Source organism: Tauraco erythrolophus, chromosome 7, assembly GCF_009769465.1.
Source record: "Tauraco erythrolophus isolate bTauEry1 chromosome 7, bTauEry1.pri, whole genome shotgun sequence".
NCBI lineage: Eukaryota > Metazoa > Chordata > Aves > Musophagiformes > Musophagidae > Tauraco > Tauraco erythrolophus.
In genome coordinates, this window is record NC_141471.1 from 63,083,755 (window position 1) to 63,155,288 (window position 71,534).

At 43.8% G+C, this 71,534-nt stretch overlaps 2 protein-coding genes across 6 annotated transcripts; both read right to left on the bottom strand.

The window, feature by feature from the left end:
• Positions 1-2,304: 2,304 nt before the first annotated feature.
• HUS1 (HUS1 checkpoint clamp component) lies at positions 2,305-9,824 on the bottom strand. The gene is made up of 8 exons (XM_086614896.1): positions 9,773-9,824; positions 9,324-9,451; positions 8,634-8,810; positions 7,918-8,025; positions 6,794-6,868; positions 4,008-4,107; positions 3,534-3,665; positions 2,305-2,713 (listed from the first exon to the last, which is right to left on the bottom strand). The coding sequence occupies exons 1-8, from the start codon at positions 9,822-9,824 to the stop codon at positions 2,631-2,633; spliced, it is 855 nt and encodes a 284-aa protein (XP_086471022.1). The 3' UTR covers positions 2,305-2,630.
• Positions 9,825-15,395: 5,571 nt separating this feature from the next.
• On the bottom strand, positions 15,396-51,485 carry ICE1 (interactor of little elongation complex ELL subunit 1). Of its 5 annotated transcripts, XM_086614895.1 has the most exons (22): positions 51,402-51,485; positions 50,655-50,713; positions 48,999-49,033; positions 48,614-48,632; positions 46,162-46,273; positions 45,077-45,153; positions 43,900-43,937; positions 41,956-42,038; positions 41,646-41,685; positions 41,499-41,555; positions 39,730-39,819; positions 39,593-39,646; positions 32,102-32,454; positions 30,746-31,502; positions 30,152-30,526; positions 26,772-30,100; positions 24,320-24,488; positions 21,587-21,747; positions 19,685-19,875; positions 18,001-18,107; positions 17,149-17,247; positions 15,396-16,282 (listed from the first exon to the last, which is right to left on the bottom strand). In XM_086614895.1, exons 1-22 carry the CDS (start codon positions 51,483-51,485, stop codon positions 16,101-16,103), a joined length of 6,471 nt encoding a protein of 2,156 aa, XP_086471021.1. In that variant the 3' UTR covers positions 15,396-16,100. The 5 variants fall into 5 exon arrangements, with proteins under 5 accessions (XP_086471021.1, XP_086471018.1, XP_086471019.1 ...); XM_086614892.1 differs by having other exon boundaries at positions 26,772-31,502; XM_086614893.1 differs by lacking the exon at positions 48,614-48,632 and having other exon boundaries at positions 26,772-31,502; positions 32,102-32,385; positions 46,162-46,304.
• Between the last annotated feature and the right edge of the window lie 20,049 nt (positions 51,486-71,534).

Consider the following 71,534-nt stretch of genomic DNA (forward strand, 5'->3'; position numbering starts at 1 on the left):
CATTCAGGAAGAGGGCTGGGCCCAGGCCCACCTACAAGACAGCTTAGGGAGCACAGGATGCTGAGCCAGAATAGGGTCTGTGGGCCCGTGGACGGGGAGCGGGCAGGGGTCCCTGGCGAGGCTGCTTAGGGCCACTAAGGCCCAATACTGCCCTCAGGGCTCTGACCATCGGATTCGCAGAGGACAGCAGGTTCAAACCTGAATTATTTTCCCTCTGAGCAGCACGTTATGCATCCCCTGGATGGCAGGGCTGGGCTGTATCCTTGTGCAGGACTTAGGTGGGAAGTGTAAGAGCGCTGGGGCTGGAGAGACGTCACCTTTGCTGGTCCATCTAGCCTCCTCCCCTCTAGAGCACGGAACGGACATCTCACTGCATACTCCTGCGTGCTGTACCAGCATTTCTCCCACTTTTATTTATTATAGATAAAAAACCATCAACACATTTTCTTGCAGTTGTAACTTCCGATCTGTTTTCAAAAACAGCAGTCACAGAGCCCATGCGGCTGAAAGGCTATTAGAAATAGTTCTTATGCTATACTAGAAAAGCCATTTCCATCAGGCTCAAAGGAGAAAATCCAAAGACTTCAAAGCCTACTTTCACAGTGCATACTCTTATTTCGTACTCTGATGGCTTTTTCCCTCTCTTCAGGAGAATTTTTCAGGAATGCTTACCACATACCTCTTACCACACAATTGCTGTAACCTGGTGTACAGCTATTTTCATCTTACACAGATTTTTTTTTGAGTAACTGCAGTTGCCCATGAAAACTAACAGGACTTGGAAGATGCTTTCTGGCTAGTCTGATAGAAATGGTGGAAGAAGGCAAAGCAGCGTAACATTCCCAGGCCACTGCCTCTCCTTCAGCCTTTTCTTGACCATTTGCATCTGCAATAACAGAAAGATTAATTGCTCCCTTAACCCCAATGCTCCTTGGAAAAAAAAAAAAACAAACGACAACAACAAAGCACAACATTTCAGAGTTATTGTCTAGCAGAAGCTCCTAGTCCCGTTTGGCAGCAAAGACTCACTATTTCTAAAACAAGAATCATAGAATGGTTAGGGCTGGAAGGGACCTTCAAAGGTCATCTAGTCCAACCCCTCTGCAAGGAACAGGGATATCTCCAACTAGATCAGGTTGCTCAGGGCCTCGTCCAACCTGGCCTTGAACATCTCCAGGGATGGAGCATCCACCACCTCTCTGGCCAACCTGTTCCAGTGTTCTACAACTCTCATGGTAAAAAATTTTTTCCTAATATCCAATCTGAATCTACCTCCCTCTATTTTAAAACCATTACCCCTTGTCCTATCACAACAGGCCTCCTGAACAGCCTCTCCCCATCTTTCCTGTAGGCCCCCTTGAGGTACTGGAAGACCGCTATAAGGTCACCCCGGAGCCTCCTCTTCTCCAGGCTGAACAGCCCCAACTCTTTCAGCCTGTCCTCATAGGAAAGGTGCTCCAGTCTTCTTATCTTCGTGGCCCTCCTCTGGACCCTCTCCAACTGGTCCATGTCTTTCTTATGTTGGGGGCTCCAGAACTGGACGCAATACTCCAGGTGGGGTCTCACGAGGGCAGAGTAGAGGGGGAGAATCACCTCTGTTGACCTGCTGGCCACGCTCCTCTTGATGCAGCCCAGGATGCGGTTGGCCTTCTGGGCCGCAAGAGCACATTGCCGGCTCATATTGAGCTTCTTGTCCACCAGTACTCCCAAGTCCTTCTCCTCAGGGCTGCTCTCGATCCATTCACCACCCAGTCTGTATTTGTGCCTGGGATTGCCACGACCCAGATGTAGGACCTTGCATTTGGCCTGGATGAACTTCATGAGGTTGACATGGGACCACTTCTCCAGAAGTTTCACAAGATATTCAAAACCCTGTGAACTATTAAAGGCTATAGAGAACATAGCTAGATAACAAATAGAATCACATACAGAATAAAGAGGAAAAGACCTCAGAAGATAACCAGAAAGCAGAAGCAGTACTGCTGTCACTGAGACAGTCATGCTCATGGCTGCTTGGCATCAGAGCCCAGATGCAGCCTCACCACACCCGACGCCACAGCGACACAGTTTGTCCAGTGCTTTCCCTCTGGGAAGGGAAAAAAAAACCCACGATCCACGGATAACCTGCCCTTTATTTCACATCAGTTGCTGTGTTCAGATCAAAAGATAAAACCAGGTACAAACGGATGCTGCTGAGCTCTGTCACATCCCATTGCACGCTAGCAGCCACAGGAAGCTCCTCCGCCTCAGACACGCTTCTGGCAGCACCAAGTCCATATACATCACTGCTGGAACAGAATCACTTCAGGAGGGCTGTGCTTACCTGTGCAGGCAAACACCAACCTGCCAACCCTCCGGAGGGCTCTCCTGGTCCATGGAGGCACAACAGCTTGCTTGGAGATCCCTGAACTTGGAGCTGCATTGGCCAATACTGAACACATCCAGCAGCAGCTCCAGAGGTCAGTTCTACCTCTATGTTATTTTCAGGAATGTAGACATAACATCCATCTGATGGCTGCAACTAGCAGCATATTGTGTAAGAGTACTGCAGCAACTCATGAAAGTTTTCAGACTTTGTGGAAAAGTCCTCTGGTTGAAAAAAAAAACAAACCACTGAGATTCCAAAACGTTCAGGCAAGTGCTGGAATAAAATACTGAAGTGAAACATCCTCATGGAGCAATATGAAGTGGACAATTCTTTTACTTGCAATATCTGAAAAGTGAAAAAAACCCACAAATTCAGTTTAAAGCAGGAAAAATAATTTTAAGTTACATATACAGAATGCCACCATTAAGAATACAATGCTTCTACTGCTCCTGACAGAAGGGTGACTAGACATATAATTCTGTAATATTTAAGTCCTTGAGGGTCTATGAAGCATTACTGAAGCTGATACCAAAAAGGAAGTGTGTAATGTACAGGATATAGTGTCATACCCATGATTTCTACCTTCCTGGGAAAATCCTTAGCATCTTCACTAAACCATGACACACAGATGTTCTCAGGAAAAGCATACAGAGTTATCAAAATAGGATACAAAAGCCTGCATAGGGCTTCTGCTAAAAAGAACACATCGTTTCTACGGTTAGAAACATCAGCTGCATGAAAAGCATTTTAGTATTATAATCAATTTGGTGTTGAATGTAAGAAAGTGACTGAGAAAAAAAAAACAAAAAAAAAACATGTCAGCAAAGCCTAGTTTCTCTGCTAGAAACTAAGGGCTTTGTTTTAAGACTTTCAAAAAAATAATGCCTTGAAATAAAAAATAGTAACTTCAAAACAAAGACAATAAGAAGACACCCATGATCAGTCAGTCTGAGTATTCGACTTGACGCTTATAAAAGGGCCTGGCTTAATTTTTTTTTATTCTTTTTTTCTTCACCAAACTTCTAAGGCCCGAAGCTTACTGCCTAAAAATAGAAATGTTAGAAGTCCTCAGGTGCAGTAAAAACAGTCAAGCTTCAAAGAGGCGAAACAGAAGATAGGTTGTTCTGCTGATGCTGGAGTTGGCAGGCAGAGCTACAGAACTTACTGCACAAGGCTTTTGTGGGGTTGACCTGCTGTCCAGCAAGCAGCTGCTGCAGCTTCTTGATGTCTATGCGTGCCTCAGCCATGCTCTCCAGATCTCGGCCTTGAGAAGAACTTTCAGATCCATCCTCTGATGCTGAAAGTTTAAGAACATAACGCTTGGTCAAAAGACCACCTATAAGGACACACCTGATCATCACTGAACTGCTGGCACACAAAAAGGCTGTTTTTCAGAAACAGCAGTGCAAGGAAGAGGAAGCCCAGTTTTCTTACGAAGCCATCAAGGATACTGGAAGAGATTCCCCCCACAGACATGAAACAGCCACTGACCACTTTTCTTTTTAAGACTTCATTTGAAGACTTGGAAGCACTTGATGCTATTTCGTGAGGACTGACAAAAGGTAAGTACTGTTATGGGCATCACACTTAAGTAATGAGATCAGACAGACACAAAAAGGCAGCAAACAGAGAAACTTACCCCAGGGAGGATTTCCCAAGTCTTTAAAATGTGTTGTTACGGATACTAAGTCAGTTTCTATTTTCAAGTTCATTTCTCCACTCAAGTTTGCTTCAATCACCTGCAACACAACCAATCTCAGTCTCAGGCAAGCCACTTCCACACCACAGAATTACAGAAGAGTGAAGCTTTGTTCAAACACAAGCTTCCAGAAGCACGTCGGTGCCTTCACAGCCCAACTGTGCCTTTGAACATGGTTTGAACATTTCAATGTTCAGCTACAAAATATATTTCTCATTATTCCTGTGTGAATCATCCTAGTCGACCTCTCTGAAATTATGAAAAGAAAGAAAGAAATTCAATTGCTCTCCAGTACTTTTAGAACAAGTACTGGCTTTGGAAAGTTCATGTGCTGAGGAAAAGGCTTTAGAAACAAGAGACTGAAGCTGGAGAAATGCATTTCCGTCCAGTTTTTCAACAAACAGAACGGCACCTGCACAGTCCATATGACACCCACAGAAAATGGGATGCACCGAGAGCTGATCTGCAGTTGTGGTATTGCTTTCCAAGACTAAAAACCAGACAACAGCTGCACTACTGTTACAACAGTAACTCCAATCAGGACTCGGAACTGCTAGAAATCCTAGAAAAGTTCTTTGTCAAATTCCATCCTGACAAAGCATCCAACCAGGAGACTATGTATGATCTTAGACAAATCCCAATCAGATCACAAGATTCCTAAAGCATCTAAGCACTTCACTTCTGTGATGAGAAGAATTCTCAGTAACTTTAGAAGAGGCTCCTATCGCAACCAGAATCTCCTATAGAACGGGAGATGAATACTCCCAAACAATGGCCAAGTACTACCTGAAAGAACTTCTAAGCCCTTTCTGCAGCACTGATTTTGATCAGTTTTACTACCGTGATGCATCTAGCACAAATATTTAATTGTGACACTTGATGTTTTTGTTCTTTAATAAAGCATGTAAAGGATGCACGTGGTCTGCCTCCTCCCTTAGAGCTACCAAAGCTATTTCACAGAGATTTACTTATTTTCCTGCTTTGGACTAGGAGATAAGGAACTTAGGAAGGTGGGTATGCCCAGTGTTGATATGCTCCTCCTCCTGAGTGTTGCTGAACATCAAAGTTCAATCCCATCTGTCCTAGTTTTAGCTGGGACAGTGTTAGCTCTTCTTTTTAAGAGCTAGAAGAGCTCCGTGTTTTGTTTTTACTCAGAGGCTCACTCTGAGAAGAATGCTGATAGCGAGTTGATGTTTGAGACTCCAAGGACTTTTCAGTGTGCCGGAGTGCAGAAGCACGGTGGGATAAGGGGGGAGCATAGCTGGGACAAGGGGGACACGATTCCCCTTGTGATTTGTGGTGGAACTTAAGATTGAGGGCCAAACTGGCCAATTAGTATTCCATATCACGCAGCGTCATGCCCGGTATAAAAGTGAGGGTCAGCTGGAAAGAAGGGCTTTTGCGCTTTGGCTTTCGCTGCTTTTGCTCTTTTGCGCTTGCTGCGCTTTAGCTCTATTGCCTTTTTTTTTCCTCTCTCTCCCAGTACTCCCACTCTTGGAGTACAGTCTCTCTCTGCCCCTCTCTATTTCAGGGCCTCGCGTTTGTCCGGGATTGCAGCTTCGGGATGAGACGGGCTGCAGATAAGAGGGAGTGGTGAGCATCTACACTGTGTATTACTTATCTGTATTAAATTGTTCTTATCTCAACCCACGGGTTTCCTGTTTCTCCTTTCATTCTCTCCCTCATTTCTGGGGGTGGGGGAGGGTGAGTGACCAGCTGTGTGTGTGGGGGGGGGTCCAGTTGCTGGAGCCGCCTAGCCCACAACACCATCATACAGCTATCCTGTGCAAGAAGAGATCCTCAACTTGGGAAACAAAGTAGTTAAACCCTGTGCTTAGTTGTGTGTAAGCACTTCCACTGAGGACAAGGAGAGAGAAAAAATAAAACCCCCAAAGACTGACAACAGAGAACAGTTTGAAGTGCTTACTCTTGTATTTGCAAGATGACTGCCGTTTGCAAGATTGCCAGAAACCCAGGGTGAGCTCTCAACTCTTCCAAGCCTTGGAAGACTGAGACTGTCCCAGTTTCAGGATTCTCAGTTCATAGAAGATTTCCCATTCATCAAAATTGGTGTGAACAGCCTCAAAACCAAACTATTCCAAAGCTTTATGCTTACTCACTACCTTTTATCTCAGTCAATTCTGGTGACTGTGAGTGACAACAACTAAAAAAACACCCAAACTCTTTTTCTGGCCAACTGCAGAGGTCTTCTTTCAGTGGAAGGCCATTCCAGAAACCCAGGGTGGCCTGGAAACCCACCATGTCAGAGTCTAAAGCACAGGCTGACATCCAGGAGCTATTAGTAGGATTTCCTTTAAATCCTATCTCAAGTTCACCTGCAGACACCTAACACAAGACTCACTTAACAGGAATTTCTTTAATGAAATAACCTGGAAAGTCTCCAGCTAGCTTCCTGAAGGATTGCTATTTCTTATCAGCTATAAAGAGTGGCTCATAGTAACACGATGCCACATTCTTTCAAGGATTCAGTACAAAGAGCACCACTTTCTGAGAAGTCCAGGACGAGCTCTTCAGCGTAAATCCTAAAAAAAAAATCCCATCATTCTCTTCAGCCTTTACAGAGTCTTCAGATGCCTCTAGTTCAATGTCTGACCCATCCCAAAATAAGATATAAGACAGGGGCACCAGTTTGGGCACCAGGAAACACGCTATGCCCAAGATAAAAGAAGGTCTGTAGGACGTACACCTGAAATGCCTTAACTTACAATGGAATTGCTGAGGTTCTTCATTCTCTCCACAACACTCTTCATTGTTTTCAGCACTGGTAGGTAAATACTGACCTAGAAAGACATAAGAACTGCATTTGCACACATATTTCATGTGACTGGGATATGATGCATTTATTTCTCCCTCAATTCTGTGTTATTTTGGATTTGCTTATCTATTGAGTGCAGGGAGTATAATGTTTAACTGAAATCAGCAAATGACTCGGGAACAGAGGAACTCTTTCCCACTATACCAAAAGGCCATGGCTCTACTAATTGCTTCAAACATACTATCCCAAGTCTGTGCTCAAAATAAAACAGAGACAGGGTTTTGCAGATCAGATTCTCACATGAACCCACGTCTGTGTTGCCAAGCAGTTAATAATTACTATAGCCAAAAAAGAAAGAACATGATTCTCATGGTACTGTAATTGTTTCTGGAACTGCATCGGTGTAAATCTGAAATGACAAAATAAATCAAGTTTCTACCAAGTCACACGTTTTTCCAGAATTTAAACACTCTCAGCCATAGCGGTAACAGACATCCGTAACCTCAAATAGAAGGACAGGTTTGGGCAACCTGGTGTAGTGGAGGGTGTCCCTGCCCGTGGCAGGGGGGTTGGAACTAGATGATCTTTGAGGTCCCTTCCAACCCAAACCACTCCATGATTCTATGACATTTGTACGAAAACCTTTCCTTGCAACTCTGCGAAGTCACAAAGGATACAGAGAGGATATACAGGAATCAGGAGGAAACACCTTGATATCTAACTCTGGCCACGAATTTCAGAAACAACAGATGACTTGGGCCACTTGGCACCTAAACAGCTGAAACTAAACCATGTGGTTTGCTCCTGCCTAAAGCTGTGCAGGTCCTTTGCTCCTCCCTTCCTCCGCCCGGAATACCACAGCAACAGCTGGTACCCACCTGCTCTGCTTTCCCAGGTTCTGGACTCTCTTGGCAAGACGGAAGCCATGTCCCATCCCTCTCCAAACCTCTAGCCTCCCGCCTTCCCTCTTTCCATTCACCTCCTCTCCAAAACCCACCGGTAGCATATTCCACAGCAACAGCACTCCACTTGCAACCCCCCCTTCCCGTAGGGAGTATAAAAACAGAGGCTTACATCAAAGTCTGGCACACTGGGCTCTCTGAAGTCATTCCATAATCTTCTGGGAATAACCCCCACAGGAATGTCATGCGTCACAATCCTATTGCTGCTTGATAAGGACGGCTTGAGGGAGAGAGAGGATGCTCTTGCAGTTAAAAACATGACTTGAATTCTGAAGTCAAGTTTTTCAGACTCACTCTAGGGAATACTATAACTGAGTGCCCGGGACACTCAGTTCCAGTTTTCCATAGGTTCGTATTAGTCATTAGTATCTCAAGCTATCCTTCAAGCTGAAGAGGTGAAGGAGCTAAGAGGTGTTAACAGCAAATAAAATTCAGAAGACAGCAGTTTGAAACTGAAAACAAAGAGCCAAACACTACACTGAAGCCTCCTTCACCTAATGGCTTCAATGAGATGGCAATAATCCACAGAAGATTGAGAGAATGAAAGATGGGAGTAAAGTGGACAGTAGAAAAAAGTGTTATGATCACACAGCTTTCATTCTTCCTCCACCTCTTGCTTACCTTTTGGAAAATACAAAGCTGGTTCTGTGTGCTACCAACCATGGTGGCAGGAAAGGCTAGTGCAATAGAAAAGGGCATGATTCTTCTTTATTTAGTTTTCTAGAATTACACCAAAGACTACCAGAGCTTTTATTTGTTCTTAGGAAAAGCACTCAATTTCAAAGAGATTTTTCTTAATGACAAAGATAAAAGCACAACTGCACTTACCAGCTCCACAGCAACTCTGAGGCAGGGACAGTGTTTGTTAGTCAACTTGATCTTCACTGCCTTGGCACTCTGGGCAGTTTTTAACGCTCTCGACAGGTTCTCGGGCACCAACTCTAAATAGATTTCATTGTGCTCTGCAGCCACTCCTTCCATCTGAAATTCATCGAAGAAATTCCCCTACGATTTTTGAAAGTTGGGAAAGAAAATAAAGCAAATAAAAAAAAAAAAAAGCAGTGTTACCTATCAAACCTTAAGCTTAGAACTGCACGAGTACAGCAAGAAGCTTTCCCGCGCCTGGCATCACCTGCAGAAATCAAGACAGGCTGCATAAAGCACGACGACCCACTGCTTCAGGTCAAACCTATGAATGTGGGGACCCACCAGTCCCCAAAACAAGGGGTGTGACGGGTGAGCCCCACTTTCCTGCTCCTGGCTTCGGGCATGCCCGCGCGGGCCGGCACACGCTGTGGCTTTACGCGGGAAAGACGGACAGCAGTGCCCGACGCAACGGGGATGGACGTGTCTCGCCCGAAACGCCAGGCCTGGGCAACCGGAGGGCAGTGCTGCCCGCGGCGGGCAGACAGGTCTGGGACACCGGCGCACCGCGGGCGAACGCTGCGCCCCATATCCCGCACCCGGCGCGCGCGCCCCGCCTTCCCACCGCGTGCCGCTCCCGTTGCTCCCGCTCACCTGGCTCAGCTCGCACCACACGCCGACGCCGCCGCCCGCCGCGCTGCCGGCGAGGATGAAGTAGAGCCGGTCGGCGCTCAGGCGCAGCGCGCAGCTCCGCGCCAGCCGGGCCATCGTGTGCACCACGCCTGCCGGGGGGGGGGGGGGGGGGGGGGGGGCAGCGCGCCGTTAACGGCGGGCACCGCTTCCCGCGCCGCGTCCCGGCGGGACAGGGCGGACGCGGTCGGTCCCCAGGAAAGCAATCTCCCGAGCGCCCCGGGGCGGGGCAGAGCGCCTCACGCTGCCGCCCCCCCCCGCCCCGGGAAACGGCGCCGGGCCCGCGGCCTGCGCCTCACTGCGCCCGCCGGAGCGCACGGCCCTTCCTTTCCCCTTCCCCTTCCCCGGGAAAGGCAGCTCCGGCCGCTCGCCGAGGCACAGCCTTCCTCCGGCCCGGCCCCTCCCGCACTCACGGCTGAAGTGGTTGAGGCAGGCAAGATCCACGATTTTAGCCCGAAAGCGCATGGCGGCTCCCGGCCCGCCGCCGTAGCACCGCCCGGCCGAGGGCGGGCCCGCGGGACAGCCGGGCCCCCGCGAGCGGCTCCTCCCTGCGCCGAGCGGCCGGCGCCGCCGCGCTTCCCGCCGCGCGGCGGAGCATGATGATAACTGTTGCTCCGAGGAGTATTTCCCTAATAAAAGCGATCCCAGCGGGATGGCAGTTCCCTGGGAAATCTCTCACGCAACGTCGATGAATTTCTTACACCCGTCTCCGAGGAGTGCGGTCGGCTGCTGGTTGCCGGATGGGTCTGAGAGGCATCCGGGGCCCCAGGCGTGTAGACTGCAAATTAGTTGACTTTAATTAGTAGATCGGTGGGTGAGGGAATGGCTACGCTGGAGAATAGGGGATCGCTGGCAGGTGCAGCAGGAAAAGGGGATGTGAAATATGTTCATTTGATTCGTGTCAATATGGTGGTAAGGAGCGGGGTGTGCCTATTCAAGAGAAGTGATTATCTTAGTTTAAGATCTCTGTGAAATGCAAAAACATAAACCTGCGAAATTCCTCATGATGCTGTCGACCACCAGAGTGATACACAGGATGCTCTGGCACTGCAGAGCAAAGAGCTCTGGTGACAGTTCATCGTGATGCAAAACGAAATAAAAGGAAATGGTAAAAAGTAGAAAAGGATGGAGAGCATAGATGCTGGAAAGCTCTCTTCAGGTGGTCACCTTCAGCCCCAGGATTTTTCAGTCATTTAAAATATCCTGTGACAATACTGTTAATAGCTGCAGCTGCTTTAATATTGCTACTGACACTGCTGTACATATGGGTTTGGTGTGTGTATTTTCAGTGCACAAAGTGTTATATCAATCGGGAAACTTATGCAAGTAAAAGAATTTACTTGATTTAATAAAAAGGGGGGGGACTGACAGAGGGAATATAGAAATAGACAAAATCACATAAGAGGGTACATATTAGTTATTGCTTGCTTTTAAATACTAACAAGTTATTGTTTAAATGTTCAATACTAACTGCTACATTAGCTGCTGTATGAATTATTGCTTGCCTTGATTAAGTTGTGAAGTCCCAGTCCCTGCTGGCTGCCCAGGGAGGAGGTTGGTGAGAGAGATAAGACAGATGCCAGCAAAGTCGTAACTCATGACCCACACATCTGTAGGGAGGAAGGGAGACAAAAACTAGCCTATGTGGGCAAGATAAGGACTAACAAGAACTAACATTTGTCTTCAGGCAGTAATAGGTAAGAGACAACCAGATGTCCACTCAAGGACAGGCCAGGCTGGAACCGGTTTGGCTCTGCAAACGCAGCCAAATCAGGAATTTTAGAGAAAAGGTGAAAAGTGCACAGTGAGGAAGACCTACGGCCTTCATCCTGAAGACCCCTGCTCACGTGAGGAAGACCTCCGGCCTTCATCCTGAAGACCCAGGCCCACGACCATCAGGAGGCGTGTCGAGGAGGAGCCTGAGGCGGATCCTGAGGCGGGGACTATAGAAATGATCTCATGGGAAAAAACTGACCTTTTTGGGGGGGCTATGAGGGTGTTTGTATAAATACAAGAAAAACTGCCACGGCGGGTGTGCGTCTTGGTGGAGCGGAGACTCCCGGCGCACCCAGCGCTGTTTGCTTGCTTTTATTCGCTTAATAAATTGTAAACTTTGATTGGAGTTCTGTTTGGGACTCACTCATTTATCACAGGGAGGTAAAGTGAGAAAGTGGCAACTGCAAAGGTAGAAAAAAATTATTTGAAAGACAGACCTCTGTATTTTTTTTTCATTAAATATGGCTCCATTGGCCTTTTGTTTTGTAAAACAAATGTGGCTGCAGGAGATAGAGCCCTGATGGACTGAAATCCCACGCATCCGGATAGATGACTGCATCTTTTCTGCTTCCATCACACTTTGCACTTTTCATCTTTCACATGCACAGTTGCAAACTGCTTTTAGTGAAATACTTGCATCGATCTAACCCCTTTGAAGCTGTGACATCCTGACACACATGTGGACCACAAAAGGCTTCACAGATCCAAGGGGCAATGGCTTTAAACTGAAAAAGGGCAGATTTAGATTAGATACAAGGAAGAAATTCTTCCCTCTGAGGGTGGTGAGGCACTGGAACAGGTTGCCCAGAGAAGCTGTGGCTGCCCCATCCCTGGAAGTGTTCAAGGCCAGGTTGGATGAGGCTTTGGGCAACCTGGTGTAGGGGAGGGTGTCCCTGCCCATGGCAGGGGGGTTGGAACCGGATGATCTTTGAGGTCCCTTCCAACCCAAACCATTCTATGATTTTATGATCCACACTGCTTGCCTTTTCTGCCTTTGGCTGTTTATCATATGGTCTCCTGAGAACACCGAACCCAAATTTGTTCTCTAGCCTGTTTTTTAGGTTAACACCTTACTACCTATGAAGGTTGAGCTGCAATGAGAGGACAAACTTCACATATACAGACAGTTTCCGTCCTTTGCCCTAAGTAATAAAGAACAGAGAATCAATAACCAACTTAGGTATCAGAAATGAATTCTTACATGCTATAGATAAACCTAAAAGCCTGCAAAAAAAATGGCTTTGTATTGCTCTGTGCTCTCACCAGAACTGACTAACAGGTGTTGCAGAATAAACACACTCTGCTTAGGGGGCTCAGGCCAGGCCAGAGCAGTTCATTGCTACGGCTGTAGGAGAGGAAGCAGAGCGGCAGAGGTTCAGCTCTCCCTCCAAACTGAGTTAAAACAAAAGTACGAGGGCAAATATGCATTTACAGCAGATCCCAACAGCTTTGTGAAGGAGCCTGATACGGCAGAGCAGCATCTGTGCAGCAGGAACCTTTGTCAGAGCAGATGTACCCCTCTGCTCCTCTTCTATGTTTTTCTGACCACCTAAATGACTCAAAAGTATACTTACTCAGTAATGGAGGCCTTCACGCTGCTTAGCTGTGGGAATCTGATTTAGGTTGCTTGATGGAGAGACAAAGAAAAATCTGAGAATGTCAACTCTGAGAACCAGAGTGACACTGGAAGGGTAAGTGTAACACCACAGGAAAGAAATAGATACTAGGAAGAGCTCTTTCTCTGTGTAACAACCTTAAACTGTACTATTGAGGCCTTTCCACATTAATTTGAACTACGAGTGGGTATTATTGTAACTGGTCTAATACACTAACTAGACTAAACCAGATGGTTTTCACACTGAAACACCTGGGATCCCCTTTCTTGTGTTGTTCCTTTTGTTTTATCTGATCTATTTCCCATTCATTTTCTTTACCAGATTTATTATCAATACTTTTATTGTCAACCTTTTCTTACTTTTGCCCTTCTTCCACTCCAGATATTCTGTGCTCGTTTTAACGCACAAAAGGCTATACATAAAATCCCCAGAGCTCTCACAATCACCAAAATGCCCAGTGTCCTGGATATCATACAGCTTCGACCTGAGGCAAACTAATTTCTATGGATCCTTATTGGAAGCCTCCATGACAGACCTCTACAGCAGTGCCTGTTGTGCACAGGTGTTACCAATGCTACTCCAGACATTTCTGATTGACCTGGTTAGCTGTGGTGCACTCACTTAGGTCAATTTGACGTCCAGAACACTAGCAGCTACATCTGCCACTGAAATCAGCGGACACTTTGCTCTCCATGGTTTCACTTCAGAAGAACGAACCTCACAGAAGGCTAGGAGACAGCATCGGTAGTCAGGCTCTGAAGAGGCACAAAAATCACAAAGTGTATCAACATCAGCTCTTTGCACCAGAGGTGACCATGCCAGCAGCACTGGCAGCAGCAGAAATGAAGACAGAGCTGAATGCTCCAGACTACAGGACTAGCACAAAGCTGGAAAACAGCTCAGGGCCAAGGCAGCACCGAAGGAAAATAAACACTCAAAAAAATAAACGTCACTGGTGCTGGCTGAAATCAGTCTCATAAGGTTTTGCCTCAGGTGTGGCTGGAAGGAACAGTTGTCAGCACTGATTTTCTTGGTGCAGAAGGATGGCCCGAGTAGCTAGGCATTAGCCTGTAGCAATCACCACAGCCTCCAGACATGCAGTGTGCTGGAACCCAGAAGAAGCAGAGAAGGTGACTAGATGGCTTGTAAGGCACTTCTCATTTGGTCTTTCTTAAGCTAGTAGCTTTCAAGGATACTAAGGACAAGGCAGAATGATCTGGCACAGATGAAATGACCCAGCCTCCTGGATCTGAAGACTTAATCCTTCTGGCATGAAGCCCCACAACTTGGAAGCTACTATGCTTCATCCGTGATACAGAAGAGCAGTGGAATTTCTCAGGCACGTTGTTCTAAGCTGGGACAATAAAAGTATGTCTGGAATGAAAGTCATACAATGGAACATGACTATCACAAGTGGTACCGAAAGATGCTTTTGAAATTGAAATATAATCAAAAAGAGTCAGACACAAAGTATTGCAATTCAGTGAGGAAATAAGAACTGAAGCGTGCGTCACGCCTTCTGTCATTCACAGAGCAAAAATGCCAGCCACACGTAACCACAAAGACAGATTAACGGGTGGCAGAACTGCAGAATGGATGTTTGAACTAAGAACTTGCTTCTATAGCTAAGCAAGAGAGTGCAAAGCAATCCGATGAGAAACAAAATATTTATACAATATTTTAATTGTGTAAATACATAAAATATACTATTTTATAAAACACATGATTTTGCTATAAATTTTGAACTGTCTGTACCAGCTATTCCAAGCCAGAATTTTACATTTCCAGCGAATATTTGGAAACATTGGTGAATTCATTTTACTTCTTAACTGTCTTTATCAGGGAGTCTAGAATAGGAGGTATAAGACATGAGGGGGGATCTTGTAAAACTCCATTCACACCCAAAACAGCCAGTAGGCTTTAAGATATTAATCTGAAGTAGATGTAAAAACAAACTGGCAAGTCAGAGCAAGCTGAAGTTTGTGTCTCAATTAAATTTAAAGGATGATGCTACAGGCATTGATACAACAGGCAATACCAAAAGCAGTGTGCATCCCACCTAATCAAGCAGAACTGCAGGAAGGGGATGACTTTTCTTTCTTTAATGAGCAGCTCAGCGCTGTTGAGAGGACCAAGAAACACAACTTGGTCCTCAGGTGCCAATAAAGATTTACAAGAACCAGAAGAAATTGTGAAGTGCTTGCTGCAACTGAAAGAGACTGAAGTGACTGAAGACAAGGCTGAAAGCATAGATGTGCCTGCAAGGACACAACGTGTAGGAGAAAGAATTAGGTGTAAACTGTATGTTGTCCGACTCACTCTGATTTAGCTATTTCATTACCCAAGCTCACAGCTGGCTTCAGCAGAATAAAAGCCTTTTGACCTTCTTGTGATCAAAAGAAGAACAGACTGACACCACATCGGAGCTCTGGCAGTCGTGGTCCCACTACAATGAGAATCTGCATTAGCAAAGCTCACCCCTTCACATGGTTATCATCGGAATATTCCGGAGAGATGCAATACACCCTCCAGAGGCCAGAACTGCAGTGTTATGTTATAGGGAATTTCCTCCTGCCCCTACAGCAGAAACAACAGTTCATTCTGTGTTATTTCAAAAGACCAACAAGAACACAGTGGTGTTTGCTTCTTTTATTACGAAAGATACAAAAACACAGAATGTAGTGAAGCTATCATCAGAAATGTGAACTTTTTTTGAACCAGCTTTCTATTTACATACACAAAATTCCCCAAGTGGAACAATATCAAATGTGAGACACATTATCAGAATATATCATATATACAAGTTCAGAGATTTAATGTCTCTGTTACTCTATACATAATTGTTATACAAAAAGTCAATTCCTACCTGGTCTTACACAAGTATTTTAAGTTAGGTTGATGAGACTACTCCAAGCAGAACGTGGGCAAAGTTCTGCTATCTGAACAGTTACTTTATAAATAATGTACAAAATAACAGAGCCAGGTTTTCAGCCAGGCTCAATCTTCTGTTGTGTCAAATAGCCCGTGCTCCAAATCAATGAAAGTAAAATAATTGGAAGCTATTACTGACATACAACTTGAAGTATCTCAGGAGTCAAAGATGCACTGGTTTTCAGATCACTGATCAGTTATTAGGAAAAGCAAGCCTTTTTATTTATTTTTTTAAAAACTCTTCCTTCAAACAGAAAAGCCAGATAAAATACTTGAGCTTGCTTTGCGTGATCAGACATTCTGTTTCAAAAAACAATAAAAGAGGACACATCGCTCCGTATTGTTTTTAAACTGGAATCAACTACTGCTTAGTGAAATAAGGCACTTCTTCCTTTAGATCAGTGCACTCCCCTAGGTTTTAGTTTAGCTCCATTTTACACAGAGAAGTGATTTCAGCCATGCCACTTGTGACAGCAAGAGGGATGTTGTTCAGAACTGTCACTCTCCAAGCATGGATGGCCTCAACAATACCCTCTGGATTGCTTGAACCCAAGTCACACAGCGAATATATGGCTGCCAGCTGCACACCCCAGGGGACATCTGCAAAAAGTTAACACAAATCAGCATACAGAAACCTTGATGTGCATCAATGTTTTTGGGAAACCCGAATCTAAAGACACTATTAGTTCAAGAATTGGAATTAAAACGCAGCAACAACTGGGATGCCTAAACCCAGAAAGCAGCAAGATTACAATCTGCACACAAATTCCCTAACATTTTATATAGTGCTTTCCAGTTTTCTGAATTCAGCAGGTATTCAGTATTCAGAATTTGAGCATCTAGTGATTTTACTCTAGTTCAGGGTGGTCAGACTTTTATGAAAACAGTCAAGTTTACACGGTCTGAAACAGACACAGACATATCCCACTTACTTGGAAGCACCTGAGATGACCAGGAAGAGAAGATGTACAAGTGGGTCCGAACAGCTCCCTAACATCAACCGATGCTTCACTGCAGAGAGTACTTAGCATCCAGGATAACTTAGCAATACAGATCCCTGCTGCCGACCTGCCTTGCTTTGTCTCAGGAATTTGGACTGTCTTGCAACCCTCTCCCAACACAACAATCTTGCCAGTAGCAAGCTGCAGCATGAGCTGCTCAGGTAACAAATGAGCTATTACTGCTCACGTTAAGATCACCTTTTCAATTCTCTGAGGCAGCTGATGTGCTGTTACATAAAACAGTGCAATTCTGAGATGGCTGAAACTATCTCGGAGTTGTTCTCTGTCTCAAACAGAAGGTTATGCTTCGGGAAAGGAAGGGACTCCAACTGAAAGCCGTTTGTACTGTTACGCACTAACACAGAGCTGTACAAGCTGTTTTGGCACGTGTGTCTCAGTCTGTGTGTGTTCTGTTTACTGCAACACTGCAGATGTTACACTAAAGTTCCTCTAAATAAACGTTACCTTCCTCTTTTGCGTGCTGTACGAACAGTCCAATTACAGAACTAATATTCTTCACTGCGGCCAGACATCCTTCCTTCAAACCTATTTGGCCCAATCGACCTGAAAGAAAAAAAAAGGCTCCTGTGTGTCTGACATTTGGACAGTCAACTTCCTGATTTTTCCACTTACCGATTGTCTTTTGAAGCATCAACAGAAAACGCACATTTCTATTACAAAAATTAGTCAGTCATTCTCATTACCACGTTGTCTTGGGACCAACAGTTGTCCTATTCCTTTTGTGACTAAAGACCCCGAGGCATTTTTCATCCGATTGTTCTGACCTCCCACAGGTTTACAATCTCTAAGTGTAAAACTCTCAAAGAATGCAATTTCTGTTTAACAAACAGTATTATATAGTCTTCAGACTGAAAATATCTATTGAAACACAAAGTTTATTTATTTACCTGAAGCCATCTAGATCCCAAATAAACGAATCTAACTTAAAATTAAAGGAAGAGGTATTATGTTGCATGCAAACCCCTATTTTATACACTATAAAGCAGATGTAGCTATAGAGTATTTAATTTTCAATACGTAAACATGTTGGAAATAGGAGTAACATCCCTCAATACTTAAGCACATGCTTTCCACAGGCTGACAAACAGAAAATATCTGCGTAAGATTGTAAAAGTTTGGCTTTTTAGGTGAAAATTTTTGAAGAAACTGAAAAAAAAAAAACCAAACCAAACAAATCCAACACATCAAGATCCAAAAAAAGCAAAAATACTTCAATTCACTTTCCAGGCAGGCTGACACCTTCAAAGGACAAACTTAACCAAAGCAGAAGATTAACCAAGAATTTAGATTACTTACCAATTAGCCTGAGTGTCAACGCTATAACACTATCCGGAATGGATTGAGCAGTTTCATGCCCCTTTCTCTTCTTTACCCATTGATCCATAGAAGGCCAAAGCACTTTGCTGTGAAAGACATAAGAATTTGAACACCTGATACCTGCATGAAGGGGCAGTACGATATTTATGCAATAATGAATGCAAATGGTTCTTCTGTTTACCATCTATTTCCATAGCTCCACTTGCATCTTTCATTCACCTTCTAGGAAAACTCATAATATTCCAAGCACGCACAAATCTGAGTCATGTAAAGAAGGTTTTAAACCCAAACAATCAAAGCTAATTTTCTGGAGGAATCATTCCTGTTCAGACTAGTACTCCAGTCCATCTTCCATTCATTACCCTGCAACACTCTGCACCTTTACCTAAAGTCAAGATCTTACTCCACCAACTTCATAGACATGTATGAAATTACACCACTTTCAAATGTCATGCTGAGACGTTAGAAAAGCTTCTTACAAGACTGAAAATTCACGGCTTGCACGTTACTAGCAGGATCTGATTCCTGGTTTTAAACCTGAAAGGACCTGAGCTAAGACATCCCTTAAATGATGCTGACAGACCTGGTTACCTATTATCAGCACAACAAGCAACTCTGTATGGCTTTAATTAAAACGACACACCTTTCACTGACGCTAATTTGTATTCATTTTAATAGTGTTTCACTAAAAATAACTTCTTTACTATTTGAAAGCATGGAACTTGTATAAAAGACTTGATGATGACTGTAAGTTGTGGAGTCTCCTTCTCTGGAGATATTCCAAACCTGCCTGGACGCATTTCTGTGTGATCTGATCTAGGTGGTCCTGCTCCGGCAGGGAGATTGGACTAGATGATCCTTTGAGGTCCCTTCCAATCCCTGACATTCTGTGATTCTGTAAGTTATTTGCATTTGCTTTATACTCCATGATTACATTATGTCATAATGAAACAAATGCCATATTTTTGGAGATTCTACTAGGTTCTGTAACCTCTACATAGAAAATAGGACCTGTCAGATCAGTGCAGGTATCAAAATGAAGTCTTTCAAACCACCTGAAGTATGGTAGTAGTCCACACATTGGGTTATAGGGTTCAAAGAAAATTTAAAACATTGAATCTAAGTATTATAATGATTTTAGAATTAAAATCAGACTGAAATCAGGAGAGTACGCTAACGAGCATGGTTACATTTCACTTTCAGCACTAGAGGAGTGCTATTTATACAACAAAAGTTCCACTCGCATTTTCTAGTGATGGGGAGAGAGGAATTCAACAAGGAAGACAAGAAATCATTTTGCTTTGTTGACAAACAATCCATCTCAAAAATCTTTCATAATTGTCCACATATAGCTGTTTTAAAAGCAATTCTTCATTAGAACGGTTCCAATAGGGTTAACTTCTCGGACCAGTACCATAAAATCCTGCATTTCCTCATTGATCACTCATTCTATCTTAAAATAAGGCACACAAACACAGCAGGCTAGGTCTCACCAGGTTAGAACGCCCTCATTTCTGAATATCTATGCAATGTTTTATTATGTCAAAAGCTAAGCCATAATGTCTCCAATTTGGGAAAAAAAAAACCCCACAAAACAACACCAAAGCAAATCACAAAAAATCCCACACAAGAAAACACGTGAAAGAGCTGCTTGCCACCATACCTTATAACATTGTCATGGGTCCAATCCCACTTGAGGTGAGAGCAGAGTAGGTCAACAGCAAATATGTACTGCCAAGCAGCTTCACTCAGATCTTCTCCGTACTGCTCACTCGCTTGAAATTCTACTTTTGGACATGATTGCATTTCTAAAAGCAGGTTTGAGACCATAATACCAGCATCTAAAGAGGAACTCTGGAATTTCAGAAGGTGATTATCTTAATGCACGAAAAGTTCCCAAACCAGAACCAAACTCTTTGCATCCATTTGATTCTGACTTACATCTTAAACCATAAATTCAACTTTGGGTTTGACTTTAAACACACGAAAAAAGTACATAAACTAAAATCTTCAAGTACTCAGTATTTTTCTTGATGTTTTTACTAAAAGGAGAGTTTGGGGAAAACAAACAAACAAACAAATAAGAAAACCCACAAAACCTACACTCTCTTCTCTCCTCCTACAATTTGTCAATTTTTATTTGTCTCAATGAAGCTTTCAGGTATGAAGAGCGTTTTCCAATGCAAAATTAGTCTAATCCTGCTAAGCTTTTTTTAAAAAAATAAATTATTTTCCGATGCTGAAATTTGTTACTGTTTATTGTTCACTAGAGGCTAATTTCCAAGTAAGTACTTTCAATAGTTTAGGTAGTAATAACTGAAAAGATGTCATGTGAAACAATTAATAGCTAGGGCAAGCAAGGAGACTTAAAAACAACCACTCTTTGAATATCTGAAGTATTAAGAAAAAAGTCTGGCCTTATCACAGAAACACAGCAGGTGCTCAGCACATCTTACCAGTACAAAAGCTCATATTTGGCAAGTTCTGCAGTGGCACAAGTTACTAAATCAGCATACTTTGACCAAGAACTAAATACCCATTGTAGAGCAGCTTTACTTCAAAACGAGAATAATCTTTTCATAAAATTCTATGTATAACAGACTGTCGACCACAATCCTCTCGAAATTTGTCAAGCCTGGCATTAATGTGGGTGTTTTGAAACTATCGGGGCACCCTAGCCTTCAAACACAGAAGCCTGTGGCACAAACTCCTTCTCCAGAATCAAAGCACCCTTGCTTTTCCATCTGCATGATATAAATTTACTCCTACTGATATCAAGTGTGTCCCTATTTGTCCTCTTTCCAACATCTCTTTCACATGTGGCTGCTGAAAACTGACACAAATACAATGACTCAAGGGCTCAAAGACTTGAAGTCAAATCTCCGAAGTCCTTAGGTCCTGAACATTGGTCATCCTTCTTCTGCCATCACTGCAGTTGTGTACTGATCATGCCAACTGCTTATGAAATTATTAACTGGCTGATATTTTTTTTGTGATAAATGGCTATTTACAGTCTACCTCACAGAAAGACCATGACTAAAAAGAGACAGGCTCATCTTGAAATTAAGTGTGATAAATAGTTATCTATTACACAGTGAACTATGAAAGACAGATGAGCCCAATAGTTTACTTTTAATGTTTAATAGAGAGATTAGTACTTAATAGTGAAAAACAAGAAAAGTGTTGGGTGTAGACAACCACTGGAAAAAGGCCTGAAGCAGCATTAGTTGTGCAGTTGTACAGACTCCACAGGAGATTCACAGGGTATTTTCTCACCCTTCATCAGATTAGATCTAAGGAAGAAATTATTCACACTGAGGGTGGTGAGGCACTGGCACAGGTTGCCCAGAGAAGCTGTGGCTGCCCCATCCCTGGAAGTGTTCAAGGCCAGGCTGGATGAGGCTTTAAGAAACCTCGTGTAGTGGAGGGTGTCCTTGCCCATGGCAGGGGGGTTGGAACCGGATGATCTTTGAGGTCCCTTCCAACCCAAACCATTCTATGATTCCATGATTTGATTCAGCCAATGCAGACAAAAGCCAGTACTGACAATGAAAGCAGATGTTACCTGTTCCCAGCTGAGATAAGCACTCAGGCAGGTCAGCATCTCATCGCTCGCACTCTGCCTGACAACTAATTGCATAGCTTTGTTGATTGCACCTTGGAAGACAAATATGTCAGGCCATACGTTTGTGATAAATAAAATCAATTTTTCTGAGTCTGGAAAGTCTAAGGGAAAAAAAAGAGAACAAAGTAACTTTTTAACATCTAAAATCAAGGCATTATATACTTAGGCATTAAAAGTTAGTATGCTCTTCAGCAAGATAATGAGGAAAGAAGGCACAGAAGTCATGTAATAACTGCCACCCAGGGAAAGGGAGTCATACTAGCACATCCCAGTTCCGAGATTAAATAGGAATAAAAGACCCAAGAAAAAGAAATCCCCCCCCGCAAGCCACCTCCCCCATTGTAATTTCACTTTTTTTTTTAAGAGGGAAAAAAGAAAAAGGCTTCACTGGACTTTGCAGTGTAACGACAGTGAAAAAGGACCTTTCCTTTTGCATTCTGAGGTTAGTCTCCCTTCATCCTCCTTACTGCACTTTAGTTCACGAAGGAGAGCGGTCTTGGAGCGCTGAGATTGGATTCTTTTAGGATAAAATTCAACTGGAAGATGCGCTCCAGAAGCCCACCTAACACATTCCAGTCACAAATGAGCACTGGATCAAGCTAGAGCTAGTCCAAAAGAAAAAAATAATCCTGAGATGTGTAATAATGTGAAAATCGGGTCTTCAGTACAAATCCACAGTACTTGCATCCATACACCTATGAAATCCACTTGAAAAAAAAAAAAGAAGCTTGCAAAGAACTTTCACACAATTCAAATGCGAAATCTGATATTGCTCAGCAATTTTCCTAGACTGTGTCAAGGAAATTATACATTACAGAAGTTGTAGGTGAGCATATATGAATGATGCATGTCAAAATTTGAATTTCCACAGATACAAAAATGTGTACTACTGATATAATTGAAGAAATTTCATTTGTTAAATTAATTCAGAGCAAGTATCTGACAACCATCTGTCCAGAACTATAGGAGTAAGAGAGGACGGAGTGCCAGGCTGTCAAAGGGAAGCTAACAGATCCTTCTGAACACTGAAGCAGAGATGTCCAAGGCAAAATATTACGATAAAACATGAGTGTGTGGACTGCATGCAATAAAAAGTGCGCGGGAATAAGGAAATAGACATTACTTTCATGGGTGAAATGCAATACATATGCCCGAAACACTATAAAAAGCTACAAAAAACAATGAAATTTGAAAAGCTAAACGTGTCTTCCTTCTTTGCTTCAGCATAACTTTTACATTTTTAGAAAGACTTAAGAACTAGAGAGCATATGAAAATACACCAAATCAACTGTGTACTGACACATAGCTACACCTTCTGCTGCCATAATTGGGATGGAAAGAAATCTGTGAAACTCCAGGAAAGAGAAAAACTCTAAAATGAATACATTTTAACCAAATCAAAATAAACAAATTAAAAAAAAAAAACCTTAAGATGTGGTTTACAGCTGTTCACACTTGACAGTAAAGCCACAGAACAAACACAAGAGGAATTTATGTGATTCAAAGTATAGAACAGAAAATCATTCAACAAAAATCTGCATTTAGCTAGTGAAGTCTGGATCTTACCCAGAAAAAGAAAGGAAAAAAGAATGTTTAATATTTGCAAAAGCCCACAAAAAGACACAGTATCAAGGTACTGCAAAACAAAAGGTTTAATTATTAATTTAGACTAAGAAAAAGTATCTGGTGAGTAACAGTTTCTGACACGGTGCAGTATTTATGAAGATAAAAAAAGTGAAAGGAGACTTATGATGGACAGACAGGAAAACAGGAATTCCAAGAAGAACCCAAGCAAAAAAAACCCCAATGAAAATACCTCAACCCAACAAGAAAAGATAATTAAGAACAAAATAAAATCACAATCTCTAATAAGAGAAAAAAAGATAAAAAAAGACAACGATACTACGTGGAAGATAACCGTTACCTGAAGCAATCAAAAGTTGTAGCATTTTGCTCCTCAGTGCTCTCAAATTTTATTTTATTTGAATTTGGCACACAGATACCAGTAGTATTTTCAAACTAAGTGAAGTCCTTCCAAAACTAAGACAGAGTCCTCATTTACTACAGCGATAGTACGTACTTACTACGTTTGTTGCTGGGAACAAAAGTAAGGTGGGGAAAGGAAGGGAACCAAAATGAAAAAACCTCTCGACCAAGTGAGACTTGGGATAATGGGAAGTCATAAAACTTAAGGAGGACGTGTTGTACAAATACAGTGGGTTTGATCCAGGTATTGTCCAACTCCTGACGCTATTTTAAGCCAATACGTGTTTCTAAATTACACTTGCTTGATGAATCAGTGCTTACTCAGTTAAAATAAGAAAATAGTAATAAGCAAAAAGCACAAAATTCCCTGGAATTGTTTTATCGTTTTGGAGATGGTGGGGCAAAAAATGAAAGCACAGAGGATCCTTAATAAAACATTTCTTTGGAAAAATAAGTAGACTACTAAGATGTCAGGTCATCACCAAAATGAGAGACAGATGTGGAGGAAACTGTGAGAAGAGAAACTTCTCCTAGAACAGTCTGTACTTCTGCACTATAGAAAAAAGTTCTAAGGAAAACGTCCCTTTCGCAGGATTTTTATATGTTTTTTTACAAACATAAACATTCTGGAACACAGCAAAGACATGCAGCACATTCAAGGTACAAGACCACCAGGCCACAGCATACCTTCTTTAAGTAGGCTGTAGCAGAACAGGCGGGCTCTTTCCACATCTCCCAGTTGCCGACAAATCCCTGTGTAGACTCGACACAGAGCCTGATCGAAATTGTGATTTGTGGCATTCTTCTGAGCCTTGAGTTTACTGAGAATAACGTGCAGCAGGGACTCTGCTAAATGCTGTGAGGCACAAAAAATATTATTAGACTATTAAATACTTGAGCATATTTGACAACATTAGAGTAGTATGACAAATAAAAAGAACTATCTGACTTGCAACAATACTGTTTGCATACATATTAAAAAGCAGAAAAGTAAATCAGAGGCAGTCAGTGAAAGAAAAAAGTGAGGAGCAACCTCCCAGAATAAATGTGCCTCCAACAGATGCCCAACAGGACTCCTGTTCTTTAAATATAATAAACTGGTCAGTTACGTGACCACAAACAGGTGCTGGAGAGGCTGCAGGTTTGGACTGGGTACCTGCAGGCACCAGGAGCCTGAGGGCTGGCTCCGTCAGGAACCAGGAGAGCCACACCAGCTCCCTGCAAGAGTGGGGTCTGCAGGTCAGGTGCAGGTATGGCTACCGCTCCGGACCAGCTGCTGGAGGGACATGTGTGTTTCTGTACGTCTGTCTGTGCATCTGACACTTGGGGAGAACAGGACCATCTCCCTTCTGAGGAAAGGCTGAGGGAGCTGGGTCTCTTTAGCTTGGAGAAGAGGAGACTGAGGGGGGACCTCATTCATGTTTATAAACGTGGAAAGGGTGACTGCCATGAGGATGAAGCCAGGCTCTTCTCAGTGGCATCCAATAATAGGACAAGGGGAAAGGGATATAAGCTGGAACACAGGAGGTTCTGCTTAAACACGAGGAAGAACTTCTTCCCAATAAGGCTAACAGAACACTGGAACAGGCTGCCCAGAGAGGTTGTGGAGTCTCCTTCTCTGGAGATGTTCCAAACCCGTCTGGACGTGTTCTTGTGTGATCTGATCTAGGTGGTCCTGCTCCAGCAGGGGGATTGGACTAGATGATCCTTTGAGGTCCCTTCCAATCCCTGACATTCTGTGATTCTGTGACACGCTGAGTGCCCAACGTTAGCTACTGGAGGGATCCATACTGCCTGTACGTATGGATTTGCCACTAGCAGGCTTTGGCCCTGCCCAGCCAGAGAAGAGAACAAGGTCAGGCACGTACCATGTGCCTACTCCGAGTGTGTACTCGGCCCTGCTCAGGAGCGTGGTACTGGCTGGAGCTGGAAGCATGAAGCTGCCACAGCCTCACTCCTGTGAAGTTACCAGAGTCAGCAACTCACAACAAAGATGATGGAGAACTTGGCAGCACCTTCTGTGGAAAACGTAATTACACTCGAGAAGCGAAACGGGGCAAATCTTTCCCCAACACAAGAAGGACATGGAGCTGCTGGAGCGGGGCCGGAGGAGGCCACGAAGATGATCCGAGGGCTGGAGCACCTCTGCTATGAAGACAGGCTGAGAGAGTTGGGGCTGTTCAGCCTGGAGAAGAGAAGGCTCCGGGATGATCTTATTGCATCTTTCCAGTACCTAAAGGGGGCCTACAGGAAAGCTGGAGAGGGACTTTTTACAAGGGTGTGTAGTGATAGGACAAGGAGCAATGGCTTTAAATTGAAAGAGGGCAGATTTAGATTGGATATAAGGAAGAAATTTTTCACTCTGGGGGTGGTGAGGCACTGGAACAGGTTGCCCAGAGAAGCTGTGGCTGCCCCATCCCTGGAAGTGTTCCAGGCCAGGTTGGATAAGGCTTTGGGCAACCTGGTGTAGTGGAGGGTGTCCTTGCCCATGGCAGGGGGGTTGGAACTGGATGATCTTTGAGGTCCCTTCCAACCCAAACCATTCTATGACTCTGAAAACGCTGCCATGCGTCAGCTGGTGAACAGCGCTGCTGCAGGCTACAAATTATCCACAAGTAATTTCTATGAAGTGATTTTTTCCAACGCTGATGCTGAGCAAGTACCGAGAAACAAACTGATGAAAGGTTTTTCCAATAAAACTCATTCGAACCACCTGATGTATAATGGTAAACACAGAATGAACGGGTATGTTACTTGTATATACAATGTGGTTTATCTTATTTAATTTAAAAAAAAATTTAAAAAGGTAATTGAACCTCACACTTTTAGAGGAACTCCTTCAATCGTTAACACGACGAAAAATGCTGCAAAATAAAGTGCTTTATGCCTACATGGGGAAAGCAAATGTATTTACAAATGCAGTTTTGCATCTTGGACACCACTGAAGAGTAATGTCTTGTGAAGTTCTTCTATATTTTCTGCAGTTATACAAGTTTAGATGTCTGGTAACCTTTCAAGACTACACTTTGGCACCGCAGATTGCCTCAACAATTGCGAATTCCAACACTGCATCTTAGGACTCTCTTCATCTGCACAGAAGTCATTATTAAAACATAAAATTAAAAATTATGCTGCTTACCTTATTTTTTACACCAAATTCGTAGACAACTTCTTTCTCTTCATCTCTCATTATTGGAATCTTCGAGATATTGCCGACATACACGTGACCTTTGATAACCGGTAACAAGTCAAAACAGGACGCAGCGATTTTCGCCAATGCCAAAGAAACTTTTGGGCAGTCAGGATCAATAACCTCGTTCACCAGCAGCGGTGCTTCTAGACTGGAGCTGCGTGCTGGATCACTGGTGGCACAGCCTTTGTCACAGGGAGCCTCCTGCGCTTTGGAGACGGTATTTTTAGCTTTTCTGACAGCAGCGGTATCACTGGGCTCCAGCTTTGGGGGGTCACTGTCCAACCTCAGTCTCTTTGCGCTTCTTGGCATAGACACTGGCAACAGCGTCCGCTTTTTGAGGTGCTCTGATGAGCCTGGAAACAACTGCTGACTTTGCCCATCCTTGTCTTGGTCTTTGCCACTGTCAGATTTCACGTTGCCCCCAGTTTTAACAAAAGCAGTCGAGGTAGATGCGATCGCCTTGAACCCACCTATCTGAGTCACGGGGCCTGGCAAACTCTGGCTGTTTGGGAAAGCACAGCGATTAAGCTGAATATTGCCTTTCAGAATGTTCAGTGTCCTTGCCCTTGCAGAGAGCTCTGGGTACATAGTGTCCAATATTTTCACAGAGTTCTCCTGAGGAGCACCTGGAGCAGCACCATCGGCTGCAAACGGGGGAAACCTTCCCGGGACGGGAAGCGCGTGCTTTGGAATGGAAGTACAGAATTTCAAAGGGGAGGAGCGAATCCTTCTACCTGCTGCCATTTCTGAAGGTGAGGGAGGAGAAAATAAAAGAGCAGATTTTACTGTCAGAGTATCCGTCAACGGAGACATGAGAGGAGGAACAGGAGTTTCATGTAGTGGGGATATCAAGTCATCAAGAGGGGATAGCAAAGAGGCACGACCAGTAGAAGACATGGCTGGGGACAAAGTACACGCAGCTTTCGGAGGAGTGGCAACCAAAGGAAGCAGCAAGGGGGGCAGAGGAGGACCCATCTCTTGCCTGATTTTATTTATAGTCTCGGATGAGCATTTTGTTGGCACAGAAGTATCAGCATTTGCAAGAACTGGCTGACTGGGTTTAACTTTGGGAGCCTTGGTTTTTCTTTTACCGTGCAGCAGCCCCTTTGACAGTTTGGCATGCATTCCGTGGGCAGCTGTCTTGGTTGAAACAGTCAAGGTTTCCAACGGTTCTCGCTCTTGGCACTTCAACTTATCACTCTTTTGGAGAGTGACGTCCACACCAGACTCTGACTCCAACACACCCAGCTTCTCAAACACTGGTTTTTGTGGCTCAGACGGCTGCCTAACTGTGTGGCAATTGCACTCTACATCAGATAGGGCTGGACTTGGAAGATACTTGCCAATTTTTTTTCTTCTACTGCCACCATCTAGGTTAACATCAGTGTTCTTTTCTCTGACGTGGTAAGCAGTGCAAGTTGGATTGTGATTATATTCTTCGGACATCGAGACCTCCGTATCAACACCATGTAGTAGACTTTGCTCCACATTTGCCTTAGGTTCTTCAGAATCGTTTTCTTCTGAGAAATTGCCAAGTGCTAACATTCTTGTATTTAATTTACTGGTTTTTACAGCCAGTCTGCAAGTGTCTGAGGATCTGGTTAACATCTGGCATGGTGGTAATCTGTTTTTTGAAGCATTTGGCATGACAGGGCTTTCTTTTGATGTCCCAGTTTTTGACAGGCTTTCCTCACTGTCAATGATGCATCCAGCTCTGTTGGAATCTACCATACATTGATTAGCACCCTCAGTATTTTCAGAGGTTACTAATACACACTCTGTCTTCCAAGAGGCTAAGTCTTTAGGACAACCCTCCTCAACCACACTTGACAACTCATTTGCAGTATCTGGAGAGGTCTTTGTTTCACAGTGTGTATCCATATCCATATCCATCGTAGTGTCTGCCTTTAGATGATTAACTGTCGAAGTATTTCCTGGGTGCGTTGTTGAATGATGGTCACATACTTGGTAATCAGCATCAACAACTGCACCAGTTTCCACTGCAATTCCCCTGGAAGCTCTCAGTTCCTTTCTGAACATTGGGACACATTCCGAACATTTCACACATCTAACTTTTTGTATAGAACAGTCTTTCTCTTCAGACTCATTGCTCTGCTCTGGCATATCAGAATGATTTTTAGACCTTTTTACGGCATTTTCCCCAAATGCCTCAAAGCTATTCAATTCTTTGCTGTTTTCCCCAGCTCTTAGTGAACCAGTTCTAGAAGGATCTGTTCTAACCTCCCTGCATTCTGATTCTTGATGATCAAACTTTTGGAGAAAAGTATTCTTATTACAAGAGTTTGCATCCAGGATCTGTGACTTAACAGATGCCTGAGATTCTTTATCTACTGGCTGCTCCTTCTCACCTGGAATTTTCACTTCATTTTTGTGTATGTATTCCCTCTCAGGGCAGTCCAGTTCTTTGCATGTGTTGTCTCTTCCAGCAGACAGGATCTCAGTACCCTGTTCCAAGCTTTCTGAGGAACAGCTGAATGCACTACCCGTAACACAACTTTCATCTCCTTTGTCTTCCCATGTACAGGAAAAAGCAGCCCTTTCTGTGACATTAGTTTCAACAGAACTGACAACTTCCTGAAGACTGAAATTTGTATCAGGAGGCATTGTGGATTCTAAGCAAATTCCCACTTGCACAGGAGAATCTGCTTCTTCAGTATTTACACAGCCCATCTCCAAGTACTCTTGAGTAGAAAAAGCCAAGCCACTATTAAAATCCATTTCTGAAGCAGGCTGGCAGATGGCCTCTGAAATACTATTATTCTTCACAACATTCTCTTCCTGGTTAAATGAACTGGAACAAGTCTCAGTCACCAATTCCTTGCTTTGTTTATTTAATTCCCCTTTTATTTCAGCACACTTAACATTTTCAGTTACCAAGAACTGGTTCAGAGATGTTGCAAACTGTGCCTGAGAAGTAAAATTACTTTCTACTAAGACAGATTCACAGGTATTTTCTAACAGCTCACCGCTTTCCTCTCTGAAATCTTTTGGATTCACTTTGAATTCAGTCTCTTGAGATTCAAACACTCTCAAGATTTGAGTTTTGGACAACCCATGTTCTGAAGGACTACCTAGGTTTTGGGGTTGGTTTATTACGTCTTTTATTTCCATAAAACCTAACACAGAGGACTCACACTTAGCTACACTGCCTTCTGCATCAGTAACACATGCGGTCTTTGGGAGTGCAAGTAGACTTTCCAAGTCTGACTTCCCCTGTGGTAAATTACTACCCTCTTCTCCCTGGTGTGGTTTGCCTTTGAAATATCTCTCCTCCTTTATATCAACTGATTCTCCATTTTCTGCACTATGGGGTAGCTCCAACGATTCAGCTATTTCTACACCGCTTCCTCCATTTAATTTCATGGCCAGTTCAATAGTCTCAGGTCTGGTTCTACTCGTGTCTTCAATTTTGAGCTGTTCATCATCTTTTGGAAAGGCTGACAAAGCAGTGCTCTCCATACCTACGTTTCTGTCTATGTCATCCATAGACAATAAGTTTCTGATTCCTTCAATAGCAGATACAGCTAAGTCACAACTAGAGACTTTAACAGTCTCTGGTTTGCATTCTCTGCCCACTCCATCTTCTGTTGTTTGCACACATTGTTTCTCCATTCTCTCTTCACTGTCATGTTTTATCTCAGAGTGCTGAGAGTATGCAGAGATCTCAGCAGCTCCAGTGTCTGTCTCAGTCTCTGTGGTTGTTCCCTCCCCATCACACTGTATCATTAGGTGTTTAGGACTCTCCACTTCACAGAAGGATTTTGAACTCTTGGAATCGGACAATACATTTTCAAAGAGCTCTCTCTCATTGTTTGCCTCTGCACAGAGTCCTTTCATCTGTATTGCAGCTGTTGTTTCCTGTCCAACTATCACTTGTTTTATGTTTTCCCCTACATTACTTGCCATATTGGTTACTTTGATTACATTTTTTATTTCATTTTTAGCCACTTCATTCTGTACCAACACATCAGATTTCTCCTCAGAATCTTCACTTTGAAGCACAATGCATTGCTCGGGTGGCAATTCAGTAACATTTTGGGGAACAGATAGCACCGCAGGAGTTTCTCTCTCTCCTGATAATCCATCTCTCTCTTTCATTAATTGACCATGCTTTTCATGTGTCCCCTCATAATCAACAGCTCTGATTAAGATTACATCCTCCTCTGTCCGCTCTACCTCACTACATCTTTCCACCTGATTCTGAGACTTGAAACTGTGTAACACAGAATCTCCCTCTTCACTGTGCACATCCTCACTATCTCCTTTGTGTTCTTCGATGGCTTCCAATTCGTGTGCTGTTGCTCTCTCCTCAGTTTCCATATTCTCAGAATTCTCCTCCCAACAATCTGTGTTAGTTTCCATGTTTGCAAATTCAGCAGCAGCTTCAGCTTGCTTTGTTTCAGCATCTCTCTCCTCCTCGCTTGACATCTTTGGACCAATACCAACATTCCTTTCATTCCAACTCAGGTTACGTGAGAGTTCTGCATCAAGACCACGCTCACACGGTTTGCTCTGGCTGTTGCGCTCCTCGTTGAAGTTGAATAGATTACAACTCTGGGGCTGAACTTGGTCTTCTTGTAAAACATCCTCCACTGCAGAAGCACTGCAATCAACTTCGTCATCGCTGGAACCTGTGATTTCTCCAAACAATATATCCTTTAATGAAAAACATAAAGTTAATATTACGAAGCCTAGTATCAGTACGTATTTCTCTAAACAAACACACTAGTGGCCCTGACAGGCGGTGGTTTTGAGAGATTAATGCTGATCAACAGAATTACATCCTTTTCCATCATTGTTCTTCATCGCAAACAGAAAGCACCTTTGTGAAAAGTCAGAGACTTCTTTACCAACCTACCTGCATTCTAAGATCACTGGAAAACAACATTTGAGTAGGTCCCCCTTGACTTTCAAGCTGTGGAATTTTGTTATGAAAGCCATGCTTATACCCAACAGGAGTTGGGACTGTAAGTCTGCAACATTGGGGAAAAAAAATTGTGACAGCAGTTGAGACATGGCTGACTTGGTTTTAAATATACTACTGAAAATTATGTTTTGCTCCCTTCCACACAAAATAGGCTAGAAGGTAAAAAAGTATCCATATGGATCTAAACACTCACACAGAGCCCTTTTCAGTCCATATGTAAGTAATACTGATGCTCAAAAAAAAAAAAAAGCAGCCCAGGAATATCAAATAATTATTTTTGCAGTAATTATATGACTAAGTGTCAAATCAGACATATCTTGAAACTCACCTGTGTAGTTAGTGGTGAAAGCTGTACTGGAGAAAGTAGAGCCGGGAGAGGCCGGGCCCAGTTCAATATATCCATCACGTCTCCACCTGGGCCCTTCTGCTCCTGATCCGAGAAGTCTGAACTGCTGTGTGCCCCATCTGCCTGTAGTATCACATCTACAGCTTTATCCTCATCACCGTGCAGACATTCTTCATCAGTCATGTTCTCAACACAGTCACCTCCAAAAGGCTCAGTATTCCCTTTAAGTTGCATGGCTGTTACAGAATTTTCCTTTCCAGCACTTTCTATAGAAGAATACCAAGGTAGCGTTTTGCCATCACACTTCCTGACCTTTTGGTGGATTTGTACAGTTTCTAAGACACAAAAATATTGTTAAGAATTTTTTTCCCTTCCTATTTTTCTTTCTAGAGAAAAATATATCATAGTAACAAGAATGCATTACCATCTTTTCAAGTGATGGTCCCATAGACTCATGTCCTGGCTTCAGCTGGGATAGAGTTAATTTTCCTTCGTAGTAGCTGTTACAGTTTGTGTTTTGGATTTAGTATGAGAATAATGTTGATAACACACTCAAGTTTTAGCTGTTGCTAACTATTGCTTACACTAAGTACAGGACTTCTCGGCTTCCCACGCTCTGCTGTCGAGGAGGTGCACAAGAAGCTGGGAGGGACCACAGCCAGGACAGGACAGCTGACCCAAACTGGCCAAAGGGATATTCCACACGATATGACATCGTGCTCGGTGTATAAACTGGGGGAGTTGGCCAGGGGGCAGCAGCTGCTGCTTGGGGACTGGCTGGGCATCGGTCAGCGAGTGGTGGGCAACTGCATTGTGCACCGCTTGTTTTGTGTATCTATGATTATTATTATTAATTATCTCCCTTTCTTTTTTCTGTCTTATGAAACTGTCTTCATCTCAACCCATGAGTTTTCTCATTTTTACTCTTCTGGTTCTCTCACCCATCCCACTAGAGGGGGAGCAAGTGAGCAGCTCTGCGGTGCTCAGTTGCCAGCGGCAGTTAAACCACGACCACTCCTTACAGAGATCAGATGCTGTTACTCACAAACAATTCTTTTTTCATGAAAGAAGTAGATGTATATGCAAAGAACTCCTCCCCAAACCACTTTCTGACTTTGATCACTAAGACTACTCTTCTCAATTCTTCTTATCAGGAATGGGCAGGACTGAAGGTGCATACAGCTCAAGGATTTATTTCAGTTTTAGCCCAGTAACTGATGTTCAGGAAAAGCAAGACAAGCATGCAGTGACATCCCCCACACAGGCTGTAATTCTCAGCTTTAAGCAACGAGCAGCTTTGAGCCAGCAGCTGCACTTGCAGGCCAGTTACGATTATACCCTGCTGTAAACACTTTGCTATATTCCTAATTTTATGATTTAATACACATACGCTTTTAAAGTGTTTCTTCTTTAAATTTCAATATTGAGTCTAATCATACAAGATTTTGTCTTTAATGATGTGACCAAGTTAGAGCTGAACCCTTAAAAAAAAAAACAAAAACAACTTTCTTAGAAGTGAAGTTCCCCCCCAAAATACCTACGCACAAAGGAGTTAAACCACTAAGACAACGAAAGACACTGAGCAGCTGACAACCCTTTCGAGATGTCAACTTGGTAGAGTTCTACACAGTTATTCTAGCAGCAAGAAAGCATGTCCAAATGCTCTGAGTGATTCTTTGCACGGTACTTTTGTTCCATTCCTTTTCAAATCACATTTCTTACTATTACACAGTAACCCATTCCTTATGTATGCAGACAAAACACATTGCCCCAGGAAAGCCTAAACAGTAGAGACAAAGAAGTTAAATATTGATTATAATTGCACTAGATACTTATAACAGTGAAAAGATGGCCCAGTTTTCTGAAATTCAAATTCTGTGATTTTATAAAAAGAAAATATTATCTCCAATAAAACAGTAGAAACCAACAACCCCAAAACCCCAGTGTGCCACATGGAACTAGAACCAACCCTGTAGTATTTGCGGTTCTTCTATGACGTTTGTACGCGTGATCCTGTTTACAGTGCTCACAACACTAACGGACACTGAATCACCAGTATTCCAGCAAGAGATGAAGCCTATTTGGAGTGCATCCAATACCACCCCACGGTATAAAGAACAGCACATGCACCAAATGGTTTTGAACAGGGGATGTATTGATTTAAGTGGCACAACTTGCGTCCTGTTGGAAAACCAAAACAGAATGGTGTGCTTCATTATTGCTGTCGGTGCTTATCCACTACTAGAACTTGCAAAGATACTCCTGAAGCAGCATCACTGGTAGTACCAGATTCAAAAATACTAATTTAATTCGACAGGTCAATCTAGAGATCTGTCTAGAGTCACCTATCTATCAATAGAATCCAGTGATCTAGAGATCTGTCTCTCCATAACCTTTAGGAGATTCTGATACCTTGGCTCCACTAAAGGAGTCAGTAGGAAAACTGATCAAAACCCCTATTTCTAACATCCCTCTCAGTCACTTCACGTAGCAACTCCATGTCAAAATCTCAATTGCTGCAATGGACAGTAGAAAGAGAGAGACTCTGTTCAGCCTAAAGGGCCTTACCACCTCATTTTCCCCAGAGGTAAGCAAGCTCTGGTATGTTCTCTGGCCAAAGCAGCATCTTACAAGTTATCACAGACTTTTTTATAAAGCTATTTACAAGCTACAGTCACATAAAACTTCCAGGACATTCTACATCTTGTCGAGAAAATGCTAGATCCCTTCTGCAATTCGAGTACCATTAGACCATCCATGGGAAAAGGAGATCCTTCACAAGCAGGAACCAAGAAAAGAAAGAAAATTCTGAAGGTGTTTCTCTCTAAAATATAATATTAGATCATATCTTAGATTTCTTCCACGCTCCTTTGTGCCAACCAGTTCTAAGCTCAGGACCTCCTCCACACAGAAGCGAGCAGAAACACAGTTCCATAATTTGCCCCTAGAAGAACTTCCATTAGACAACTGGGAAGTCTACTTTGCACAGTGAACTACACAACAGCATTAAATTATCAGGAGCTTGACATCCTATCTATACTCTCAAAATCTGTCATGCGCCTATATGGAGCTCAAGAATATTGATACACACTGAAAAGTTCCCTCTGAGAAATGGATCAAGGATGTAATTTCTGAATAACTAAGAGATTCTCTGTCCTTCTCTCCTCATCCCTTTCCAACTCAGTCCCTGATAACTTGGTTCGAATTTCTTCAGGAATTAGATGCTTTTGTCACGGTTACCCCTTTATCTGTAGGAAGAGTTGTCACAGCAATTTTGAAAGGTTCAGGATATAGTAAACTTCTCCACAGGAAACAGCCAACTCTTTGGCACTTTGGCCTGAACTTCAGGTCCAGGAAAAGCCCTCCTGATATCAAGCCCTCCTCATCATAAAGATCCTGTCAAAGATCATATTTCACAGACAAATTTTACTTTATCCAGGGAATCACCCTCTTTTTCATTATGTCCCTTATCAAAATGGTTAAGCTTTGTCTTCAAATCTACAATCTGGAATCTACTCCACGTAGCTCCAAACTCTTCTATTGCTGCCTTCTCCCACATCTGAGAAAAGGCTAAGATTACTCTAATCACCATCAAAATCTACCATACACTATTGTGAAATACTTCCTTGATGAAGAATGGACAAAGGAGAGCAGAGATGAAACAAGTAATCCAACGCTAACCTTGGCTGCTTTGGTACTAAATAAATTGGATTTTACAACTCAAATCTTTGCTCCTGACTGTCCACGTTGCACACATTGCAGGGCAACTCACCGTTTCAAAACGTCCTCTTCTCTCCCCACCCTAAACAACAAAGCAACTTTCTGAAACAAGTCTTGGGTTTTTTTTCTCTCAAAAAGGAGGACCAGATGAAGATGTCGGAAATTTTATCCAAAGAATTAATCTAGTCACAGAATCTCTCCTGCTTTACAGCAAAACCTCATCACGATCTGCACAGTGACTGCAAATCCCTGGCAGTGGCAACTGTGCGCTTCTCAAGGACAAACAGCAGTATTTCCCCGAAGAAAAGTCCCTCCACAGAAAGTTTCTAATGCCCTGTCAACAACCCTCGATTTTTCAGTGTTTCCAATGATGCAAATTTCAGGATGTTTCATACACTAGCAATTCTTTAGAGCTACAGACAGTATTCTGTTTCTCAAGACAGTAAATCCACACATCCCATCGTATGAAATCAATAATTAGGGTGAACACGGCATATCTGTAACAATGTGCAATGCTACACTACTGAAAAAGATGCCATCTCGAGAGATTTTCATGTGGTCTTACAGATAGACGAGAGGTCTGCTTCTTAAATCACTCACATCCCATGGACTTCAATCTCAGGACCATAAAACACACACAGGTCCTTAGGGATTTAGGATTTAGAAGCTCAATATGAGCCGGCAATGTGCTCTTGCGGCCCAGAAGGCCAACCGCATCCTGGGCTGCATCAAGAGGAGCGTGGCCAGCAGGTCGAGAGAGGTGATTCTCCCCCTCTACTCTGCCCTTGTGAGACCTCACTTGGAGTACTGCGTCCAGTTCTGGAGTCCCCAACATAAGAAGGACATGGACCAGTTGGAGAGGGTCCAGAGGAGGGCCACGAAGATGATAAGAGGGCTGGAGCACCTTTCCTATGAGGACAGGCTGAAAGAGTTGGGGCTGTTCAGCCTGGAGAAGAGGAGGCTCCGGGGTGACCTTATAGCGGTCTTCCAGTACCTCAAGGGGGCCTACAAGAAAGATGGGGAGAGGCTGTTCAGGAGGGCCTGTTGTGATAGGACAAGGGGTAATGGTTTTAAAATAGAGGGAGGTAGATTCAGGTTGGATATTAGGAAAAAATTTTTTACCATGAGAGTTGTAGAACACTGGAACAGGTTGCCCAGAGAGGTGGTGGATGCTCCATCCCTGGAGACGTTCAAGGCCAGGTTGGACGAGGCCCTAAGCAACCTGATCTAGTTGGAGATATCCCTGTTCCTTGCAGAGGGGTTGGACTAGATGACCTTTGAAGGTCCCTTCCAGCCCTAACCATTCTATGATTTGGTCTTATCTTTGTATTTTACATGTAATACCGCTGCCTTGTATCTCTTTATCTGGTATTAAAACAGACCCCAAGGTACCTTCAGTGTGCTCCTTTCCATCCCTGCTCTTCACATCTATATGCAGCTTCTCCCCTATCCTGGATCCCCAAATGAAAAGGAAGACCAGGTAAGATGGGTATAGCTCTGTAGTAGGCCAGATTTAGCTCAGAACCCCATTACACATACTACTTCCAGAGGCTCAGCTCCTCCCAGATGTGGTCTTCCCATCTTCCCTCATCTCCTCTCACCACAACCCTGCATATGAACAGCGTATGTTGGAGAATCCAAATTACCAAAACCTTCAGCGTTGGGCTGCAAGATTCTTCAAATACTTCTTCACATGCCCATTCACAATGTAGGTGACTTTACGCTCAAATGACATGGGAAACAGTTTTCCATAAGTCTAAAAAACCAGCAATATCTTATTAACCTAAGGTTATTGGTCTGATGGTCAGCTGCAGGTACAGTCAACCTTATTACTGGCAGATTTGTAATGATACTACCAAGACCAAGCAAAAAAAGCTTTTAAATTTAAGTTTGGCAAAACCTCACTGTCCTATGAAGCTTTCACAATGGCACATTTCTTGGAAAAAGTATGAATGGAAAGCCTGATGAGTCTTACAGTTTTCATACATGAACACATTCTTCAAGAAAGCCATTCAAAGAGATGTCGACCTCGGTGGAACGGAGAAGGCACTGGTTGTAAAGCAAAGCTTTCAATATTTTACAGCACGCTTGAGGGCACTAGGAAACCAGCCAAAGGCATCTTTCTGAAAGGCAAGATCCAGGCAGACAGATGAACTGGCATTCTCTGGAAAAGATGCTTCAGTAACACTACCATCAAGCTGATCTGCTCTCCAAGACGAAACCGTTAAAACATGTGACAAGAAATTAGGGCAAACTCATTAAGATCTTTTTTTTTGCTAAAAGATTGCATCTGCAGACATAAGCATGTTGCTGTTATGAATCCAAGGTCAAGGCCACTTCCATGAGAGGCAGCACAACAAGCTGGCTGTCCTGGGCTTACAGAGGAAAAAATCCAAACCCGAAGCAACAGAAAGTAAGACGTATTTCTGTAACATCTAGCCACTCCAACAAAAGCAGAAGAGGGACTGATGAGGAGAGCCTGCTACAGACAATTGCTTCCTTCTGTGAAAGTACTGTCGTCTCCTTGGGGAGACGTGAACAGGAAAGAGGGGACAGGACTCCTGGCATCTAAAGTTCCTCTTGTGGTGAACGGGATGACACTAGCACCTGATATCCCTAAATCACTCATATTTCAAACCCTTCAGTTTCTTGAGCTCGTTCTTGTCATTTGATTGACCCTTGATCAAGAAATGACATTCAGAAACTCATGGGACAACTGTCTAGCTCAGTTCTGGAGCTGAAGCCATCGATCTGCTGCATTAAACTGGTGGAACGAAGTTAATAAATTGGCTTATGAGCTGGTCCTTATATTTTGGGATCTCTTAAGTGGATTCCACTGGAACACAGCCTGAAATTAGATTCATTGGGATCTACACTGGTAGCAAATTTTAAGAACTAATAGGGTGGGGAGACAGAATTTCACCTTCAAAGTTCCTGATAAGGCACAGTACTCATCCCAGACAGTATCTCTACAGCCCAAGCTACAGAAAACCAAAGCAGTAAAGAAAATAAAAGAAAAATTAAAAATTACTAAGCACACTCTGGAGAGACTACTACAGAAATACTAACGTGGTTTCAAGGCACCTATTACTCCCGAGGGCAGAGAGGAAAAAGTTAAAGCAGTTCAAGTTTGCTGCAAACGTGCCTGTGGGTAACTACTCAGATTACTTTTCATTATACTAAATATCATGTTACAAAATTGAAGCTATCACCAAATCATACGTTTTGTTTTTTGGTATCACGAATATGAAAACTAACACACCATTATTTGTTATTATTCAGGCAAGTATGAATGAAGAAAATGGTTGCAACAGCTTCTTACATTTTACAATCCAACTATGTTAGCACGTGTTTGTTTCAGACTAAAAGGAGTGCTTGCATCTTGTCATTCACGATATATACTGCAGAGTTTATAATGATACAATAATTAAGGTGTAAACATAAGAGGTGAGTTTTGACTACTTAGAAATAGTCAAAAGCAGTTGACAGTAGAACTTAATTTCTCAATTGCAACAGCAGATTACAACAGCTTTTACTTAGAAAAGCATTCCAGCTTATTTGGCTGTTCAAATTAATATTTGCAATTGTTTTCAAATATTCTAATCACAGATGTACTTGACCAGGCAGTCACCAAGGAAAGTATTTAAGTCTGTCAAAAAAGCATTATGCAAACAGTATCCAACCTGATGACATCCCAGTAAGACTAAATGAATGCACTTGCAGACTAATAAATTCACATTTACTGGAACCTACCTTCTGTGACAGTCAGTCTTCTTTTTTCAGGCCATGCCTTAGCCTGAACAGAAGCTGCAAAAATGTACCAGCATTTATTTTTGGTCAGAAAAAGAGATAGGTTCAAGAAAAAGTCAAGACTTTGCACGTTATCTCACCCAAGACGGGATCATTTTCCTGATTTTCTCTTCTTCCTGTTGCACTGTCAATGCATATCCAGAGTTCTTCGAGTAAGAGCTTTATTTTTTCTGTTAAAATAAATAGTTTTATCAATTCAGAAAAGCCTCAGTTGCTCAGAGAGCTAAGAATTTCTATTTTTACTCAGAAAACAGACATGCCCACGACAAAATACTAAATACCCACAACAAAAATTAAGACGAGGGACACAAGGGCATTTAGCTTCAGAGAAATGCTGGATGCCACTGAGGGAATGCCATAGCCACACAGCAGACCGAAGGAACAGATGCAGAATGCTTTAGCTTGCCCTTTCTATAGTGAGTGTGGCAAAAAGTTGGAGCAGCCCACAGACTAAAATGTAAAAGCAGATTTGAATGTAGCATTAGTGAAATTAAGTTAATTAGTGAAATTAAACAGCTTTCTAAAACAACTCAGATGACAGGAACATAAATAAGGGAGGAAATCTTTTAGGAAGAAAGTATTTATATCATATTCTTTCTTTATGCCCACTCAGTTGTATCTCGTTTTAGTCTTACCATGGAGTAACAGCACATTAAATGTATCTGGATTAATTACCAGACCACAAAACTAGCAGATAGTGGCCGGAGTCCTACCAGCACCATTGCTAGATGATGCCAACCAACCTGGTTCCAGAACCAGACGGGCAGGTGGCGAGGGAGAAACGGACCAAAAACCCAATAAAACACACAATCACCTCACCAACAATCAGGAACTGAGACTCTTGGTTTTGTGCCAATTCCATAAGTCAAAGACCACAGCAAACTTCTACTATTTTATGAAGACATATTAAAAAAACCTCAGCATGTAAGAAGAAAATCTGCCAAATTTTGCATGACAGCTGGTAACATTAACAATTTCTCATTAGTAATAAAGCCTTGCTGCTATTTGAAGCTCAAATTAGAGCTCAGATCTTAATTTTCTCATTTTGCCATTAATTAAAAATTAAAGGATAAAATTAGGTACCAATTTAGTACAATCCAAAAGCTAGTAAAAATATGCCAAGACACACAAGAACCGACAAGCTCCACCTTTTTCAGAAAAGTTTAATTCTGGCAACAAACTTTATATTGCAAAGCAAGAAACAGAACAGGGAAGTTCTTCTTTTACCTGGAAATTGCCTTCAGAATTTCTAAACAACTCAAAAGCAATAGCAGTACTTTAAAAGACTGCAAAAATGCAAAAAATAAATCTGCTTAAAATACTTCAAAGGAAGTTTAGAAGGAGTGTGCTCCATTACACAGTTGGATTCATGTAATTTGTAGCAGGTATTTTAGATCATTAGGGAAAAAAGTCATTAGGATAAGAAACAACTATACGTCCTGGATTTCTACTTGATTCACAGAGCCTCACGTAGAAATTGTAGCAGGTTAAAACTCCTATCTCGTGTCTTTTGCTTTGCATGCTTCCTTTAGGATTTCAATGAGCTTCAAAGACAATGGGATTGCTTTTATTTTTCTCAGTGTTTGCATTCCGGTTTATAATTGCACACCAACTGACTCCAACGCACACGGAGTAGACTAGTCATTTTAATATTTTATGTACTGCAAAACTGAAAATAGTAATCCATTACATCAGTCCTTCATCAGTGTAACATGCTCGTATCCACCCCATCTGCTCTTACGGCACTTCGGTCAGGATGCTCTGTTTCCAAAAATGCAACTCCAGAAGAGCTGCAATAAGTTCGTAACGGCTGGTTCAGCACAGGGAATGGTCTTGCCCAAAATCTTACCTTTGTCTATATCCGTGGTAAGATCTTCACTTGAGCTCTGCGTCTCCACATGCTTAACTGTTAAAAAGAGAAGCAGAGGGGAAAGGAAATACTGAAATGGAACACCACCACATACAAATCTGAAGGAAATCAAAGGTGAACACTTACCTTTTCTGCACTTCTCTTTAAGTACACCATCAAGTTTTCCCTGTTAAAATTAAAGAATATTAATTTTTCATGCCATACATATTTTGTAGAGCATCTATTCTTAACTGGCATGAAATCTAAATCAACATTTCAAAGATCATGCTTCAGTTGGAAAATTTCTCTCTCCTAAGATGAATCGCTGTGTTTAGTTACTCAATAACCCCAGCAAATGTAATTTTTTTATTTCAGTATCTCTATTACTAGTAGCTTCCTTTTTTTCCCCCCAGAAATACTAGAAGTAGCTTCATTGAAAAGACCAGGGAAGTCTTACTTGTGCCTTCTTTAGCTCCTTTTCGAGTCGCTTCTTTTCAGTTTTCAATTGTCTGAAGTCCTGTGTATGCTTTGTTGCAGCCTCTTCAAGAGAGCCAAAATTCAAGTTAGAAACTACAATATAAGAGACAACTAATTTAAATAGTATTGGTCACCTGTTTGCAAATAACATTACTGGAAAAAACCCCAAACATGTTGTGAAATACGAATCTACTGAAATTCTATTCTGGTTCATTAAGACAACAACTCATGCGTACAAGTACGTCATCTTCCACTGCGTAATTCCTCTTCTGAACTACTGAAATACATCTATTACTTTTCTCACTTACATGCCAGAATGATGACCAGGTCACACTGTAATGATACTGTGCTACAGAACAAGATACACCCAGTGAAAAAAGGGAATAAAATGAAGAGTGAGGTGCAATGTATTTTTCATGTGTTTTATTCTCTTATTTAGGAGAGGGCTCTGGTTCAAAGCTGAAAACACCATGGCCAACTCCATCAGAAAGATGTAGATAGCACTCCAGACTAATAAATAGAGTACCTTATCTCTTAGTGTCTAACGGACACCTGGGAAGAGCGCAGATGGGTGGGAATAAAAAGTAGAGGGCAGGTAAGTGAGGACTGAATGCGAGGTTCCTAGGGAAACTCTCAAGCAAAAGAGATACTCGAGAGAACTCCCGAGGGATCAGCTTGGTGACTTGGACACCAAGAGCAGAGAAAAGACAGATGGAACTTGCCTGCTGATCAGATCAGAGCAAAGAGAGCACATCAAAAGAAAGAGCATTAAAAAGGCAGCTCAAGTGGTAGGCTGACAAAAAACAATCATGGAAAATTTCAGCTATCAGGCTAAAACATGGGGTCTGGGATTTAACGAGCACAGAAAAAGAACAAAATGGATCAACTAGTCACTCAAGTTGGACCTAATGCAAACTATCTCACAGTGTTTTGTTCTAGCTCTGCTAGAATTTGAGTTTTTGGGGGCAAGAGGGTATAAAAACCTTGTTGCCACATAATGGAACTTGAAAATGCTCATCAAAATAAACACCCTGTACCTGTACTTTACAGTAGGATTCGAAGGCGTTTCTAACACTAAGATACAAGTCACCCAGTTTGTTGTACTTGAAACTGTGGTAAGCACAGCTGTAAGCGTGCCGTAAATAAAAATATTCGCCTTGCCAACTCAAAGTGCAGCAAGTATGAGAACGCTTTATGCACATTCACCCTTCCTCAGCAAAACAAGGAAAACACAGGGCCAGGAGGCAAGTGCTTTATCCCTACTTAAAACCAAACGAAAAACCAATTTCCAGAATATCTGAAAATCAGAAAACGTGTGACGGGATCACTACGTATTTAAATATGATTATAAACACGACTAAAAGAATCCTGCCAAGATTATCAGAACACCGGAGCACATGCCCTATGAAAGAAGGCTCGTTGGACTAGACTCAATTAGCTTGGGAGGAAAAAAAAAACAACAAAAAAAACAACTTAGAAGGGATCTAAGAGCAGCTTTCCTGTATCTACAAGTAAGTATGAAGAAGATGGAACAAGAGTGTTCAGTTGTGCCTTGTGGGAGGACGAGAGACATCAGGCATAAGTTGAAACCAGAGTTTCCAACTGGCCATAAGGAAAAGCTTTTTCTCCATGAAGACAGTCACACAATGAATTGGGTTGCCTGGACAGGCTGGGCAGACTCTGGCCTTTGAGGTTTTCATGACCAAAAGTTCCCTTCCAACTCCATTTACGCCCTCTGCCCAAGATACTCAACGTACGGAATTTTGCGGGGCTGATGTAACTTATGGACTGGGGACCAGACGTAACACTGCCCTGCCTTGCTCCTTGGGGCCTCAGGGTTGGAAAGCTGCTCTTACTTCTCTGGATAAAAGAGGAACCAAGAGGTGGAGCAGGACAACAGCACAGCAACATAACGTAGAGTTACCTTCAAGCTTCTTCACTTTTGTTTCCAGTTTCTTTCTCCTGTTAAAAAGAAGGTATTAATACATCATTTTTGTACAGAATTATGCTGCATGAAAAGCCAGAAGAAAGCCCGTAAACCTGGCCATTGCAGAGAAAACACACTTCCCAAAGCCAGGACCTGTGAGCTCAAGGCATCCCTGAGGCTGAAAACTTCAATCAGTGGCATGTTGCTGACATTCTCACGCAACCAGCTGTATCTGTTTGAGTTTGCTCTGAAGAGTCAGTGCACTCAAATATACCTTCAGCTACAACCTGGAGTTACAACTCAAGAAAACAGGCTTCTGGTTTTTGCATTTCTATGATGCAGTGCAGACAGGTTAGTTTTACTCCTTAAAAACAATTAAGCCTCTCTTAGAATCAGTAAGACCTAAGCACTGAGATCTTCAAGATCACTTGTGTCCCACAGCTTTCCATTCAGAACATCCAGGTGTTTACTAAAGCCACACCCAAACCAAAAAATGATGCAGCCTGAACAATTTTGACTTCAGTATTTCCAACTCTACCTCAAAGGCCAGGCTGGATGAGGCTTTGAGCAGCCTGATCTAGGGGAAGGTGGCCCTGCCCATGGCAGGGGGGTTGGAACTGGATGATCTTTAAGGTCCCTTCCAACCCGAACCAGTCTATGATTATATGTAAAACACACACAGAACTGGGTAATAAACACTTCTACTCTTTCCTTCTGTTAAATCCCAATATCCCAGAAACAGTTTTTAAACTCTTGTGATACTTAGAGGCCTCTGTCCTGACAAACATAGTCAAGCCATAGGTGAGAATTTCAGAAAAAAATCCTCTTAAAACATCTTTGTAGATGTTGAAAAAAAAAAAAAGAAAAAAAAAAGAACCACTTAAAACTGGAGAAACTACAGCCTCTTCTCCAATCTCCTCCTGTTCTTAAAAACATGTATTAAACCACCACCAAAAGCCACTTCAAGATAAGACAGTAATGAAACCAATACTGCCTTCCAGAGTGTTTGCTACAAAATCTAAGACCATTCCTCCCTCAATTCCCTGTTCCAAGAACCCATAAGCACAAAACTTTTCGCAAAATGGAAAGCATAGCCAGGCAAGGAACAATACCAAGTTCTGGAAGAGGTAAGAGAGGGAAAAAAAAGGTGGTGAAAAAAAGAAGCATCACTCACACAGCATCACTGTTCACTATTTCTTCTTTAATTTTAACATATTCCAGTTGACTCTCCTGAAAAATCTTGAGAGAACTCTGTGAAGAAGGAAAGCACAGTTAAAATATATCCTACTGGGGGGAGAAAAGAAAAAAAAAAGCAGACAATTTACCTATTCTAATGAAAACAATGCATAGCCCCAAAAAGATATTAAATAAGAAAACAAGCCATGTTGAAAAGCCAACTTATTCTTCTTCATTAAAGGCAAAAGTTACCATAAATAAGTAACTAAATCCCTATCTATATTTTGAGTACGTGCCTCCAATACCTACTTGGATAGGAAGTCCAAGCTGAAGTCAAGAGCACGACTATCATAAACCACACACTGCTTTTGCTGAAAAAGTGCCATCAGGACACCAGCTACTAATGCTTTCTGAGGGGAGAGGATTCAAAAAACATAGTTTGTTGAATGTTTTTTAGTTTTTTTAGTTCTAACATGGAAGAAAAACTCATTACAGCGGCAAGACAAATGTTAATATCCTACTTCGTACCAGCACGTAAAAACTACCTGAAAGAGGGTGGGGTAATTTTGCAGAAATAGTAGTTAATGTCTAGAAAATACATGTATTCCCATGATTTGAACAGTCCAAAGCCTTTCTTCCGTAGGCTAAATCTCAGCCAAAGAATGGGAGAGAAATCAGGAAAAACCTCAAGCAGCTAATAATGGAAAGAATACGCGTTCAAAATGCTAACAGAAACAAAATCCTACTCGGCACAGACCCTTTATGTGCCTTTTTAAGTGGTACAAATTCCAGAGAGTTCAGTAATCAGGACAGAAAACCAAAGGAATTGGACTTTATCTCCTTCCTTCAGAAATAAGGAAATAAACCCCAAATAATCTGATCAAAAATCACAGGAACTACAAAAGCCTGAGCTTTTTGCCTTTCTGCTGACATTTAATTAATTTCCCCTAAAACAAGAGCTGTCTGTCCCAGTAAGCTAGAAATAACTGGGCTCATTAAAGCCTGCTTCATTAAGTTGAGCATTAAACATATACATTCCCTTTGACAGAAGAAGCACGAGTTATTTAAACCTTACAAGCACACCTTTTTCTCTTCCAACTCTGCTTTCAAGGAACCCAACTCCTCCTGGCACTTTTCCAGAGGCAGGATTTTCTGTAGCATCTGCTCCACTTGGCAACGAAGAGCAGAGATCTCTCTGAAATGGGAAATGTAATTAAAAAAAAGTTGCCAAAAAACATAGGTGCTCTCAGTCTCCGTGTTCTGATTCTTTGGGCAAGTGTCTGAGTATTTTGCTTTCCCCTATGGAAAAATGCTGTGAGACATACCCAAAGGTATTTATAGAATCATGGAATGGTTTGGGTTGGAAGGGACCTCAAAAATCATCCAGTTCCAACCCCCCTGCCATGGGCAGAGACACCCTCCACTACACCAGGTTGCCCAAAGCCTCATCCAACCTGGCCTTGAACACTTCCAGAGATGGGGCAGCCACAGCTTCTCTGGGCAACCTGTTCCAGTGCCTCACCACCCTCCGAGCAAAAAATTTCTTCCTTAAATCTCATCGAAATCTCCCCTCTCTCAGTTTAAAGCCATCACCCCTTGTCCTGTCACTACATGCCCTTGTAAAAAGTCCCTCTCCACCTTTCTTGTAGCCCCATCTTGTAGTGTGACCATCCAGCCAATTCCTTATCCACTGAGTGGTCCATCCATCAAAACCATGTCTCTCCAGTTTAGAGACAAGGATGTCATGCAGGACAGTATAAAATGCTGTGGATAAGTCCAGGTAGTTGATGTCAGTTGCTCTTCCCCTATCCATCAATGCTGCAGACCCATCATAGAATGCCACCAAATTACTCAGGCAGGATTTGCCCTTAGTGAAGCCATGTTGGCTGTCACCAATCACCTCCCTATTTTCCATGTCCCTTAGCATAGTCGCCAGGAGGATCTGCTCCATGATCTTGCCGGGCACAGAGGTGAGACTGACTGGCCTGTAGTTCCCTGGGTCTTCCTTTTTTTCCCTTTTTAAAGATGGGGCCTATGCTTCCGCTTTTCCAGTCAGCAGGAATTTCACCAGACAGCCATGACTTCTGAAATATGATGGATTGTGGATGAGAAGCTCAACATGAGCTGGCAATGTGCGCTGGCAGCCCAGAAAGCCAATCGTATCCTGGGCTGTATCAAAAGGAGCGTGGCCAGCAGGTCGAGGGAAGTGATTCTGCCCCTCTACTCTGCTCTCGTGAGACCCCACCTGGAATACTGTGTTCAGCTCTGGAGTCCCCAGCACAAGAAGGACATTGAGCTACTGGAACGAGTCCAGAGGAGGGCCATGAAGATGATCCGAGGGCTGGAGCACCTCTGCTATGAAGACAGGCTGAGAGAGTTGCGGCTGTTCAGCCTGGAGAAGAGAAGGCTCCGGAGTGACCTTATAGCAGCTTTCCAGTACCTAAAGGGGGCCTACAGGAGAGCTGGAGAGGGACTTTTTACAAGGGTGTGTAGTGATAGGACAAGGGGCAATGGATTTAAACTGAAAGAGGGCAGATTTACGTTAGATATAAGAAAGAAATTTTTCACTCTGAGAGTGGTGAGGCAGTGGAACAGGTTGCCCAGAGAAGCTGTGGCTGCCCCATCCCTGGCAGTGTTCAAGGCCAGATTGGATGAGGCTTTGGGCAACCTGGTGTAGTGGAGGGTTTCCCTGCCCATGGCAGGGGGGTTGGAACTAGATGATCTTTGAGGTCCCTTCCAACCCTAACCATTCTATGATTCTATAGTGGCTTAGCAACTTCATCTGCCGGTTCCCTCAGGACCCACGGATGCACCTCATCAGGTCCCATGGACTTGTCCACCTTCAGGTTCTTTAGATGTTCTCGGACCTGATCTTCTCCTACAGTGGGCAGTTCTTCATTCTCCCAGTCCCTGCCTTTGCCTGCTGTGACTTGGGTTGTGCAGCTGGAGCTCTGGCCAGTGAAGACTGAGGCAAAGAAGTCATTGAGAACCTCAGCCTTCTCCATATCTCAGGTAGCCAGGTTCCCCGCTTCCTTCCGGAGAAACTTTTAAGAGTCTAAGTGTTCTCATTTTTCCATCCAACGCCTTACACACAAAGTGAATTCAAGATCTGAAACTGAGCCTAAAGCCAGGTCCCAGTAGATGGCATGGCCCACCCAGCAGTAACACCCAGCTGCTCACGCTGAAGTGCTACAGAGGTGCACTGTGAAATAAGAGCATGGTTCAACTGCAGGACTGTTCAGCTCACAGGATGGAGGCCATAAAGATCATGTACTGCCTCTTCCCCTACAATAAGGTAGAGGAAGCAAGGGCACGCAGCCACAACACTGAGACCAAACACTTCAAACAAAACACGTTGATCTTGAACGACCACCAAAAGATGAGCCTCAAGGGTGGCCTCGGAAGCATGGCACGGGAAAGGACTGTATCAGAACCTCAGCCCAGCCCCAGGGCTGCTGCTGGTCCAACGTCAGACTCCTAAAACCATCCCAGACGCAGAGAACACGGCGTCTCCAGCAAACAGAATCAGACTTACCGTTCAGCAAACTGAAGCTGTAATCTCTCGTTAAGGCAGGAATTCAGAGCAGCTTATCAGACGCCTTCACATGTATTTCAGCCCAATCGCCACTGGGAAAGGAACATCCAAGAACGACTTCCACCCAAAAAACCACAGGAGTTGCAGAACTAAGTGTTTAACTGAAACGTTTCAATACACTTGAACTAAACAAGCAGAGCTTATTCTGTTATGTGAGAAAACCTGAGTCGCCCCCTAGCCGGTCCGTTCTTTACTACAGCTATCATCTACTTAAATAAATCTGAAATTTTTCAAATCAAACCTTAAATAAAAAGCCTCAAACCCTCTTACAAGAACTGCTGATACACAAATTTTGTAAGGACACGAGTACAAAAGCAAAGGATATCAGTGCATTTCTGTTGATACTCTGTCAGCAAGCGACTGCAAGAGAAACACAGACATTACTTGTTTTCTCACCTGATTTTGACAGCCCTCTCTCAGAACACCTTGAATTTGGCTTTTTAGATGAATGCAGAAAGCGTGGGATTGGTTTTCATTTTCTGACAGTGGCCAGTGTAACCTTTTCGGTTCATTAAGCCCTTCAAACCTCAAATCGAGCTGGTTTAAAATAGAAAAAGACCCAGCCAACTGGCAGTCACCTGAATTCGTAGCCATTAACTACTTGCAGCTTTAAAAAGAAAACGAAGCAAACTCAAAAAACATTACTTGGGTAGAGAACATTTTATATATAGATATATGATTTTGTGATTATAGGTATATTTCTTCATTATATTCATATATATATAAAAAAATATAATGAAGGAGGTGATTGAGGGAGGTGATTCTGCCCCTCTGCTCTGCTCTCCTGAGACCCCACCTGGAATACTGCGTTCAGCTCTGGAGTCCCCAGCACAAGAAGGACATGGAGCTGCTGGAGCAGGACCAGAGGAGGCCACGAAGATGATCCGAGGGCTGGAGCACCTCTGCTATGGAGACAGGCTGAGAGAGTTGGGGCTGTTCAGCCTGGAGAAGAGAAGGCTCCGGGGTGATCTTATTGCAGCCTTCCAGTACTTAAAGGGGGCTACAAGAAAGCTGGAGAGGGACATTTTCCAAGGGCATGTAGTGATAGGACAAGGGGCAATGGATTTAAACTGAAAGAGGGCAGATTGAGATTAGATATAAGGAGGAAATTTTTCACTCTGAGGGTGGTGAGGCACTGGCACAGGTTGCCCGGAGAAGCTGTGGCTGCCCCATCCCTGGAAGTGTTCAAGGCCAGGCTGGATGAGGCTTTGGGCAACCTGGTGTAGTGGAGGGTGTCCCTGCAGGACCTCTATGGCAGGGAGGTTACAACAGGATGATCTTTGAGGTCCCTTCCAATCCAAACCATTCTATGACTCTATTGTTATATATATATATATATATATAAAATGAAGAAATACACATCTAATCACAAAATCATATCCTAGTTCCCAAACTGGAAAGGATGTTTTCCTAGGAAAGAACATATAAATGTAATAAAAATAGTCCAAAACATCCTGAAAGGCTTTAATCTTCACACTATTCTCCTAGCAGGCACAAGAAGAGAAAGCAAACCACGAGAAGCATTTTGGAACCTGACTTGTTGATGTTCAGCCTCACTTTTTGTACTCTGGCACTTCACCATGGCAGCATTTCACATCTCAATGCTTGGACTAAGTTCTGTTGAACAGGTTCACATACACTTGTGCTTGACTTTTAGCTCTCATAGACTTCATCACAGCTGCTAAAATTAAACAAATCTCTTCTAGAGCTGCTTCTGCTGGTACTTGTAGCAATGTATAAGCCCCGACAGCTACACAACAGCCCTCTTTTACTGCCATTACACACAGTTTTTTTAGGGCACCAGCAGAAGCAGCCTGGCAGCGTCGATTCAGGACCTGTTCATGCAGAAGTTATCTTTCCTTCCAAGAAGGATTTCGTTTGGTGCATTAGCAAACACCCCCACCCCCCAAAACGCATTTGCTGCATCGCTTTAAAAACTTCAGAGCAACCAAAACCAAAACAACCACAAAACGGTACTTACTCTCCATCAATCATTTTTTGCTTCAGTGCAATTAACGCGGCCACATATTCATTTACGTTCTGTAAGGAAGAGGCTCGAGTCGGTAAAACGGTTTCACCCTAAAAAAAAGGTACTACACGACCCCTAAAGCGACCGCTTGTGCTCCACGCAACACAGTAACGCCTTCTTTTTGCGGTTCTCTTAGCAAACAAGTGATCAAGCCCCCAAAAATGCAGTCACACTAACATATTTTGGGGCTCCACGGGAAAACACACATAGGTAGATGAGGCTCTGCTGCACGAGCGCTTCCAACTCCGCCTTTCCAAGCCACACACTAAAACCCCACAACTGTTTCTCCAGAAATCTTTTTGTTTTGGCAGTTTTACCACCAAACAGCGCGCCGCTCACTTGATCCCCAAGATCTCCCGGATTCTCAGCCCGCACTCGCCCCGAGCGTGCCCGAGGACCTCCCGCGCTCCCGGCGGCGCCTCGCCCCCCCCCAGTTGGAACGGGACCTCGACACCGGGCGCGGGGAACGGGAACCCGACACGACCTCCCCTCCCCTGCCCCGGCGCCAACTCAAAAGGATACGCCGCGACACCCCCCCCCCCCCCCCCCCCCGCCTCGGCAGACCCCGCGGGGCGCCGCAGGAACGGCGGCCCCGCCCCGCTCCTCGCCGCCGCCGGTGCCCCGGGAGCGGCGCCCGCTGCGCCCAGCGCTCCGCGCCCCCCCCCCCCGCGGCCATCAACGAACCCGCCCCGGCGCTACCTGCTGCAGAACGCCGCAGTTGGCGCAGGCCGTGGCGGCGACCGCAGTCCCAGCCGGCGGCGGCGGTGTCTCCCCGGGCATCATGGTGCCCGCCACCGCCCCTCCGCCCGCCCGGCCCCGACACCGGCGCTGCGGCGCGGCCGGAGCTGCGTCACACGCCCCCGCGCCGCCGCCTCAGCAAGGACCCAACGCGCCTTCACTTCCCCGAGGGGCGACCACGGCGCTGCCTGACTCGCGGCAACAGGGAAGACGGCGGAAGGCGCTGTCTGCAGAGGCCGAGCGTTCGGAGCGCCCGGCGAGCGCGGTTTCGGCCCGCTGAAACAACGCCCGCTCCCGCATCTGCCGCGCCCTTCTACCAGTACTGTTATTTTATTTTATTTTATTGTATTGTATTGTATTGTATTGTATTGTATTGTATTGTATTTTATTTTATTTTAAATGCACAGGCGCTCCCGGCGCAGGCGCGCGCTGGGGCAGCTTTTCTCCGTCGGCGCGGGAGAGGCGGGACGTGGCTGGGGCGGGGCGCCGCGCGGGAGGGGGCGGGGCCTGCGCGCTCGGCGGCCCCGCCCACTCCTGGGGCGGGCGCAATCCCGATCCCGACCGGCCGGAGCCGACTCCGCCGCCGCTATTCCCCGACGCAGACGGTTGTTCAAGCGGGAGCGCGCCCGCTCGGCTCGGTCAGGCGGCGCCGCGCGGCAGCAGGTCCGGCTCCGCCATTCCCGCCGGGAACCGCAGAGGGATCGTTAAGGGCGATGGTGCCTCCGTCCCGTCGCGGCTGCCCGCCCCGCCCGCTCACTGCAGCTCCCCGCGCTGCCGGCCGCGCCCCGGTTCGGCTCCGCTGCCGCACGCCGGGCTGCCGTGGAGGCGTGGTCCCGTCCCGCTATTCCCACCGCGGTCCCGCTATTCCCACGGCGGTCCTGTCATTCCCACGACGGTCCCGCGGTGCGTAGCACCGGGAGAGGTGGTTGTGCACAGCCTGAACGCGTCTGTGGGGTTTTTCCTATTCGGCTGGCGCCGTTCGACATCGTTTACGCAATTTTTGGTCTGCCTGGAACTTCCTCTGGCTCAGTTTCTCCAGGTGCTGCGAGTTGCTTTTTGGCTCTCGTCTTCCTCGTCGTTGGTACATGCTCCTCAACGGAGTCACCGTTCAAATCCGCGGGGCCACGTTGGATCGGCCTTCTCACTGCCAACGGCCCGTACAGCTGCGTGGTTCACAGGTCATGGAATCACGGAATCATGGAATGGTTGGGTTGGAAGGGACCTCAAAGATCATCCAGTTCCAACCCCCCTGCCATGGGCAGGGACACCCTCCACTACACCAGGTTGCCCAAAGCCCCATCCAACCTGGCCTTGAACACTTCCAGGGATGGGGCAGCCACAGCTTCTCTGGGCAACCTGTTCCAGTGCCTCACCACCCTCAGAGTGAAAAATTTCTTCCTTAGATCTAATGGAAATCTCCCCTCTTTCAGTTTAAATCCATTGCCCCTTGTCCTGTCACTACTTAAGGTCCTCGATTAAGACATTGGAACTTGTAACTCCTGGATGAGTGCTCCGATCATTTCAGCCTTCCTCAGGCTTTCTACTTTTAAGAGCTTTACAACGGCACAAAAAAATGCTCATTAGAGCAGGAGTAGAGTCTAAGTGACAGCGTCACTGGATTGAATCACTCCCTCTGGGGTAAGTCAACTTCCAGAGTGAAGTGCCCTTCCCAGGGAATGGAGCTGAGTGCTGCTCATGTAGATGTAAGAATTCCAGGCTGTGATTAGGTCAGGTAACGAGGCGCTTGATCAGGTGAGACAGTTACGAGCAGGGTTCTGCAGAAAGAAACCCCATTCTGTCAGAAAGAAGTGAACAGACAAGATGTTTTCAGAAGAGTTCCGTGTTTCTTGCAACTATTCGTGCTTAAGTGAAAATGTCATCCTCAAAATTCTGCTTTAGCATTGAAGATGCCCAGATTTTCTAGTTGTTTGTATTTCTGTAAAAGCTCATAACTTTCAGTGCTTCAGACTCTGAATACCTGCGGAACTAGGCAAGTGAACTTGCAAAAATTCAGCATTGTTGTTTTATTTTGTATGTTAAGTTCCCATTCCTTGACAAGAAGAAACTATTTTAAAATTCTGTTTGAACACACCCTACAAAAACTAGTTATTAAAAGCATTTCCTTCAAAAAAAAGAGATTTTGAAATTTGAAACAACGAGTATGAAATAATAACGTAATTACAAATTTACTTAATTACGAAATAATAACGTAAACCATATGTGTTTTTTAAATTTTTTAAACTTAACTTAGGCCATGAAGGAGAGAGATGGTTGGACTTCGAGTTCCAAAGTTCTGCTTCATTATATGTCAAGCGATGAGCACGTCAGAGTTCGGAGAGGATGCGTGGGGATGGGAGGGCACTAGGAAGGGCAGACAGGATCTAAAAAAGGAGAGTTATAAATCTGGAAATTAAAAAGCCCTGTAAATTCAACAGTAGCTTTATGTAGGGCTGAGTGTGTCATGGGGTCTGAGTCACAGAGACTTTGGTCTCTTTTGTTGATGAGAAAACAGAAAATTGGCGGCTGTTGATAGCTGTGAATCTCCTCATTGCTGAATGGAGCCGATTAAAAAGAATGAGACGATGCCTGCAGGGTTATTGTGTCTATTTAGCATGACTGAAATAGCCAGCAGCACATCAACATCATTTCTTTACTATTGCTCATAGAGACAACATGAACTGTCCTTCCTGTATCTAATGGATGAAGAACAGAAAGAATCAGATGCTGATCTTCTCAAAGTTCTGGGCAAACAACACTCAGGTGGTCGTTCATAGCACAAAAGCGTCATCCTCTCACCACCAGTAACTGGAGGCAATATTGATGACATGCAATTGGAGAGGCTCTGCAGAGGAAATGAAGATGCCTGACCATCTTCACAGCCTGTCAATGTGACTGCACCATGGTCTCTGGCACTCTCGGCTTTATAGAAGAGACGTTTATTAACTACAGTGAGGGTGAAAGAAGCTCATATTAATGAAGCACCATAGTTTTATTTCCACATGCTCCCCAGAGAGCTCTTGCATAAACAAAGACTGAAAGGACTGGATGATGTCTGAGATGTCATTGGATTTAGAGCCTGAAGAGGGAGGCAGTCCTGAAGGGCAAAGGAGTCCGGGAGGGCTGGACGTCCTTCAAGAAGAAATTCTAAAGGCATAGGAGCAGACCATCCCTATGGGCTCAAAGATGAGCTGGCAGGGAAGAAGACTGGCCTGGCTGAACAGAGAGCTTTGGCTGGAACTCAGGATAAAAAAGAGAGTTTATGACCTTTGGAAGAAGGGGCAGCAACTGAGGAGGACTACAAGGATGTTTTGAGGCTATGCAGGGGGAACCCTTTTACTAGCTTAAAAATCAGGGACCAAGTCTCCGAAAAGCAGGTATTTTAGGCTTTTTTAAGGCTATAGGGAAAGGTATTTCAAACTACAGCGAGAGCACTTTGATTTCCCAACACCAGAAGCTGCTCTGGATGCCTCAGGAGCTCCCAGTGTTGAAGATTCCTCCCAACTGTGTCCAGTTAACAGAAAGTTTGCTGAGATCTCATTCCTCTCCCTAAACTACGTTTATCTTTTGACTTCCCCCTTTCTAGATTTATTTCTATTTCAAGGCTATCGCAGTGCTCAGTTTTCACAAGGTATCTTCACAGCATATCCAAACGGTTTTCAAGTTGCAGGATTTTGAAAAAAATATCAGCACTTTTCTCCCTTTTTTCCCCTCTTACCCAATTTTTCTATTCGGTATTTTCTTTGTTTGGTTGTTTGGTTGGTTTTGCTTATTTTACTGGTGGAAAAACGATGTTTCATAAGTTTTTCAAATGGCCATAGAGGCAGTTCCACCACCTTGAACTGGCTGCATGAAGTTGTGCTTACAAGTTCTTTCCTCCTTATTCAAGCCCATGTAAGTAATCAGTCATCCATTTAGACCATGGAACAAAATGTTTTGGAAGCTAATCCTTGTGTTAAAAGGGAACGGAAATGAGGGAAAATTTGTGAATTAGCAACACACTTTAATGCAGTGTGATCTCTTTTGGTTTTGCCAGAGATGAACTAGCTTTCACACTTAGGAAAATACTTCTGAAAACCCAACATTTGCATTTTCAAATCAATATGTTTGATTCTAAAAGGCGGAGCGCTGAAAATAGAAATTATATTCCCTAACACACACCAAAAGTTTTTGTTTTCTGTGCAGCCTGAACTATATGCACTCACAGAGCAAAAATTTACATTTAATGCGGGTCTGTTTGTCATGTAACACTGTTTTACCTCTTTGGTAACGGGTATGAGAAAGTTCTGGTTTAAATAAGGAAACAAATAACTAATACCTTCACAGTTTCTTCGCCCACTCCTTTCTGGAAGCAAATCACAGCTTTGCTGTGGTCCTGCGGAGGAGATTATTGTGCCTACTTTGCACAGATGGAAGCCACAAAATAGGTCCAGTGCTACCAGCTGCTCTGCCAGTTTTCCAGAAAAATTTCCTCCAAGAAAATGCTTTAAAATACTGCATTTCTCCAGGAAAAATAGTTTTTACCTCATAGGTACCTATGAATGTTTTTCAATATCATTTTTTTTCAATGCAGTGCATGAGAGAATCATATGAAGAGCGAGCAGTAAGTTCAATGAGAAAAGGAGGCCTTCAGGAGTGTTGCTGACGTGAAGAACACTAAAAAAATGCCTACATAGATGTGATAATGCAAAGATAAACTGCAGTCTAAGAGTTAAACTCATCACAGAGCATTCTGTGGTGCAGCCTAGGTCGGGCAGATGTGCTGTTGTGCTTCAAATAACTAAAACTTTTTGTCTTTCTCTTTCTTACATGCACAATAAGGGAAGAAATGGTGTGTCATGCATGACTGCTGCAAGGCTTTCTTCTCAAATGGGCAAAAATTGTTGTGATGGGTAGCACAGAAAAATAGTCTTGCTTTTATTAATGTTGAAAATACTGCCATATATTCAGTATTTTCAAGGAAAGAGATACCAGTGCCCCTAGAACATCTTTCACAAGTTCTTCAATCTGATTTTTTTCTTTTGAAATCTCTGTTTTTCCACGTGTGCAGATAACAGCAGTAATGTGGTGGCCTAAGGGGTTACCAAGGTACCTGTTTTGCCAGAATCCCAACTCTTTCATGTTGAACTACCGGTTCATAGTGAACAGTTTATTATTTCCTTGAGGTAGAATTTACACTGCAGTTGGGTTATCAATGCATGTTTTCAACCAATAAAAAAATTAGATGGCTTTCCTCAAGTGAATTTCAATCATATTGCCCACCCAACTTTTGCTGCATTGCACTTTCTTTTCCTTTGGCAAACTTGAATTGAAATCTGTACCAATAATTGTTTCAATCAATTTGTGTTCAGGGGCCAATAAGAGAACCATGGTTTTGTTGCCAATTCTGTGTGGTTCAGCTAGCTTTTAATATTTATTGTAGAAGTGACTTTTTTTTAAATTAAAGTGATTGGCAATAACTTTCTGATTTGGATCAAAATGAATACTTTTTCCTGAAGCGCATAGAGCTTGGTGTTCAAAAGGTACAACAGTGTTACTGATGAGCACATAGAGCAATGCCCTTTATTTCACATCAGGGTATAAAGTTCAGGCACAGGACATTCTACGGAAGGCAGAAAATGTCATAAAGTCATGCTCAGTGCCAGTATTCCTGGAAAGAGGCAGAATTTCTATCAGTCCCTTGTATCCCATTTTGTACTTTTCCCTTCTCAAAGAAGAATCATAGAACCATAGAATGGTTTGGGTTGGAAGGGACCTCAAAGATCATCTAGTTCCAACCCCCCTGCCATGGGCAGGGACACCCTCCACTACACCAGGTTGCCCAAAGCCTCATCCAACCAAAGAATATATCCAAAGAATATAATTTTTATTTATTTCTCCAAAATAAGAAGTATTCCCCCATACCACAGCAATGAAAAAAGCCCTGGCACTGATGTGGGCATTAAAGAATATATTGGTTTTAAACTACATACCCAGATGAAGAGTAACAAGCTAAAATTATGTTCTATAACTACATCAGTCCTGTGCATGCGTTTCCTAGCTACACATTTTTCTCAGTTTGTGTGTTACATTCCTTCTGCTTCTGTACTGGACAGTATCCATGCCTTGTCAGGGAAAATTCCAGGGACTGCAGTGTGTGGCAGGCAGAAAAGAATGAGAGCAAGCCTAGGCTAAATGGAAGTACTATTTTCTAGGAACCAGGGAAGACAAAAAAAAGAAGCTTGGAGTTAATAGAAAATAAATCTGGAAACAACAGTCTTCTGACCTTTGTCACATTCTTGGTCAGGACGTTCCCTTTATCGGTCTTTCACTTCTCTCGAGGTTAATGTCGTTAGTAAGGAATGCATTGGTAGTACAAAATCCTATTGTTAAATCCTGCCTCAGAAACAGTTACTGTCTTGCAAACCAGACCCTGTTATCACTACAGCAAATACGGATCCCATAGACATCAGAGAAAGCACCATGTATAAATCTTGTTGTTTGTGTCGTGTGAAGTTACATGTTCTAGTTGATACTGCAATAAAATCTGACTTTTCTTCAATTTAAAAAGTCTATGGGCCTTTTTCGAGGAGCTCACTGTTGGGAAATAATTTAAACGTAACCACCACAAAGTGTTGACACTTAAGACATGCAGTTTCATCACAGGATGCAGTTGCTATTATTGAAAATACTAGAAAAGCATCAATATGGTAAGATTATTTAGAAGTGGGCTCAGGACCCACCGTTCTTTGTCGAGAGTTTTGCTGCTCAGCCTAGATCATACGTGACCCATGAGCTTTTTGTCATATTGTCTCCCTCCATCCTGTTGAGTGACAGAACAGCTAGGTGGGCACCTGGCAGCCACAAGGTCAACCAACCACAGACCACCTGTTAGAGAGCATTCCCCAAACCTTATTGTTGTTCCCTCTTAAGTAAGCCGGTCCAGTACCATCCGGATGCAGGAGTCGGTATAATCATCTCCTATTGGAGTAAACAGGGCATATGATCATCCCAGTCGTTTAACTGTTTGCACAATGCTTTGGGGCTGTATTAGCCAACATCCTTCCCAACATGCCTCGCCTAGCTATTGGATAGCTATTGGGGTAGGACTGAGGTGGTGGCGTGGACAAGTGTTTGCTGTTTTGGCAAGTACCCTTTGAAACAGTCCTCTTGGCACACTCTGGGATCGAACATACTGGCACTGGTGGCACACGGGTAGACCCTGTTACACACCATGCCCAGGACATGCCACACCAAACAGCACAGGAACCCACTTGCAGAGGCTATGAAAAAGCCCCGTATTTCTTGTCTGGAGTCTCTCTGTGACGGTGAGGCAGGAGAATGTAAGGGCAGGCTACTGGCTGAGCCCTGAGGGCTCACGTAGGATTTGACTGCTCTGAGCAGCCTCACCTGAGACCTCTGTACATGCCTGTTGCAGACCGCTGGTCTCACGTTCTTCAGAAATCACAACCCAGAAGGTTGTTGTGATTCCCCTCGTATATCAGAAGGTCTTATTTCGCTCCAAAGGTCTATACTGCAATCAAAGGCTTCTAACAGAGAGCTTCAAGACACTGCTCTCCAGGGGCTCCTACCACTCCAGTCTCCAGGAGGGAACTGCCCCCCTCCCTCTTGGGAGTGCCCCGCCTTTAAACCTCCCATAGGTCACGTGGTCTCTGGCTGACCAACGTGATTCACAGCACCTGTCTCAACAAGGCACAGGTGCTTCCCATGTAGCAATCAGGAACTTCCTTAACAATTCCCCTTTTTTTTTTTTTGAAAAAAGGCATCTCGTAGCTTTAGGGATTCCATCATTCTGATTCCGTTTTTTCGTCGCCGTTTGTCAGATACCTTGGGGCAAAACCATGGGGGAGTCATTCTTATATTTTTTTGTCATACCAGGTCGGCAGTGGATATATCCACTGTTCTGATGAAGTTGGATACATCCACCCCGGCTGTTCTGGCTGCTTAACCTGCGGCTGCCGTAACATTCCCTCAGGGGTCTTTTCCGGATTGGTCTGTGGCTCCTGCGTTGCTCCCGCAAAGAGCTTGCTAGGGCTGTATGTCACGTATTTCTTAGTTCTTCTTTTGTCATTTTTTGACCGGCCGCTGGTGTAAATCCTTGATCTACAGTTTTTTGCAAAATGGCCCATCTTTCCACATTTATAACACTTCTGTTTCTTATTATATGAGGCCATCAAGGTGGTGGCTAGTACAGTCATTTCATGCTCTACAGACCCGACCTTAGCACACGCAATGACCATTTCCTCTAAAGAGGGGTCCCCTGGCAGTACTTCAATAACTCTTCGGCAATCAGTGTTGGCATTATCCCTTGCCAGTTGTTTTGTCTATAGGGCCCGTAGATTGCTGTCATATATTTGTTTTTCTATTGCCCCTTGCAACCTTTCTACAAACTGTAGAAAAGGTTCCTTGTTCCCTTGTTTAATCGTAGAATATCTCGCTTGGGGCTCCACCATTTCTGTGGTGCGCATGAGGGCCTGCATCCCTATTTGTTTGACCTGCTCAAGAATTTGGGGATGCCATTGGGCTTGTATTGCCGGATTGCTAAATACTTGACCCGTTCCCATCAGGACATCTGTACCAACGGCATAGCATGGGTCGCCTTGAGGTAATTGTATATTGTGTAGTGCCTGACGATCGGCCAACTGCCTCCAAGTGCTCATAAAAATGGAGCGTTGAACTGGCTGGAACATAACCTGAGCCAGATGTTGAAAGTCATACGGCACCAATATCTCTAGGTTTAGCAATCGCAATAATTGTGTCACTGCTGGGGAATTTGGCCCATATTGTGCTACTGCCTTTTGTATATCCTGTATGACTTTCCATGACCAGCCCAAGTGTTGATTGGGCTGGTTAGAACCCAGGAGGGCCAGTTCCACAGGGAATACACTCGGCCTTCCCTCCATTTCCATCATGGATAATTTTTTATTACTGACTGGTAACCCCAAGACTTGAACCAAGTCCCAGTCCCCAGCCTCTATTGCTTTCATTTTTACCTCGTTCCAGAAACGGACTGGGTCACAAGGTTGAACTGTCGCTGTAGGGGTTCCCAAGGGGTCTGGTTCCAATAAACAGACAGATTCTAGCGACTTTTCCCTTGGTGGAGAAACCGGTGGTAACTCCCCAGCTGAGCTGTCACTTGCTTTGGAAGTTTCTCCTAAAATCTCTCTTGCTGCAGGGGGGGTCATGGCCTGCTGCAATATCTCCACTACAGCTGCTAACTGCTGGGATACTCCTTGCAGCATTGTCACGGCCTGGCGCGCTACTGCTGGCTGCATGGCTCGTACCTGTGTCATATATGTTGCTGGATATGAAGTTGCCGGGGGTGGGGCCATTAGATCAAGCAGCGGAGCCGTAGGCATGACACATCCTGAGGAGGAAGGGGGGGCTGCTGGGGCAAAGGGTGGGGGGCGCTCCAATATCTCCTGCAGGGTGGGGCAGAGTTCCTGCATAGTCCCCGCAACTTTATTGATCTCCATGAACAGCGAGGATACATCTAATTCGCTGTCCACACTGTCTGGGGCCAGTCCTCCTTCAGACAGTTCATTGTTTCCTTCATACCCTTCGCTTGCTGATGCATAGTCTGTTAATTCATCTTCCTCCTTTTCTGCCACCCCCTTTTGAATTATATTATCCAGGGCCCTCCACGTACACAGCAGGTCAGTATCAGTTAAGTCCTTTTTTCCAAGGACTACTTCACAAAGTAGCTTATATCCCAACCTTTTCCAAAGTTCTAGGTTAAAGGTGAAAGTAAGGATAACCAGGTCTTCGTGTCCCGCTGCCCAGTTAAGTAAATTATATAAATCTTCATTACTTATATTGACCCCCGCAGCCATTCCCGCAGATTTAAGGAAAGTGAAGGTCTGATTTTCCTTTACAAAGTTTTGTCCCATTTTCCGTTCCCAGCAGCGCACCTCATTCCAGATGTCTAAGTCGAAGCTGATCAATTCGCAGCTCTCCTGCTGCTCTCGAGCTTCACTGGGCTCTACCACACTTCGTTCTGCAGTCCAAGTAGTTCCTGTTCCAACAAATCACGTCGGGGTCACCAATTGTCACAGACTGCTGGTCTCACATTCTTCAGGAATCACAACCCAGAAGGTTGTTGTGATTCCCCTCGTATATCAGAAGGTCTTATTTCGCTCCAAAGGTCTATACTGCAATCAAAGGCTTCTAACAGAGAGCTTCAAGACACTGCTCTCCAGGGGCTCCTACCACTCCAGTCTCCAGGAGGGAACTGCCCCCCTCCCTCTTGGGAGTGCCCCGCCTTTAAACCTCCCATAGGTCACGTGGTCTCTGGCTGACCAACGTGATTCACAGCACCTGTCTCGACAAGGCACAGGTGCTTCCCATGTAGCAATCAGGAACTTCCTTAACACATGCCCTCTGCCCATGGAGCCAGGAACTGCACTGAAGCTCAAAAGTGGGTCCTCTGTCTTTGGATGAGCAATGCGTAATTGTAAGAGGGGGGTTCCTGTGGAAATGGTCACCTTCCCCTTGGTAGTGATGGGCTTCAGAGCTGATTTTTCAAGGGAAATGGCAAGAAAAAGTATATTCTGAATTTTATCTGTTTGAAATCTCAGTACCAAAACTTGAATCCAGCTTTTGGTCTTCCTATAGCATCTATGTGGTGTCCCATGGACCAAGTGTAAGGAAAGCTGTGGTGCCAAAATGACAGCTCCGAAGTGAACAATAGGAAGTGAATCCCCAAAAGTGATCAGGCAGGAGGCAGGAGGAAGTGGCTCTAACATAAACCATGGGATTCTGGGTGCTAAAATAATAAACAGAAACTAATACCACTGAAGAGATCTGTGTCAGCTTTGTAAACTGTAGGGCTGTCATTTAATATTAGTATAGTATATTACATTGCATTAGAAAATACAGGAAATTATGCAAATATTAAGGAGCAGAAGTGGAACCTGAGTTGCTCAAGCGACAAAAAGGTGACACTGAACATTTTACGCAAAGACAGAAGTAACTTCTGTCCTTTGAATCCAAAACAATTCACAGTTTGTGAACTTTGCCAGCTACCAATAAAAATGTAGTTATGATAAAACAAACTACCTGCATTTTTAAGGAAATTCAACTTTGTCACTTCATTCAATGCCAGCATAATGGCAATCCGTAGAATAGATAAGTGAATGGATGGTCATCAGAGCAATTTTTTTTTACGTCCTCCAACATGAGTTTGCAACTACCTTCTCACTTCAGCAGTCTGAAAAATGGATATAACACCATGAGAAAGATTCAGAGAAGGGTATAAAAGAGAATCACAGGTAGGTAATACGTGCAAGAACACGCAAGATCTCTGACAGAAGAGAGGTGAACAAGGTATTTTTATAGACATCTATCAGAACTTGAGTTGCATAAAGGACTGTTCACTTTGCCTTCTGATATAAGGACTGAGGACATCGAATAAAGTTGCTGAGTAACTATTTAAAAACAAAAAAAACCCAAACAAAAATAGTTCTTCACATAATATTCAGTTAAACTATGGAAATCCTTGACACAGGATACTACAGACGCTAAAAGTTTACTCTCCCAAAAAGTCATGCCAGGTCGCTCTCTGAAATGATTTTACAGCTGCCTCTATTATGAATGACAATTTTATGCTGAAAAAATGTGTCCAGTGGGAGGAAATTTTATATCAGATCCCATCTTTGCAGGCAAACAGATCACAAACTTCGAAATTAATGCCTGTTCAGGTGAGAATACTTGGACGGTACTTGCCAGAAAAAAAAGTACATTTTGTAATGTATGCATGCTTTTGTTTATAAAAGTTTCACAAACTAAAAACCATTTTGAACTAAACAAGGTGAGAGGAAGGCTTTACACAGAAAATCAAAAAGGATTGCCCTGATAATTTCATCATTAAAATTAAATGCAGGAATCTATCAGAAAAGTAAATTCCTGTGAAATGACTGATTTTTTTAGTTCAATTCGCTGACAGAAAACAGAAAAGAAAATTTCATTGCTCATGTCCTTGTGGAAAAATAACAGATGATTGGCGATGAGGGCTGTAAACATGCTGGAGTGACTCGCAGCTGGGGTGTTGAAAAACACGTACCTCATAGGAATTGTTGTTTAGCCTGGTGTGTTGGATAAGGAGAACATCTCTGTTTGGATAACACAGTCCTGCGATAGACTTAGAGGCACCCTGTGCAGCGTGCTTGAAATTCCTGCCCTGCCGTGGGAAAGGTCGAAGCACAGTGAATCCCTGATATCCAGGCGAAAACCAGCAGGATCGGCGATCTTCCAGCAAGGACGGAGCTCCGCGGTGCCTCTCTTCCTCTTCATGTGCCTTCGCCCCGGTGCTGCTTTGGGATCACAGAATCGCAGAATGTCAGGGATTGGAAGGGACCTCAAAGGATCATCTAGTCCAATCCCCCTGCCGGAGCAGGACCATCTAGATCAGATCACACAAGAACGCGTCCAGGCAGGTTTGGAACATCTCCAGAGAAGGAGACTCCACAACCTCTCTGGGCAGCCTGTTCCAGTGTTCTGTTAGCCTTATTGGGAAGAAGTTCTTCCTCGTGTTTAAGCAGAACCTCCTGTGTTCCAGCTTATATCCCTTTCCCCTTGTCCTGTCATTGGATACCACTGAGAAGAGCCTGGCTCCATCCTCATGACAGTCACCCTTTCCATATTCATAAACATGAATGAGGTCCCCCCTCAGTCTCCTCTTCTCCAAGCTAAAGAGACTCAGCTCCCTCAGCCTTTCCTCAGAAGGGAGATGCTCCAAACCCTCTGTCTGCAAGATAATGAAAATAAATTTACTCTTTGCATTTCATCCGTGGTCTTGTGGTTTTCCTGCATCCTGCCTGTGTCGGCTCATGCAGTCCTGAACCTGGTTTTACTCCCGCAGATTTCTGAACCTACACTAAAGTGAAAAAGCCCTCATTTTGAATTTAGTGCTAGAAATTTCACACTAGTTTTTATTAGATTAATAGGGAAAAACTGAAGGTTGAGGCACTTTCTTCCGATGCTGCTGACTAAACCACAACTTATTATCTTGTATCACCTATCAATTGTAAATTAAACTTAGCATGATCTGAATTAAATATCTCAGTCCTGAGCTTCAGGTAAGAAGGCTATCAGACTTGACCACTGAAAAAGAAGAGTAAATTTGTTTTGTGCATACCAATCCCTACGCAGCTCAGAAGACAGCATCAAACTTAGAATTTTTTTTTTTCTATAGCAATCAGAAAAGAAAGTTAAATTTCCGTTGGATGATACATGAATAAGCAATATTCTTCATGAGTTACTTCTGCTCAATTTTAGGACAAAATGTCTAGGCTCACGTGTGAGGATGTTCTCTAATCTCTATTTTAGAATAAGCCCAAGATTCACACTGTCAGTAGAAATGCATCCTTTGTAAGAGCGGGCTAGGATTTCTGCACATTTCCTCTATGGCCTTCCAGTCACGATCTGCTAAAACTCCTGAGATTCTTGGTGTAATTGAGATTGTCTTTCGGGAAAAGTAGCCACTTGAAGCTCTGCTGCTTGCAGACAATACAAGGAAACAAATATTTTTGTAGGATGAGGGGGTGTAACTCTTACATAAAAGCCTTTTTCCTGGCTAAAATTAGTGACATTAGTTAAAAAAAAAAAAAATACATTGTATTTTCAATGTTAAGATAATGTATTCCCAGCCTTAAGGAAAAAATATCAGCACGCCCAAAAAGTTGTGTAGGCTCGCAGCATTTGGACCGTGCAGCCAGATTTTGTCTCTGTTCACATGCTACGTAAAGATTACAGGAAAATCCAGCATTCTTACCTGCCTCCTTCCAAAGATGGGAATTCTTTCCAAAGCCTAAGAGCAAACGGGTTTGGGAACGGTGTCCGGGAGCAAGGAGGGCCAGTTGCTCCCAGGGTGATGAGAGCCGGGGGCTATGCATGATGACAAGACGGGCAGGGCAGGGTCCGTACCCACTGGGCACGCTGGGCAGGCCCCAGGGTGGCAGCCAGCTTCAGCCATGGGTCTGGATCACAGCGACGGGGTTGGCGTCCCGTCCCACTCAGTGCAGTAAGGAGAGGTGAGCTTTTCCAATTCCTCGTGCAGTAGCCAGGAGTCATAACCATGACCCAAGAGGTTTGACTGAAAACAAAGCTTTACTTGGGATTCAGGAAAATTACAGAAGATGGTCACTCCGAATGCCGTTACTTTGAATGCAGCGGCGTTACAACAGATATCAACTTGGCGAAACTCAGGACAATATCAAAATTAAAAAATAAAGCAGATTGACAAACTTATACCAACGTTACCCTTATGTGTCTAATAGTCAAGTCAATGATAGAGAAAGAGATATACGAAAATAAAAGGAGAGAGAGGAGAAAAGAGAAAAGATATCACCACCCTTGGATGCAGCGACGGTCTCTGCTGGGAGTCGGGGTCCTCCTGTTCATCTCCAGCTAACTTTACCTTCAGAGAGGCTGAGCAGCTACAGTTTTGTTGCCAGGCAGCTTCTCTTTAAAAGTCTTGTCTGATTTAGGTGTCTCAGCTGACTTTGAAAACATATTAAAGTAATTATGCACACATTTATCATGCAGTAAATCCCAGTGAGGTCCATGAAAGTAATGTTCGTGTAACTGAGAGTACAATGTGTTCGTTTTAACCAAATACACATACAACTGTCAATGATTTAAAAAATCATTTCATAAAATCTATCTGAAAGAAAATTTTAGTCACAGATGAAAACTAGTATTACTTGACTGACCTTCAGTAAGGTCAGCTATTCAAAATGTGAATAGTTTTTCCTTCTTGCAGATGCTTTGGTTCAACATTAGAATCAGAACGATAGAATGGTTAGAGTTGGAAGAGACCTCAAAGATCATCTAGTTCCAACCTCCCATGGCAGAACTAGATGATCTTTGAGGTCCCTGCCAACTCTAACCATTCTATGATTCTATGATCATTCCAGAACTTCAACCAGGATAACTCTGTTACAGTCAGAGATGAAGCATTCTTGTTGTCAGCTTTGATGCTTTCGGCATATGGCATTTGAAAGCTCTTACTTTCTCACTCTGCTGGCTTGCGTGTAATCTTTCCCAAGTTATTACCATGGAGGAGTAAAAACTGTATCATCCTTCTGCCTCCAAATTATCAGCATCATTATCACTCAGCCAACACAAGGACCATCGATCCATTTCCTAGACCCCTGTTTTGTTTTGTATTCCTGTGACTAGTTTGGAATAGCCACACCAGTTGCAATCTGTCAACAAGCAGTGGGAAAGTTACAGCTCAGCGCAGTGGTCAGAGCTGATCAACTCGGTGACCTGGAAAAACCTCCTTGAGTAGCATTAAGTGTTAAAATTTATTTTGGGCAGTGGCAGATGACATCACTGCTCATGCTTCAGTGACACATTACTGCTTCCACGTCATCATACGGTACTTTTATTACTGAACTCTTTCTTGGTAAGGTGATGAAGACAATGTCATTGAGAGATATATTGGTGGTAGTTTATGACGCCACCTTGTATTCAAAATTTACATAGAAATTAGGAACGTGGGAGCTGGAAGAAATCTGTTGAATCATTGAGTCAAGTATCTTGCAGTCGCGTGTAATCCTTCACAGCAATTATCAGCTATTTAGGTTTCTTATTCTGTTTATGTTTATTGGGAGCTGGTCCAGAATGTCACTCCCTGATTGTTAGAAGCCCATTTTTAATCTCCAGCTTAAATTTAATCATAGCCAATTTATATCTTTTTGTTCTTCTGCCAATTCTTCTGTTACCTTAAATAGTTCTCCTCACTTCCACCTGTGTATCACCTTGTAGCAATACAAATTTTCGCTAGTGTAACTAATACCTTGCCTACATTAAACTTTTTCAAAGGTTTTACTGGCATCCAAATGTCTTACCTGATGTTGAACAAAAATATCAAATGAGTAACGTTACTCCATGGAGATGTGCCACTTCCACCGATCCCAGCTGTGGTGATACGCAGAGGTACCTCCTATGCAGAATTTCTACAGAGTCTTTCTGTGGAATCTCTTTGTTTCTGCTGCTCTTGCTGATTGCAGATTCTTGTGGTGTTCCCCCATTGACAACCTCACGTACAAGGTCTTGGGAGTTCTTCACCTCTCCAGAATGGAAACACAGACAAATAGAATCATAGAATCATAGAATGGTTAGGGTTGGAAGGGACCTCAAAGATCATCTAGTTCCAACCTCCCTGCCATGGGATCTCTCTCGTTTTACTAAAGGGACAATATTTCAGGATGGAAGAGCAACCTTCACTTTCTCTTGCTTCCTATCCCCAGTATCCTGGGATGCAATAAGGGTAAGGAGACAACTCACTTAAGACTGACTCAAAACAGCTATTTTATTTAGACGTTATGGTATCCAGTCATTATTAGCCAGCTGGATTGAGTTGAATACAATGACTAATTAACTAATCAACTCAAGGTACCGATCCTGCCTACAAGAGGCAGGCCATTTCCTCCTGGCTGTGGAAGATGCAACAGTGTCCTTAGTGCTGCAGCCCAGGCTGGTGAGCCTGATGTGATACATCCATGAGACCCTGGGAAGCCCCGACTCCCTCGCCGGAGCTGAGAGCCTGAGCCAAAAGAGCCGGAGCTGGGAGCTCGAGCGAGAGTCCTTTGGAGAAGAAGGTAAAGCTGCAAGCCCTGACATGGTATTCGCGGGAGGGAAGCGTGCTGGAGTTGGATGAATGGGCCGGGTCTCTGCTCACCATAAAGTTTTTGTGAAAAGAAAAAATTGTAAAACAAAAAGGGGGAATTATGGCATCCAGTCATTGTTAGCCAGCTGGATTGAGTTGAATATAATGACTAATTAACTAATCAACTCAAGGTACTGACCCTGCCTACAAGAGGCAGGCCATTTCCTCCTGGCTGTGGAAGATGCAACAGCGTCTCTGGTGCCGCAGCCCAGGCTGGTGAGCAACAGACGTTAGTGGGCAAGAATATTATCGTTTATAGAAAAAATTCTGCCTGCAAGGAACCTCTGAAAGTCTGTAGTCTGCCCTGCTCCAAATGCATTTAACTACAGGCTAGATCAGATTGCTAAAGGCCCTGTATGGGTGGTTTGTTAAAATCTCCAAGGATGCAGATCCTACCATCTCTCCAGCCAACCTGCTTAAGTGTTCTAAGAGGGAAGAATGTTTTTTTCCTCTCCAGTCAGAATTTCGGTTGTTTCAGTTTGAGTCTGTTGCTTCTTGTTTAACTCTGCATCTCAGAGAAGAGCTTGGCTCAGTCTTCCCTATAAAGCCCCTTAGGGAATTTGAGATAGCAATTGTATCTCTCTTTTCTTGGCTGGACGAAGCCAGGTACCTCAGCCTCTCCCTGGACATGCTGTGAGGTCCATAGTGGCCCATTCCTCCAACTCGTCACAGTCAGTCTGAATGACCGGCCTGCCTTTGAGCGTATCCTGTGCTCCCTGCGCTTTTGTGTCATGTGCAGACTTGTTCAGGGTCCTTCCGTCCCCTTTTCCAGGTCATTGGTGATGTCAGACAGTGTCAGCCTCGGCACTGACCCTTAAGAAATGCTATTTAATTAGGCTGCCAGCTAAATCATAGAATCATAGAATGGTTTGGGTTGGAAGGGACCTCAAAGATCATCTGGTTCCAACCCCCCTGCCATGGGCAGGGACACCCTCCACTACACCAGGTTGCCCAAAGCCCCATCCAACCTGGCCTTGAACACTTCCAGGGATGGGGCAGCCACAGCTTCTCTGGGCAACCTGTTCCAGTGCCTCACCACCCTCTGAGTGAAAAATTTCTTCCTTAGATCTAATCTAAATCTGCCCTCTTTCAGTTTAAAGCCATTGCCCCTTGTCCTGTCACTACACACCCTTGTAAAAAGTCCCTCTCCAGCTTTCCTGTAGGCCCCTTTAAGTACTGGAAAACTTGAACTGATAGTGATAGTACTGCTCAGTATCAGTTAGTCACAGAGGAGTCCTTGACCCTTTGTCTATCTAGTATATCCAAACTTCTTCCTATTTTTCTTCTCTCTCTCCCTTTCCCTTACTCTCTTTACAGATATGTATACACACACATTCTGCACAATTATGAGTTTCTGTTACGTAAATCGACAGCAAAGGAATCTGAGACAAAACACACTATTTTTTTCTCTTCTGAATGGCTCTATTTCACCTGCTTTTTCAGGTGCTTCCTCCAGTGTAAGACAAATCCAGACACACCAGTTGAACGGTACGCTCAGCAGTGCAGACTTGTCTGGCGGGTTAGCACTGCGTAGTCTTCAGAATCCCAAGAATAAATAGATAGGAGTTTTTTTTCAGGTGAGTGTACTACAGGACAGAAAAAGCTTCTGTTTCCTACAGCCTCACGGACATTGGGTAGGAATCTGGGTGAGCCAACCTCTAGCTCAGGGTGAAAATGATGTGTCGTGTTCTTATCTCCCTTCTCAGGCTTCCTCCTTCTCTACCCTATTTTCTGAGTGTTCTGTGCACATTTCTTCAGTACTGCAATACCTCTTTTTCAGATCTTTATTTTTTTTTCCTCCTTTTCCTCTCCAATTTGTCAGACAATAGAAAGCAGCTCTGTTGCCACAGGCTCCTCATTGATTCAGAGGTACAGTTTCTTCTGATTATGAAAATAACTCTGAGCCAGGCTCTAGTTCTTTGTTCTGTTACCATGACATCAAAGATTTTTTTCTGTATCATTCCTGAAGTATCATTCTTAGTGCCTCTTGTCAGTATTGGAAGAACATCCAGGTGGTAAATTATCTGCCATGGTCCTCCTGTGTACTTCTACCGTGCGCAGTGAATTCTTTTACTTGTTTGCCTCTGATATTTGAATGATAAGTGGTACAGAAAGGAGAGTGTACTGGTTACAAGGATCTATTTGAAATCCACCATGTTTAAATTTTAAGATCTTTCTTTAAAAAAAAAAAGCTTAAACTTATTGTAGCAAATGGGGTGATACAACATTGGCAGAATCCTCTTGTATTTTTTCCCGCAGCCCACAGCAGACTGGACATAAATTGCAGGGCTTCAGCAGCAGGTTGCAGAGGTGACACGTGCAGAAGATCGTGTATTGCCCTGTGCCAGTCACAGCCAGTACCAGATAACTGAAATCAATGTAAACAACCCACTACACCCCAAAACTTCAGAGGAGCACACGGCAACCCAGCTCACACGTATTTAAGGGATAGCAACAGCCACTTAAGGAGGAAAAGAGGAAAAGACACTGAGAAGAAGCAGAAGAGACGTGAAAGGAGAGATGGAGGAAACAGAAAGAAGGAGACATTGTCAGGGACACAGCACTCCTGAAAAGAGGTGCTCTAGAATCGTGGAGGTACACCCCAAAGGGGACTGCAGCCTGTGGGTGAGCCATACCAGAGCAGAGGAAAACGAGTAAGAAGCAAGAAGCGGCAGAAAAAAAACATTGCACAAATTACTCCAACCTCTTCCATCGCACATCGCTTCACCAAAGGCACGAATTTGAGTAGGCAGTAATCTGTAGCGGGCATTAAGGACTCATTTCTCCCAGCTAGTTTTCCACAGGCCATCACATAAATTGGATTGTCCAGTCAGCCACCACCTGGCTTCCCTGCGGGAAGCTGGCAATCACAGCTGCACATCGGTTGACCCCAAGGACACTGCTTCAAATCAGTGAGTAAGGCTTCAGGGTTCTGGAAAAGAGTCATTGCACTTCTCACAGGGATGACTCCATCCAGGGCCACCCTGAGAGCCAGGAGATGATGACTGCAGAGCAGCTCGCACCTACTGCCTTGGCTGTCAAGATCAGCCACGTGTGCCTACTAAATCCTTGAACCCTCACCTGATTCCCACTGAAGGTGGCTTGGCAAAGCTGGGGACAAGGGCCACCCTGGGCACAGGGGACGTTAAAGAATCCTGCAGGGCTGTGACCTATCTCTGTGTCCTGGCCAGGCTTTGGATATTGGCTTGGGGCTTTGGGGAGCCATGGGGGTCTGGAGCAGTAGAGAACCAGCAGGGCTACTCCTGCTCAGCCTGAGGGCCTGGCCCTGTGGTGCTCAGCTCAGGGTCTGAGGAGGCTTGACCTCTCAGGCAGGAATGGGAACAGCTCCACAGGGGAAGACAAGCCAGGACTGCCCATAAAACAGGCAGGGGCAGCGATCTCACCGCTTACCGTGCAGCCCT

Excerpts from the sequence above, each read along its gene's own strand:
- ICE1 (XM_086614891.1), bottom strand. The coding sequence starts at position 51,485 with ATGATGCCCGGGGAGACACCGCCGCCGCCGGCTGGGACTGCGGTCGCC. Across the intron at positions 19,876-21,586 it reads CTTATCTCAGCTGGGAACAG|AGTTCCTCTTTAGATGCTGG; the intron begins GTAACATCTGCT and ends CTGAAATTCCAG. Across the intron at positions 17,248-18,000 it reads GTTGACACTCAGGCTAATTG|GTCGATTGGGCCAAATAGGT; the intron begins GTAAGTAATCTA and ends TTTTTCTTTCAG.
- HUS1 (XM_086614896.1), bottom strand. The coding sequence starts at position 9,824 with ATGCGCTTTCGGGCTAAAATCGTGGATCTTGCCTGCCTCAACCACTTC. Across the intron at positions 8,026-8,633 it reads TCAGAGTTGCTGTGGAGCTG|CCGTCCTTATCAAGCAGCAA; the intron begins GTAAGTGCAGTT and ends CTCTCCCTCAAG. Across the intron at positions 4,108-6,793 it reads AGAACCTCAGCAATTCCATT|GTGATTGAAGCAAACTTGAG; the intron begins GTAAGTTAAGGC and ends GTTGTGTTGCAG.